Source organism: Mustelus asterias, unplaced genomic scaffold (assembly GCF_964213995.1).
Source record: "Mustelus asterias unplaced genomic scaffold, sMusAst1.hap1.1 HAP1_SCAFFOLD_2140, whole genome shotgun sequence".
NCBI lineage: Eukaryota > Metazoa > Chordata > Chondrichthyes > Carcharhiniformes > Triakidae > Mustelus > Mustelus asterias.
In genome coordinates this window covers 1-63,842 of record NW_027592085.1, presented here as the reverse complement: position 1 = coordinate 63,842, position 63,842 = coordinate 1, and the positions used below count along the sequence as shown (strand labels likewise).

At 46.6% G+C, this 63,842-nt stretch overlaps 1 protein-coding gene across 10 annotated transcripts; it reads left to right on the top strand.

Moving 5' to 3' along the window:
• The first annotated feature begins 14,573 nt into the window (after nt 1–14,573).
• LOC144489324 (uncharacterized) lies at nt 14,574–57,245 on the top strand. Of its 10 annotated transcripts, XM_078207219.1 has the most exons (8): nt 19,783–19,895; nt 26,434–26,546; nt 27,963–28,075; nt 34,583–34,727; nt 42,541–42,653; nt 49,083–49,132; nt 50,145–50,289; nt 57,135–57,245. In XM_078207219.1, the coding sequence occupies exons 3-6, from the start codon at nt 27,982–27,984 to the stop codon at nt 49,100–49,102; spliced, it is 372 nt and encodes a 123-aa protein (XP_078063345.1). In that variant the 5' UTR covers nt 19,783–19,895; nt 26,434–26,546; nt 27,963–27,981; the 3' UTR covers nt 49,103–49,132; nt 50,145–50,289; nt 57,135–57,245. The 10 variants fall into 10 exon arrangements, with proteins under 10 accessions (XP_078063339.1, XP_078063344.1, XP_078063345.1 ...); XM_078207215.1 differs by lacking the exons at nt 49,083–49,132; nt 50,145–50,289; nt 57,135–57,245 and adding exons at nt 33,521–33,570; nt 45,757–45,917; XM_078207213.1 differs by lacking the exons at nt 19,783–19,895; nt 49,083–49,132; nt 50,145–50,289; nt 57,135–57,245 and adding exons at nt 14,574–14,670; nt 45,757–45,917.
• Nucleotides 57,246–63,842: the final 6,597 nt, after the last annotated feature.

Below are 63,842 nucleotides of genomic sequence, written 5' to 3'. Positions count from 1 at the left end.
GCCTCAATATTAACATTCACCTCAATATTAACATTCACCTCAATATTAACATTCGCCTCAATATTAACATTCGCCTCAATATTAACATTCGCCTCAATATTAACATTCGCCTCAATATTAACATTCACCTCAATATTAACATTTACCTCAATATTAACATTCGCCTCAATATTAACATTCGCCTCAATATTAACATTCACCTCAATGTTAACATTCACCTCAATATTAACATTCACCTCAATATTAACATTCGCCTCAATATTAACATTCGCCTCAATATTAACATTCACCTCAATATTAACATTCACCTCAATATTAACATTCGCCTCAATATTAACATTCGCCTCAATATTAACATTCGCCTCAATATTAACATTCACCTCAATATTAACATTCGCCTCAATATTAACATTCGCCTCAATATTAACATTCACCTCAATATTAACATTCCCTCAATATTAACATTCGCCTCAATATTAACATTCACCTCAATATTAACATTTACCTCAATATTAACATTCGCCTCAATATTAACATTCGCCTCAATATTAACATTCACCTCAATGTTAACATTCACCTCAATATTAACATTCACCTCAATATTAACATTCGCCTCAATATTAACATTCGCCTCAATATTAACATTCACCTCAATATTAACATTCACCTCAATATTAACATTCGCCTCAATATTAACATTCGCCTCAATATTAACATTCGCCTCAATATTAACATTCACCTCAATATTAACATTCACCTCAATATTAACATTCGCCTCAATATTAACATTCGCCTCAATATTAACATTCACCTCAATATTAACATTCACCTCAATATTAACATTCGCCTCAATATTAACATTCACCTCAATATTAACATTCACCTCAATATTAACATTCGCCTCAATATTAACATTCACCTCAATATTAACATTCACCTCAATATTAACATTCACCTCAATATTAACATTCGCCTCAATATTAACATTCACCTCAATATTAACATTCGCCTCAATATTAACATTCACCTCAATATTAACATTCGCCTCAATATTAACATTCCCCTCAATATTAACATTCACCTCAATATTAACATTCGCCTCAATATTAACATTCACCTCAATATTAACATTCACCTCAATATTAACATTCGCCTCAATATTAACATTCGCCTCAATATTAACATTCGCCTCAATATTAACATTCGCCTCAATATTAACATTCACCTCAATATTAACATTTTCAAATTAACATCGCCTCAATATTAACATTCACCTCAATATTAACATTCACCTCAATATTAACATTCACCTCAATATTAACATTCACCTCAATATTAACATTCACCTCAATATTAACATTCACCTCAATATTAACATTCGCCTCAATATTAACATTCACCTCAATATTAACATTCACCTCAATATTAACATTCACCTCAATATTAACATTCGCCTCAATATTAACATTCACCTCAATATTAACATTCACCTCAATATTAACATTCACCTCAATATTAACATTCACCTCAATATTAACATTCGCCCCAATATTAACATTCACCTCAATATTAACATTCACCTCAATATTAACATTCGCCCCAATATTAACACTCGCCTCAATATTAACATTCACCTCAATATTAACATTCACCTCAATATTAACATTTGCCTCAATATTAACATTCACCTCAATATTAACATTCACCTCAATATTAACATTCGCCCCAATATTAACATTCACCTCAATATTAACATTCACCTCAATATTAACATTCACCTCAATATTAACATTCGCCCCAATATTAACACTCGCCTCAATATTAACATTCACCTCAATATTAACATTTGCCTCAATATTAACATTCACCTCAATATTAACATTCGCCCCAATATTAACATTCACCTCAATATTAACATTCACCTCAATATTAACATTCACCTCAATATTAACATTCACCTCAATATTAACATTTACCTCAATATTAACATTCACCTCAATATTAACATTTACCTCAATATTAACATTCGCCTCAATATTAACATTCGCCCCAATATTAACATTCACCCCAATATTAACATTCACCTCAATATTAACATTCATCCTCAATATTAACATTCACCTCAATATTAACATTCACCTCAATATTAACATTCACCTCAATATTAACATTCACCTCAATATTAACATTCGCCTCAATATTAACATTCGCCTCAATATTAACATTCACCTCAATATTAACATTCACCTCAATATTAACATTCACCTCAATATTAACATTCACCTCAATATTAACATTCGCCTCAATATTAACATTCACCTCAATATTAACATTCACCTCAATATTAACATTCACCTCAATATTAACATTCACCTCAATATTAACATTCACCTCAATATTAACATTCACCTCAATATTAACATTCGCCTCAATGTTAACATTTACCTCAATATTAACATTCACCTCAATATTAACATTCGCCTCAATATTAACATTCGCCTCAATATTAACATTCGCCTCAATATTAACATTCACCTCAATATTAACATTTACCTCAATATTAACATTCACCTCAATATTAACATTCGCCTCAATATTAACATTCGCCTCAATATTAACATTCACCTCAATATTAACATTCACCTCAATATTAACATTTACCTCAATATTAACATTTACCTCAATATTAACATTCACCTCAATATTAACATTCACCTCAATATTAACATTCGCCTCAATATTAACATTCACCTCAATATTAACATTTGCCTCAATATTAACATTTACCTCAATATTAACATTCACCTCAATATTAACATTCGCCTCAATATTAACATTCACCTCAATATTAACATTCACCTCAATATTAACATTCGCCTCAATATTAACATTCGCCTCAATATTAACATTCGCCTCAATATTAACATTCGCCTCAATATTAACATTCACCTCAATATTAACATTCACCTCAATATTAACATTCGCCTCAATGTTAACATTCACCTCAATATTAACATTCGCCTCAATATTAACAATCACCTCAATATTAACATTCACCTCAATATTAACATTCACCTCAATATTAACATTCACCTCAATATTAACATTCGCCTCAATATTAACATTCGCCTCAATATTAACATTCGCCTCAATATTAACATTCACCTCAATATTAACATTCGCCTCAATATTAACATTCGCCTCAATATTAACATTCGCCTCAATATTAACATTCACCTCAATATTAACATTTACCTCAATATTAACATTCACCTCAATATTAACATTCGCCTCAATATTAACATTCGCCTCAATATTAACATTCACCTCAATATTAACATTCACCTCAATATTAACATTCGCCTCAATATTAACATTCACCTCAATATCAACATTCACCTCAATATTAACATTCACCTCAATATTAACATTCACCTCAATATTAACATTCGCCTCAATATTAACATTCACCTCAATATTAACATTCACCTCAATATTAACATTCACCTCAATATTAACATTCGCCTCAATATTAACATTCACCTCAATATTAACATTCACCTCAATATTAACATTCACCTCAATATTAACATTCGCCCCAATATTAACATTCACCTCAATATTAACATTCACCTCAATATTAACATTCGCCCCAATATTAACACTCGCCTCAATATTAACATTCACCTCAATATTAACATTCACCTCAATATTAACATTTGCCTCAATATTAACATTCACCTCAATATTAACATTCACCTCAATATTAACATTCGCCCCAATATTAACATTCACCTCAATATTAACATTCACCTCAATATTAACATTCACCTCAATATTAACATTCGCCCCAATATTAACACTCGCCTCAATATTAACATTCACCTCAATATTAACATTTGCCTCAATATTAACATTCACCTCAATGTTAACATTCGCCCCAATATTAACATTCACCTCAATATTAACATTCACCTCAATATTAACATTCACCTCAATATTAACATTCACCTCAATATTAACATTTACCTCAATATTAACATTCACCTCAATATTAACATTTACCTCAATATTAACATTCGCCTCAATATTAACATTCGCCCCAATATTAACATTCACCCCAATATTAACATTCACCTCAATATTAACATTCACCTCAATATTAACATTCACCTCAATATTAACATTCACCTCAATATTAACATTCACCTCAATATTAACATTTACCTCAATATTAACATTCACCTCAATATTAACATTTACCTCAATATTAACATTCGCCTCAATATTAACATTCGCCCCAATATTAACATTCACCCCAATATTAACATTCACCTCAATATTAACATTCACCTCAATATTAACATTCACCTCAATATTAACATTCACCTCAATATTAACATTCGCCTCAATATTAACATTCGCCTCAATATTAACATTCACCTCAATATTAACATTCACCTCAATATTAACATTCACCTCAATATTAACATTCACCTCAATATTAACATTCACCTCAATATTAACATTCGCCTCAATATTAACATTCACCTCAATATTAATATTCACCTCAATATTAACATTCACCTCAATATTAACATTCACCTCAATATTAACATTCACCTCAATATTAACATTCGCCTCAATGTTAACATTTACCTCAATATTAACATTCACCTCAATATTAACATTCGCCTCAATATTAACATTCGCCTCAATATTAACATTCGCCTCAATATTAACATTCACCTCAATATTAACATTTACCTCAATATTAACATTCACCTCAATATTAACATTCGCCTCAATATTAACATTCGCCTCAATATTAACATTCACCTCAATATTAACATTCACCTCAATATTAACATTTACCTCAATATTAACATTTACCTCAATATTAACATTCACCTCAATATTAACATTCACCTCAATATTAACATTCGCCTCAATATTAACATTCACCTCAATATTAACATTTGCCTCAATATTAACATTTACCTCAATATTAACATTCACCTCAATATTAACATTCGCCTCAATATTAACATTCACCTCAATATTAACATTCACCTCAATATTAACATTCGCCTCAATATTAACATTCGCCTCAATATTAACATTCGCCTCAATATTAACATTCACCTCAATATTAACATTCACCTCAATATTAACATTCGCCTCAATGTTAACATTCACCTCAATATTAACATTCGCCTCAATATTAACAATCACCTCAATATTAACATTCACCTCAATATTAACATTCACCTCAATATTAACATTCACCTCAATATTAACATTCGCCTCAATATTAACATTCGCCTCAATATTAACATTCGCCTCAATATTAACATTCACCTCAATATTAACATTCGCCTCAATATTAACATTCGCCTCAATATTAACATTCGCCTCAATATTAACATTCACCTCAATATTAACATTTACCTCAATATTAACATTCACCTCAATATTAACATTCGCCTCAATATTAACATTCGCCTCAATATTAACATTCACCTCAATATTAACATTCACCTCAATATTAACATTTACCTCAATATTAACATTTACCTCAATATTAACATTCACCTCAATATTAACATTCGCCTCAATATTAACATTCACCTCAATATTAACATTCACCTCAATATTAACATTCACCTCAATATTAACATTCGCCTCAATATTAACATTCGCCTCAATATTAACATTCGCCTCAATATTAACATTCACCTCAATATTAACATTCACCTCAATATTAACACTCGCCTCAATATTAACATTCGCCTCAATATTAACATTCACCTCAATATTAACATTCGCCTCAATATTAACATTCGCCTCAATATTAACATTCACCTCAATATTAACATTCGCCTCAATATTAACATTCACCTCAATATTAACATTCACCTCAATATTAACATTCGCCTCAATATTAACATTCACCTCAATATTAACATTCACCTCAATATTAACATTCACCTCAATATTAACATTCACCTCAATATTAACATTCGCCCCAATATTAACATTCACCTCAATATTAACATTCACCTCAATATTAACATTCGCCCCAATATTAACACTCGCCTCAATATTAACATTCACCTCAATATTAACATTCACCTCAATATTAACATTTGCCTCAATATTAACATTCACCTCAATATTAACATTCACCTCAATATTAACATTCGCCCCAATATTAACATTCACCTCAATATTAACATTCACCTCAATATTAACATTCACCTCAATATTAACATTCGCCCCAATATTAACACTCGCCTCAATATTAACATTCACCTCAATATTAACATTTGCCTCAATATTAACATTCACCTCAATGTTAACATTCGCCCCAATATTAACATTCACCTCAATATTAACATTCACCTCAATATTAACATTCACCTCAATATTAACATTCACCTCAATATTAACATTTACCTCAATATTAACATTCACCTCAATATTAACATTTACCTCAATATTAACATTCGCCTCAATATTAACATTCGCCCCAATATTAACATTCACCCCAATATTAACATTCACCTCAATATTAACATTCACCTCAATATTAACATTCACCTCAATATTAACATTCACCTCAATATTAACATTTACCTCAATATTAACATTCACCTCAATATTAACATTTACCTCAATATTAACATTCGCCTCAATATTAACATTCGCCCCAATATTAACATTCACCCCAATATTAACATTCACCTCAATATTAACATTCACCTCAATATTAACATTCACCTCAATATTAACATTCACCTCAATATTAACATTCGCCTCAATATTAACATTCACCTCAATATTAACATTTACCTCAATATTAACATTCACCTCAATATTAACATTCGCCTCAATATTAACATTCGCCTCAATATTAACATTCACCTCAATATTAACATTCACCTCAATATTAACATTTACCTCAATATTAACATTTACCTCAATATTAACATTCACCTCAATATTAACATTCGCCTCAATATTAACATTCACCTCAATATTAACATTCACCTCAATATTAACATTCACCTCAATATTAACATTCGCCTCAATATTAACATTCGCCTCAATATTAACATTCGCCTCAATATTAACATTCACCTCAATATTAACATTCACCTCAATATTAACACTCGCCTCAATATTAACATTCGCCTCAATATTAACATTCACCTCAATATTAACATTCGCCTCAATATTAACATTCGCCTCAATATTAACATTCACCTCAATATTAACATTCGCCTCAATATTAACATTCGCCTCAATATTAACATTCACCTCAATATTAACATTCGCCTCAATATTAACATTCGCCTCAATATTAACATTCACCTCAATATTAACATTCGCCTCAATATTAACATTCGCCTCAATATTAACATTCACCTCAATATTAACATTCACCTCAATATTAACATTCGCCTCAATATTAACATTCACCTCAATATTAACATTCACCTCAATATTAACATTCACCTCAATATTAACATTCACCTCAATATTAACATTCGCCTCAATATTAACATTTACCTCAATATTAACATTCGCCTCAATATTAACATTCACCTCAATATTAACATTCGCCTCAATATTAACATTCACCTCAATATTAACATTCACCTCAATATTAACATTCACCTCAATATTAACATTCACCTCAATATTAACATTCACCTCAATATTAACATTCGCCCCAATATTAACATTCACCTCAATATTAACATTCACCTCAATATTAACATTCACCTCAATATTAACATTCGCCCCAATCATTCGCCTCAATATTAACATTCACCTCAATATTAACATTTGCCTCAATATTAACATTTACCTCAATATTAACATTCACCTCAATATTAACATTCGCCTCAATATTAACATTCACCTCAATATTAACATTCACCTCAATATTAACATTCGCCTCAATATTAACATTCGCCTCAATATTAACATTCGCCTCAATATTAACAATCACCTCAATATTAACATTCACCTCAATATTAACATTCACCTCAATATTAACATTCGCCTCAATATTAACATTCGCCTCAATATTAACATTCGCCTCAATATTAACATTCACCTCAATATTAACATTCGCCTCAATATTAACATTCGCCTCAATATTAACATTCGCCTCAATATTAACATTCACCTCAATATTAACATTTACCTCAATATTAACATTCACCTCAATATTAACATTCACCTCAATATTAACATTTACCTCAATATTAACATTTACCTCAATATTAACATTCACCTCAATATGAACATTCACCTCAATATTAACATTCGCCTCAATATTAACATTCACCTCAATATTAACATTTGCCTCAATATTAACATTTACCTCAATATTAACATTCACCTCAATATTAACATTCGCCTCAATATTAACATTCACCTCAATATTAACATTCACCTCAATATTAACATTCACCTCAATATTAACATTCGCCTCAATATTAACATTCGCCTCAATATTAACATTCACCTCAATATTAACACTCGCCTCAATATTAACATTCGCCTCAATATTAACATTCACCTCAATATTAACATTCGCCTCAATATTAACATTCGCCTCAATATTAACATTCGCCTCAATATTAACATTCACCTCAATATTAACATTCGCCCCAATATTAACATTCACCTCAATATTAACATTCACCTCAATATTAACATTCGCCTCAATATTAACATTTACCTCAATATTAACATTCGCCTCAATATTAACATTCGCCTCAATATTAACATTCACCTCAATATTAACACTCGCCTCAATATTAACACTCGCCTCAATATTAACATTCGCCTCAATATTAACATTCGCCTCAATATTAACATTCGCCTCAATATTAACATTCGCCTCAATATTAACATTCACCTCAATATTAACATTCGCCTCAATATTAACATTCGCCTCAATATTAACATTCGCCTCAATATTAACATTTACCTCAATATTAACATTCGCCTCAATCGCCTCCAATTGACCTGAAGTTTCACCACAAATTTATCCCAGATTTACTTCAAAACGTCGCTCAAATTTAGCTCAAAATTTCTTCAAAATTTACCTCAATATCCAATTTGACCACAAATTTATCCCAAATTCACCTCAAAACTTTGCTCAAATTTAAGTCAAAATGTCTTCAAAATTTACCTCAACATTTTTGTCAAAATTTACCTCGACATTTATCTCACTGTTTATCTCAGAATTTGACTCAAATTTACCTCAAATTGTACCTCAATTTTACCTCAAAATTTACCCAAAATTGACCTCAAAATGTACTGCAAATCTACCCCATAATTTACCTTAAAAATGACCCAAAATGTGGCTCATACTTTAGCTCAAATTTATCTCCAAATTTAGCTCAAAATTTACCTCAAAATCTACCTCAAATTTACCCCAAATCAGCCTCAAATTTTACCCCAAATTTCACCTCAATATTAACATTCGCCTCAATCGCCTCCAATTTCCCTGAAGTTTCACCACAAATTTATCCCAAATTTACTTCAAAACGTCGCTCAAATTTAGCTCAAAATGACTTCAAAATTTAACTCAGAATTGACCTCAAAAGTTGCCTCAAATTTACCTCAAAATTTACCCCACAATGTGGCTCAAACTTTAGCTCAAAGGTCTCCCCAACTTCACCTCAAAACTGAAAAATATACCCTCAAATCTACCCCAAACTTACTTCAAAATTTACCTCAACATTTTTCTCAAAATGTACCTCAAAATCTACCCCCAATTTAGCTCAAAGTTCACCCCAAATTTACCTAAAACGCAGATCAAATTTAGCCCAAAATAAACCCTCAAATTTACCCCAAACTTAGTTCAAAATTTACCTCAACATTTATCTCATAATTTACCTCAAAATTTGCCTCAGGTTTACTTCAAACATTACGCAAAATATAGCTCAAAATTTATCACAAATCGACCCCATAATTTACCTCAAGATTTACCCAAATTTACCTCAAAAATTGCCCAAAACCCAGCTCACAATATAACTCAAATTTACCTCACATTTACCTCAAAATTTACACTTAAATTAACCCAAATTTTCCTCAAATATAGCTCAAAACTTACCTCAAAATGTACCTCAAATTTACTCCAAATTTTCCTCAAAATTGAGCTCATAATTTACCTCAAATGTCCCTCAGATTTACCTCAAACTTCAGTTAAATATCGGGCAAATTTTGGTCAAACATCCGACAAATATATGTCAAATTTCGGGCCAACATTCGGCCAATTTTGCTCAAGTTTCACTCAGATTTCGGTCGAGTCCGGGGTTGAAGTTCAATTTTCACTCCATTTGAATTTATGCACATCGATTGACGGATTTTCCTCAACTTGTCTCTCTCCTGTTCGTTCACACATTTAATCATCAGATTTACTTTATCCAAACACAATTGTTCCGTTGTTTTACAGATTTATTATTAATCGTCAAGTTATCTCAATGTTCCTCAAAATTTACCCCCAAACATTAGCTTAATGTTCACCCCAAATTTACCTCCAGCTCGGGTCAAATTTAGCCCAAAATGAACCCTCAAATTTACCCAAACTCACTTCAAAATGTACCTCAACATTTATCTCACAATTTACCTCAAACATTACCCAAAATATAGCTCAAAATTTACCTCAAAATTTATCGCAAATCTATCCCATAATTTACCTCGATTTACCCAAATTTACCTCAAAAATTGCTCAAAACCTGGCTCACAGTGTAGCTCAAATTTACTTCAAAATTTAGCCCAAAATGTACCCCAAAATGTACACTTAAATTAACCCAGAACATACCTCAAATTTATCTCAAAATTGACCTCAAAGTTGCTCAAAATGTAGCTCAAGGTTACCCCAAATTTACCTCAATAGTCAGGTCCCAATTAGCTCAAAATATACTCTAAAATTTACCCCAAAACTCAAAATGTACCTCCAATTACCTCAAAATGTGCCTCAAATGTACCTCAAAATTTACCCCCAAAGTTAGCTCAAAGGTTACCCCAAATTTACCTCAAAACGCAGGTCACATTTAGCTCAAAATATACCCTCAAATTTACCCCAAACTTCCCTCAAAATATTTGTCAATATTTTTCTCAATATTTACCTCAACATTTATCTCACTATCTCAGAATTTACGTCAGAATTTGACTCAAATTTACCTCAACATTTATCGCAAATCTATCCCATAATTTACCTCAAGCTTTACCCAAATTTACCTCAAAAATTGCCCAAAACCCAGCTCACAGTTTAGCTCAAATTTACCCCCAAAATAACCTCACAATTTACCTCAAAATTTACACTTAAATTGACCCATATTTTCTTCAAATACAGCTCAAAAGTTACCTCAAAATGTACCTCAAATTTACTCCAAATTTTTCCTCCAAATTGAGCTCAAGGATTACCTTCAGATTTACCCCAAAATTTACATCATAATTTACCTCAAATGTCCCTCAGATTTACCTCAAACGTCAGTTAAATCTCGGGCAAATTTTGGTCAAACGTCCGTCAAATATATGTCAAATTTCGGTCCAACATTCGGCACATTCTGCTCACGTTTCGCTCAGATTTCAGTCCAGTCCGGGGTTGAAGTTTACTTTTCACTTCATTTGAATTTTTGCCTCAAACTTTGCCTCCAATTTGCGTCAAACATTCGCTCAGAGGTTACCCCAAATTTACCTCAATAGTCAGGTCACATTTAGCTCAAAATATACCCTCAAATCTACCCCAAACTTCAAACTTTACCTCAAATTTACTTCAGAATGTCCCTCAAATGTCCCTCAAGATTTACCCCCAAATTTAGCTCAAATGTTACCCCAAATTTACCTCAAAACTCAGGTCAAATTTAGCTCAAAACATACCCTCAAATTTACCCCAACTTTCTTTCACATTTTTTTCAATATTTACCTCAACATTCATCTCACTATTTATCTCAGAATTTATCTCAGAATCTGACTCAAATTTACCTCAAAATGTGCCTCACGTTTACCTCAAAATTTACTGCAAATCTACTCCATAATTTACCTCAGGATTTACCCAAATTTACCTGACCAATTACCCAAAACATGGCTCACAGTTTAGCTCAAATTTATCTCCAAATTTAGCTCAAAATTTACCTCAAATTTAGCTCAAGATCCACCTCAAATTTACCCCAAATGTTCCTCAAATACAGCTCAAATTTTACCTCAGATTTACCTTAAAATGTACCTCAATTTACCCCAAATTTCCCTCAGATTTACCTCAAACTTCAGTTAAACCTCGGGCAAATTTTGGTCAAACATCCGTCAAATATATGTCAAATTTTGGGCCAGTAGAGGGAGCTTTACTCTGTATCTAACCCCGTGCTGTACCTGTCCTGGGAGTGTTTGATGGGGGGACAGTGTCGAGGGAGCTTTACTCTGTATCTAACCCCGTGCTGTACCTGTCCTGGGAGTGTTTGATGGGGACAGTGTAGAGGGAGCTTTACTCTGTATCTAACCCCGTGCTGTACCTGTCCTGGGAGTGTTTGATGGGGACAGTGTAGAGGGAGCTTTACTCTGTATCTAACCCCGTGCTGTACCTGCCCTGGGAGTGTTTGATGGGGACAGTGTAGAGGGAGCTTTACTCTGTATCTAACCCCGTGCTGTACCTGTCCTGGGAGTGTTTGATGGGGGACAGTGTAGAGGGAGCTTTACTCTGTATCTAACCCCGTGCTGTACCTGTCCTGGGAGTGTTTGATGGGGACAGTGTAGAGGGAGCTTTACTCTGTATCTAACCCCGTGCTGTACCTGTCCTGGGAGTGTTTGATGGGGGACAGTGTAGAGGGAGCTTTACTCTGTATCTAACCCCGTGCTGTACCTGTCCTGGGAGTGTTTGATGGGGACAGTGTAGAGGGAGCTTTACTCTGTATCTAACCCCGTGCTGTACCTGTCCTGGGAGTGTTTGATGGGGGACAGTGTAGAGGGAGCTTTACTCTGTATCTAACCCCGTGCTGTACCTGTCCTGGGGGTGTTTGATGGGGACAGTGTAGAGGGAGCTTTACTCTGTATCTAACCCCGTGCTGTACCTGTCCTGGGAGTGTTTGATGGGGACAGTGTAGAGGGAGCTTTACTCTGTATCTAACCCCGTGCTGTACCTGTCCTGGGAGTGTTTGATGGGGACAGTGTAGAGGGAGCTTTACTCTGTATCTAACCCCGTGCTGTACCTGTCCTGGGAGTGTTTGATGGGGACAGTGTAGAGGGAGCTTTACTCTGTATCTAACCCCGTGCTGTACCTGTCCTGGGAGTGTTTGATGGGGACAGTGTAGAGGGAGCTTTACTCTGTATCTAACCCCGTGCTGTACCTGTCCTGGGAGTGTTTGATGGGGACAGTGTAGAGGGAGCTTTACTCTGTATCTAACCCCGTGCTGTACCTGTCCTGGGAGTGTTTGATGGGGACAGTGTAGAGGGAGCTTTACTCTGTATCTAACCCCGTGCTGTACCTGTCCTGGGAATGTTTGATGGGGACAGTGTAGAGGGAGCTTTACTCTGTATCTAACCCCGTGCTGTACCTGTCCTGGGAGTGTTTGATGGGGACAGTGTAGAGGGAGCTTTACTCTGTATCTAACCCCGTGCTGTACCTGCCCTGGGAGTGTTTGATGGGGACAGTGTAGAGGGAGCTTTACTCTGTATCTAACCCTGTGCTGTACCTGTCCTGGGAGTGTTTGATGGGGACAGTGTAGAGGGAGCTTTACTCTGTATCTAACCCTGTGCTGTACCTGTCCTGGGAGTGTTTGATGGGGACAGTGTAGAGGGAGCTTTACTCTGTATCTAACCCCGTGCTGTACCTGTCCTGGGAGTGTTTGATGGGGGACAGTGTAGAGGGAGCTTTACTCTGTATCTAACCCCGTGCTGTACCTGCCCTGGGAGTGTTTGATGGGGACAGTGTAGAGGGAGCTTTACTCTGTATCTAACCCTGTGCTGTACCTGTCCTGGGAGTGTTTGATGGGGACAGTGTAGAGGGAGCTTTACTTTGTATCTAACCCTGTGCTGTACCTGTCCTGGGAGTGTTTGATGGGGACAGTGTAGAGGGAGCTTTGCTCTGTATCTAACCCCGTGCTGTACCTGCCCTGGGAGGGTTTGATGGGGGGACAGTGTAGAGGGAGCTTTACTCTGTATCTAACCCTGTGCTGTACCTGTCCTGGGAGTGTTGGATGGGGACAGTGTAAAGGGAGCTTTACTCTGTATCTAACCCCGTGCTGTACCTGTCCTGGGAGTGTTTGATGGGGGACAGTGAAGAGGGAGCTTTACTCTGTATCTAACCCCGTGCTGTTCCTGTCCTGGGAGTGTTGGATGGGGACAGTGTAAAGGGAGCTTTACTCTGTATCTAACCCCGTGCTGTACCTGTCCTGGGAGTGTTTGATGGGGGACAGTGAAGAGGGAGCTTTACTCTGTATCTAACCCCGTGCTGTACTTGTCCTGGGAGTGTTTGATGGGGGACAGTGTGCTGCCTGACTCACTCACTGCTTTACCCTGTCCGTGTTTCCAGAAGCTCCTCGCTGGCTGTGATGTCTGGAAAGTGGTTTGGATCGGTTCCAGTCAAGGCTCTGAATCGGGTACACGGAATTGGCACGGTCGGCATGGTCTCCCGCATGAGCACAAGTGAGTGTTGATGTTTATCTTTGCTTCAAAGTTGGTCATCCGCCCTGTAGGCCTCAGCCAGCCTTGCACCAAGTTGGGAGAAGTCGGGGGGGTGCTTGCAGTGGGAAGACCAATTGATCGTCACAACCTAAACCTGGCCAATGGGGGGAACGTGAAACTCAGCCAGATAAATAAAGAAATGCTGCTGTAACAATTCAGGTGTTTGGTGACAAGATGGCGACCGTGAACATGTCCAAAATGGCGGCCGTGAACATGTCCAAAATGGTGGCTGTGAACATGCCCAAAATGGCGGCCATGAACATGTCCAAAATGGCGGCCGTGAACATGCCCAAAATGGCGGTCGTGAACATGTCCAAAATGGCGGCCGTGAACATGTCCAAAATGGCCACCGTGATCAAGTCCAAAATGGCCGCTGTGCCATGTCCAAATGGCTGCCATAAAATTGTCCAAAATGGCTGACATGTCTCAGTTCTGTTTTACGGACATTCTGAGGAACATTATTAATCGGTCTAATAATTTGTTCGTCTTACACAATCGCTGATGCCAATATTAACTCATCTCAGTCCTGACTCAGCCCAGTTTCCCCATATCTATTCCCCAGTTATCCATTGCCCTTGACGGGACTGGAAATATTCAGAGATGAGATGGGGGTGAGGTGATGACCTCGTGGTATTATCGCTGGACTCTTCATCTGGAAACTCAGCTCATGTTCTGGGGGACCCGGGTTCGAATCCGGCCACGGCAGGTGTTGGAATATGAATTCAATAAAAAATATCTGGAATTCAGAATCTGCTGTTGAAACCATTGTCGATTGTGGTTCGCACCGCTGCCTCGCGGCACCAGGGACCCGGGTTCAATTCCAGCCTCTGGTCACTGTGTGTGCGGAGTCTGCACGTTCTCCCCGTGTCTGCGTGGGTTTCCTCCGGGTGCTCCGGTTTCCTTCCACACTCCAGTGATGTGCAGGTTAGGTTGATTGGCCATGCTAAATTGTCCCTTTAGTGTCAGGGGGATTAGCAGGGTAAATGCGAGGGGTTACGGGGATAGGGCCTGGGTGGGATCGTTGTGGGTGAAGGCTCGATGAGCCAAATGGCCTCCTCCTGCACTGCAGGGATTCAATGATTGTGAGAAAAACCCATCACTAACCCACCTCACTGATGTCCTTTAGGGAAGGAAATCTGCCGTCCTTACCCAGTCTGGCCTACATGTGACTCCAGAGCCACAGCAATGTGGTTGACTCTCCAAGGGCAACGAGGGATGGGCAATAAATGCTGCCCAGCCGGTGACGCCCGTGTCCCACAAATGAATAAAAATATATATATATCAGACACGTGTGTTGATGGGTCAGTGTTGGGCAAGGATCTATCAGTGTAAGGCACTCCCTCACCCCTCTCTGCACGGTTTTGTCCAGGGATTACTCACCCCTTGGTGATACCTGACTTTAACATTTCACACCGGAATCATTGTAGCTCGATTCCCATCCCAACGTACGGATTAGAGTCAGGAGGAGGCCACTCTGCCCCTCGAGCCCTGCTCCCCCATTCCATAAGGTCACGGCTGATCTGATTGTAACCTCAAACCCCCACATTCCCCCCTCACCGTCTCCCCCCTCCCCGCCCGATAACCTTTCACAACCCTTCCTCGCCTCACGAATCCAGAGCGCTCCCCCACCAACACCCACCGCTTTCTGATGAAGAGAGTTCCAGAGACTCAGCACCCTCGGAGAGGAATAAATTCTTCCCTCTTCAATCCCCCCCACCCCTCCCTCATTTTGACACGGCCGTTATTCTCCCCATTTGTTTGGTGTGTTTTTTTTGGGGGAGAATCTGGAATTCAGCCTTGCCGTTCCCGACCGTATTGTTAATGAGTGAACAGCAGACAGTGTTTGGGACGTTGGTGTCTGCTCAGGTTCCATGTTCTGAACACACGCAGACGCTCTCTCTCTCTCACACACACACACACACACACACAGACTGTCCCAGTTCTGTCTCTCTCCTCTCTCTAGTTTGCATCTCTCGCTGGGTGCGGTCCTGTGGATGTTCTGAGCTGGGCCCTGCTATGAACAGCCTATTGTTCCTCACTCTATCATATTTTTTCTAACACAACTTCCTCCTCTTATTTATAAACTTGCTGAAATTGCCACCTGTCCCCGGATAGAAGCAGAGAGACTAGGAGCAGGAGTCGGCCTCGGAGCCTGCTCCACCATTCAATATGACCATGGCTGTCCCTCTCTCTCCACACCACACTCCCGCTCTCTCCCCCACTCCTCTCTTTGGCACATTCAGAGTCGAGAAATCTATCCATTTCCTCCTTCAATATATATTCAGTGATTTGACCTCCACTGCGTTCTGTGGTAGAGAATTCCACAGGTTCACCACCCTCTGAGTGAAGAAATTTCTGCTCATCTCTGTCCCTAATTGTCTCCCCTGTATCCTGAGACTGTGACCCCTTGTTCCAGACTCTTCCCCTCCCACCGGAGGAAACGACATCCCTGTATCCAGTCTGCCCAGCCCTGTCAGAATTTTATCCCTTTCAATCAGACCCCCACCCCCTCATTCTTCTAAACTCCAGTCAATACAGGACCCAGTCGACCCAATCTCTCCTCGTACGACAATCCCACCATCCCAGGAATCAGCCTGGTGAACTTTGGCCGCACTCCCTCTGTGGCAAACGCATCCTTTCTTTGATAAGGAGACCAAAACTGCGCATGATGCTCCAGGTGTGGTCTCCCCAAGGCCCTGTACAGCTGCAGACAGACATCCCCGCTCCTGTACTCAAGTCCTGTCGCAATGAAGGCCAACGTACCATTTACTTTCCTAACTGCGTGCTGTTTCCCAATCGATCGCCGTGTCAATAACACTCTGCCATTCTGTTCCTCTGTCCGAAGTGGATAATTTCACATTGAATCCACGTTATACAGCAGCTGCCATGTATTTGCCCACTCACTCAACCTGTCTAAATCACCGTGAAAGTTTCTAACATCTGCTGGATAAACAAAAACAGATATTCCTCCATTTTCCCCTCCAGATCATCTGTCTTTTGATTTGATTTGATTTATTATTGCCACATGTACTGGGATACAGTGAAAAGTATTGTTTCTTGCAGTTTATACAGACAAAGCATACCATTCATAGAGAAGGAAAGGAGAGAGTGCAGAATATAGTGTTACAGTCACAGCTAGGGTGTATGAGAAAGATCAACTTAATATAAGATAGGTCCATTTGAAAGTCTGATGTCAGCTGGGCAGAAGCTGTTCTTGAATTGGTTGGTACGTGTCCTCAAAGTTTTGTATCTTTTTCCCGATGGGAGAAGGTGGAAGAGAGAATGTCTGGGGTGTGCGTGGGGTCCTTGATGATGCTGGCTGCTTTTCCCCGAGGCAGCGGGAAGTGTAGACAGAGCCAATGGATGGGAGGCTGGTTTGCGTGATGGGATTGGGCTACATTCACAACCTTTTGTAGTTACATGTGGTCTTGGGCAGAGCAGGAACCAGACCAAGCTGTGATACAACCAGAAAGAATGCTTTCTATGGTGCACCTGTAAAAGTTGGTGAGAGTTGTCGCAGACAGGCCAAATTTCTTCAGTCTTGTTGGTGGGGTTTTCTTAACTGTAGTGTTGGTGATCTGGACACTTAAAAACTTGAAGCTGTCGACCATTTCTACTTTGTTGATGTCGACGGGGCGTGTTCCCCACTACTCTTCCTGATGTCGATGACAATCTCCTTCGTTTTGTTGACATTGAGGGAGAGATTATTATCCTAACTGATTCATTGAGCATATTACTGTATTATCAGCTAAGCTACTCATTAACTTGTTACTAATCCACACAAATCATCATTTATTGATTTCACTTATTGATTATTTAGATATTTTTTTCTGAATATGTTTTGTAATTAATCTCTCGTCGCTGTCGCTGGATTATTTCATTACAATTTATATCCATATTTGGCACAGTGGTTAGGACTGCTGTCGCACAGTGCCAGGGACCCGGGTTCGATTCCCGGCTCGGGTCACTGTCTGTGTGGAGTTTGCACGTTCTCCCCGTGTCTGCATGGGTTTCCTCCGGGTGCTCCGGTTTCTGTACACAGTCCAAAGATGTGCAGGTTGGGTAGATTGGCCATGCTAAATTGTCCCTTAGTGTCCAAAGTTGTCCAGGTTGGGTGGATTGCCATGCTAAATTGTCCCTTAGTGTCCAAAGATGTGCAGGTTAGGTGGATTGGCCATGCTAAATTGTCCCTTAGTGTCCAAAGATGTGCGGGTTGGGTGGATTGGCCATGCTGAATTGTCCCTTAGTGTCCAAAGATGTGCAGGTTGGGTGGATTGGCCATGCTAAATTGTCCCTTAGTGTCCAAAGATGTGCAGGTTGGGTGGATTGGCCATGCTAAATTGTCCCTTAGTGTCCAAAGATGTGCAGGTTGGGTGGATTGGCCATGCTAAATTGCCCCTCAGTGTCCAAAGATGTGCAGGTTGGGTGGATTGGCCATGCTAAATTGCCCCTTAGTGTCCAAAGATGTGCAGGTTAGGTGGATTGGCCATGCTAAATTGTCCCTTAGTGTCCATCTGTTTCATTGCTGAATGACTGTGGATCAGGGAACGAGAGCAGCCCGGCCCCGCCCCCTCCTCCCCAGGCCCCGCCCCTCCTCCACAGGCCCCGCCCCTCCTCCACAGGCCACGCCCCCTCCTCCACAGGCACCGCCCCTTCCTCCACAGGCCCCGCCCCCTCCTCCCCAGGCCCCGCCCCTCCTCCACAGGCATTGCCCTCTCCTCCACAGGCACCACCCCCTCCTCCCCAGGCCCCGCCCTTCCACCAGAGGCCACGCCCCTCCTCCAGGCCATGCCCCTTCCCCAGGCCCCACCCCCTCTTCCCCAAGTTCCGCCCTCTTCACCCTCCCCCTCCATTTCCCCAACTCCCCCTCCCCCCCCAAGCAAGGCCCACCTTTCCCATCCCCAACCCCCTCCACAAACTCCGACACCCTCACCAATCCCCGCCCCCTCCTCCCCAGACCCCGCCCCCTCCTCCCCATGCCCCGCCCCCTCCTCCACAGGCTCCGCCCCCTCCCTCCTCGTCGACCCTCAGCCAAGATGGCGGCGGCAGCAGCGGGACTCCCGGGAGGCGGGCGGCCGGGGCGGGGCGCGGCCTAGGGCGGACAGGCACCGCGGGGAGAGGCCGAGGCTTGGTGTGCGGCCTGCTCCTGCCTGGGGAAGGAGAGCAGCCCTTGGCCTTGGAGAAGGGTGAATATTGAAGAGAGAGATTAGAAAAGACATGAATGAATCCAAGTGAGAATCCCTCAAGATTCACATTGACCTCAAACTGACCCCAACATTTATCCCAAATTTATCCCAATGTTAACATTTACCTCAAATATTCTCCAATTTACCTCAAAACGTGAGTCAAATTTAGCTCAAAATATACCCTCAAATTTACCCCAAATCAGCCTCAAATTTAACACTCAAATTTTACCCCAAATTTTACCTCAATATTAACATTCGCCTCAATATTAACATTCGCCTCAATGTTAACATTTACCTCAATATTAACATTCACCTCAATATTAACACTCGCCTCAATATTAACATTCGCCTCAATATTACCATTCACCTCAATATTAACATTCGCCTCAATATTAACATTCGCCTCAATATTAACATTCACCTCAATATTAACATTCACCTCAATATTAACATTTGCCTCAATATTAACATTCGCCTCAATATTAACATTCGCCTCAATATTAACATTCGCCTCAATATTAACATTTACCTCAATATTAACATTCGCCCCAATATTAACATTCGCCTCAACATTAACATTCGCCTCAATATTAACATTCGCCTCAATATTAACATTCACCTCAATATTAACATTCGCCTCAATATTAACATTCGCCTCAATATTAACATTCGCCTCAATATTAACATTTACCTCAATATTAACATTCGCCCCAATATTAACATTCGCCTCAATATTAACATTCGCCTCAATATTAACATTCGCCTCAATATTAACATTTACCTCAATATTAACATTCGCCCCAATATTAACATTCGCCTCAATATTAACATTCGCCTCAATATTAACATTCGCCTCAATATTAACGTTCGCCTCAATATTAACGTTCGCCTCAATATTAACGTTCGCCTCAATATTAACATTTACCTCAATATTAACATTCGCCCCAATATTAACATTCGCCTCAATATTAACATTCGCCTCAATATTAACATTCGCCTCAATATTAACATTCGCCTCAATATTAACATTCCCCTCAATATTAACAATCACCTCAATATTAACATTCCCCTCAATATTAACAATCACCTCAATATTAACATTCGCCCCAATATTAACATTCGCCTCAATATTAACAATCACCTCAATATTAACATTCGCCCCAATATTAACATTCGCCTCAATATTAACATTCGCCTCAATATTAACATTCGCCTCAATATTAACGTTCGCCTCAATATTAACGTTCGCCTCAATATTAACATTCACCTCAATATTAACATTCGCCTCAATATTAACATACGCCTCAATATTAACATTCACCTCAATATTAACATTCGCCTCAATATTAACATTCGCCTCAATATTAACATTTACCTCAATATTAACATTCACCTCAATATTAACATTCGCCTCAATCGCCTCCAATTTACCTGAAATTTATCCCAAATTTACTTCAAAACGTCGCTCAAATTTAGCTCAAAATGACTTCAAAATTTAACTCAGAATTGACCTCAAAAGTTGCCTCAAATTTACCTCAAAATTTACCCCACAATGTGGCTCAAAATGTAGCTCAAAGGTCACCCCAACTTCACCTCAAAACTGAAAAATATACCCTCAAATCTACCCCAAACTTACTTCAAAATTTACCTCAACATTTTTCTCAAAATGTACCTCAAAATCTACCCCCAATTTAGCTCAAAGTTCACCCCAAATTTACCTAAAACGCAGATCAAATTTAGCCCAAAATAAACTCTCAAATTTACCCCAAACTTAGTTCAAAATTTACCTCAACGTTTATCTCATAATTTACCTCAAAATTTGCCTCAAGTTTACTTCAAACATTACGCAAAATATAGCTCAAAATTTATCACAAATCGACCCCATAATTTACCTCAAGATTTACCCAAATTTGCCTCAAAAATTGCCCAAAACCCAGCTCACAATATAACTCAAATTCACCTCACATTTACCTCAAAATCTACACTTTAACCCAAATTCTCCTCAAATATAGCTCAAAAATTACCTCAAAATGTACCTCAAATTTACTCCAAATTTTCCTCAAAATTGAGCTCATAATTTACCTCAAATGTCCCTCAGATTTACCTCAAACTTCAGTTAAATATCGGGCAAAATTTGGTCAAACATCCGACAAATATATGTCAAATTTCGGGCCAACATTCGGCCAATTTTGCTCAAGTTTCACTCAGATTTCGGTCGAGTCCAGGGTTGAAGTTCAATTTTCACTCCATTTGAATTTATGCACATCGATTGACGGATTTTCCTCAACTTGTCTCTCTCCTGTTCGTTCACACATTTAATCATCAGATTTACTTTATCCAAACACAATTGTTCCGTTGTTTTACAGATTTATTATTAATCGTCAAGTTATCTCAATGTTCCTCAAAATTTACCCCCAAACATTAGCTTAATGTTCACCCCAAATTTACCTCCAGCTCGGGTCAAATTTAGCCCAAAATGAACCCTCAAATTTACCCAAACTTACTTCAAAATGTACCTCAACATTTATCTCACAATTTACCTCAAACATTACCCAAAATATAGCTCAAAATTTACCTCAAACTTTATCGCAAATCTATCCCATAATTTACCTCAAGATTTACCCACATTTACCTCAAAAATTGCTCAAAACCTGGCTCACAGTGTAGCTCAAATTTACTTCAACATTTAGCCCAAAATGTACACTTAAATTAACCCAGAACTTACCTCAAATTTATCTCAAAATTGACCTCAAATTTGCTCAAAATGTAGCTCAAGGTTACCCCAAATTTACCTCAATAGTCAGGTCCCAATTAGCTCAAAATATACCCTAACATTTACCCCAAAACTCAAAATGTACCTCCAATTACCTCAAAATGTGCCTCAAACGTACCTCAAAATTTACCCCCAAAGTTAGCTCAAAGGTTACCCCAAATTTACCTCAAAACGCAGGTCACATTTAGCTCAAAATATACCCTCAAATTTACCCCAAACTTCCCTCAAAATATTTGTCAATATTTTTCTCAATATTTACCTCAACATTTATCTCGCTATCTCAGAATTTACGTCAGAATTTGACTCAAATTTACCTCAACATTTATCGCAAATCTATCCCATAATTTACCTCAAGATTTACCCAAATTTACCTCAAAAATTGCCCAAAACCCAGCTCACAGTTTAGCTCAAATTTACCCCCAAAATAACCTCACAATTTACCTCAAAATTTACACTTAAATTGACCCATATTTTCTTCAAATACAGCTCAAAAGTTACCTCAAAATGTACCTCAAATTTACTCCAAATTTTTCCTCCAAATTGAGCTCAAGGATTACCTTCAGATTTACCCCAAAATTTACATCATAATTTACCTCAAATGTCCCTCAGATTTACCTCAAACGTCAGTTGAATCTCGGGCAAATTTTGGTCAAACGTCCGTCAAATATATGTCAAATTTCGGTCCAACATTCGGCACATTCTGCTCACGTTTCGCTCAGATTTCAGTCCAGTCCGGGGTTGAAGTTTACTTTTCACTTCATTTGAATTTTTGCCTCAAACTTTGCCTCCAATTTGCGTCAAACATTCGCTCAGAGGTTACCCCAAATTTACCTCAATAGTCAGGTCACATTTAGCTCAAAATATACCCTCAAATCTACCCCAAACTTCAAACTTTACCTCAAATTTACTTCAGAATGTCCCTCAAATGTCCCTCAAGATTTACCCCCAAATTTAGCTCAAATGTTACCCCAAATTTACCTCAAAACTCAGGTCAAATTTAGCTCAAAACATACCCTCAAATTTACCCCAACTTTCTTTCACATTTTTTTCAATATTTACCTCAACATTCATCTCACTATTTATCTCAGAATTTATCTCAGAATCTGACTCAAATTTACCTCAAAATGTGCCTCAAGTTTACCTCAAAATTTACCCAAAATTGACCTCAAAATTTACTGCAAATCTACCCCATAATTTACCTCAAGAGTTACCCAAATTTACATTAAAAATTACCCAAAATGTGGCTCACAGTTTATCTCCAAATTTAGCTCAAAATTTACCTCAAATTTAGCTCAAAATCTACCTCAAATTTCCCCCAAATGTTCCTCAAATACAGCTCAAATTTTACCTCAAAATGTACCTCAAACTTACTCCAAATTTACCTCAAAATTACCTCAAAATTTAGCTCAAGATTTACCCTCGAATTTACCCCATAATTTACCCCACATTTCCCTCAGATTTACCTCAAACTTCAGTTAAATATCGGGCAAATTTTGGTCAAACATCCGTCAAATATATGTCAAATTTCGGTCCAACATTCGGCCAATTTTGCTCAGGTTTCACTCAGATTTCGGTCGAGTCCGGGGTTGAAGTTGAATTTTCACTCCATTTGAATTTGTGTTTGTTGATTGTGGGATTTTCCAAAACGTGTCTCTCTCCTGTTCACTCACACATTTAATCATCAGATTTACTTGATCTAAACGGCAGTTGTTCCGTTGTTTGATAGATTTATCATTAATAATCAAGTTATCTAAACTTGTGTGTAATATATCAGCGGATATTCTCTGGACTAATATCAGATTTATCTGAAGTTGTGCTTCTCCTGTCCACATTTAACAATCAGATCTAACTGTGTGTTTGCCCTGGCGATAAACCGATTTGATGTTCATATTTAATTTATCTAAATTAGTGCTTGTTCCGTCACTGAACATGTTTTGCACTAATATTCACGTTTTCTGTTCAGACGAATGAGGGGGGATCTCATAGAGACGTATAAAATTCTAACAGGACTAGACAGGGTCGATGCAGGGAGGATGTTCCCGATGGTGGGGGAGTCCAGAACCAGGGGTCATAGTCTGAGGATTCGGGGTAGATTCGTGAAGAGAGTATGTGCGGGGTGCGTGGGGTCCTTGATTCTGCTGGCTGATCTTCCCCTTGGCAACGGGAAGTGTAGATGGAGTCAAAAAATGGGAGGTTGGTTTTGTGTGATGGACTGGGCTACATTCACAACCCTTTGTAGTTTTTTGCGGTCTTGGGCAGAGCAGGAGCCATACCAAGCTGTGATACAACCAGAAAGAATGTTTTCTGTGGTGAATCTGTCGAAGTTGGTGAGAGTCGTAGCAGACATGCCAATTTCCTTAGCCTCCTGAGAAAGTAGAGGCAGTGATGGGCTTTCTTAACTATAGCGTCGGCATGGGGGGGACCAGGACAGGTTGTTGGTGATCTGGACACCTAAAAACCTGAAGCTCTCGATCTTTAATATTTCATCCCTGTTGATGTAGACAGGATGTGGAGATGCCGGCGTTGGACTGGGGTGAACACGGTAAGAAGTCTCACAACACCAGGTTAAAGACTTTAACCTGGTGTTGTGAGACTTCTTACGATGTAGACAGGGGCATGTCCTCCACTACGCTTCCTGAAGTCGATGACTATCTCCTTCGTTGTGTTGACGTTGAGGGAGAGATTATTGTCACTGCTCCAGTTCACCAGATTCTCTGTCTCTTTCCTGTGCTCTGTCTCGTCAGTGTTTGAGATTAATTTGACAATGAATAGTTAATCAGTTTACGTTTTTGAAAGAATTGACGCAGTGGGCGGGATTTTCCAGCTGCGCTCGCCCCAATATCAGAAATATCAGAACGTCAACGGACCTGTGCATGCCCCCCCTCACCACCCCCAGCCCCTGCCACTACAATTCCCATGGCGGGCGGGACGGGAAAACCCCCCAACTAAATCAGATAATATCACGATTCTAACTATTGATTATTAATTCCAATCATAGGACAGTCTGAAGGAAATAATCCAAGCATTTTGTGATGGGCCTGAATTGGTAATTAATAATCGATGATCAACCTAAATAGAGAGCCCCTAATGAGTGAAAACCTGCATCAAATATGTTGTTCCCATGTAAACATTAAGTCAGCATCAATTAAGAGCTTTCAATATTACCAAAGAATTCATTAATTGCTGAGATAATTATTGGAGTGAATGATTAATTTTAATACAAGCACTTCCAGCAACTAAAATTCTTTACTCTGTATCTAACCCCGTGCTGTACCTGTCCTGGGAGTGTTTGATGGGGACAGTGTAGAGGGAGCTTTAATCTGTATCTAACCCCATGCTGTACCTGCCCTGGGAGTGTTTGATGGGGGACAGTGCAGAGGGAGCTTTACTCTGTATCTAACGCCGTGCTGTACGTGTCCTGGGAGTGTTTGATGGGGGACAGTGTAGAGGGAGCTTTACTCTGTATCTAACCCCGTGCTGTACCTGTCCTGGGAGTGTTTGATGGGGACAGTATAGAGGGAGCTTTACTCTGCATTTAACCCCGTGCTGTACCTGTCCTGGGAGTGTTTGATGGGGACAGTGTAGAGGGAGCTTTACTCTGTATCTAACCCCGTGCTGTACCTTTCCTGGGAGTGTTTGATGGGGACAGTGTAGAGGGAGCTTTACTATGTATCTGACCCCGTGCTGTACCTGTCCTGGGAGTGTTTGATGGGGGACAGTGTGCTGCCTGAAACACTCACTGCTTTACCCTGTCCGTGTTTCCAGAAGCTCCTCGCTGGCTGTGATGTCTGGAAAGTGGTTTGGATCGGTTCCAGTGAAGGCTCTGAATGGGGTACATGGAATTGGCACGGTCGGCATGGTCTCCTGCATGAGCACAAGTGAGTGTTGATGTTTATCTTTGCTTCAGAGTTGGTCATCCACCCTGTAGGCCTCAGCCAGCCTTGCACCAAGTTGGGAGAAGTCGGGGGAGTGTTTGCGGTGGGCAAGACCAATCGATTGTCACAACCTAAACCTGGCCAACGGGGGGAACGTGAAACTCAGCCAGAAAAATAAAGAAATGCTGCTGTAACAATTCAGGTGTTTGGTGACAAAATGGCCGCCGTGAACATGTCCAAAATGGACACACTGAACATGTCCAAAATGGACACAGTGAACATGTCCAAAATGGCGACCGTGAACCTGTCGAAAATGGCGGCCGTGAACATGTCCGAAATGGCCACTGTGAGCATATCCAAAATGGCCACTGTGAGCATATCCAAAATGGCCACCGTGTACATGTCCAAAATGGCCACCGTGTACATGTCCAAAATGGCGACCGTGAACATGTCCAAAATAGCGGCTGTGAACATGTCTAAAATGGTGGCTGTGAACATGTCCAAAATTGCGGCCCTGAACATGTCCAAAATGGTTGCCGTGAACATGTCCAAAATGGTCGCCGTTAACTTGTCCAAAATGTCGCCGTGAACATGTCCAAAATATCATCCGTGAACATGTTCAAAATGGCTGACATGTCTCTTCTGTTTTGAGGACATCCTGAGGAATATTATTAATCAGTCTAATAATTCGTTCGTCTTACACAGTCACTGATGCCAATATTAACTCATCTCAGTCCTGTCTCAGCCCAGTTTCCCCATATCTATTCCCCAGTTAGCCATTGCCCTTGACGGGACTGGAAATATTCAGAGATGATATTGGGGGGAGGTGATGACCTCGTGGTATTATCGCCAGACTCTTCATCTGGAAACTCAGCTCATGTTCTGGGGGTCCCGGGTTCGAATCCCGCCACGGCAGGTGTTGGAATATGAATTCAATCAAAAATATCTGGAATTAAGAATCTACTGATGAAACCATTGTCGATTGTGGTTCGCTGTACCTGTCCTGGGAGTGTTTGATGGGGGACAGTGTAGAGGGAGCTTTACTCTGTATCTAACCCCGTGCTGTACCTGTCCTGGGAGTGTTTGATGGGGACAGTGTAGAGGGAGCTTTACTCTGTATCTAACCCCGTGCTGTACCTGTCCTGGGAGTGTTTGATGGGGACAGTGTAGAGGGAGCTTTACTCTGTATCTAACCCCGTGCTGTACCTGTCCAGGGTGTGTTTGATGGGGACAGTGTAGAGGGAGCTTTACTCTGTATCTAATCCCGTGCTGTACCTGTCCTGGGAATGTTTGATGGGGACAGTGTAGAAGGAGCTTTACTCTGTATCTAACCCCGTGCTGTACCTGTCCTGGGAGTGTTTGATGGGGGACAGTGTGCTGCCTGACACACTCACTGCTTTACCCTGTCTGTGTTTCCAGAAGCTCCTCGCTGGCTGTGATGTCTGGAAAGTGGTTTGGATCGGTTCCAGTGAAGGCTCTGAATGGGGTACACGGAATTGGCACGGTCGGCATGGACTCCCGCATGAGCACAAGTGAGTGTTGATGTTTATCTTTGCTTCAGAGTTGGTCATCCGCCCTGTCGGCCTCACCCAGCCTTGCACCAAGTTGGGAGAAGTCGGGGGGGTGCTTGCAGTGGGAAGACCAATTGATCGTCACAACCTAAACCTGGCCAATGGGGGGAACGTGAAACTCAGCCAGAAAAATAAAGAAATGCTGCTGTAACAATTCAGGTGTTTAGTGTCAAGATGGCGACCATGAACATGTCCAAAATGGCGGCCGTGAACATGTCCAAAATGGCGGCCATGAACATTTCCAAAATGGCGGCTGTGAACATGCCCAAAATGGCGGTCGTGAACATGTCCAAAATGGCGGCCGTGAACATGTCCAAAATGGCGGCCTTGAACATGTCCAAAATGGCCACCGTGAACATGTCCAAAATGGCCACCGTGATCAAGTCCAAAATGGCTGCTGTGCCATGTCCAACTGGCTGCCATAAAATTGTCCAAAATGGCTGACATGTCTCAGTTCTGTTTTACGGACATTCTGAGGAACATTAATCGGTCTAATAATTTGTTCGTGTTACACAGTCACTGATGCCAATATTAACTCATCTCAGTCCTGTCTCAGCCCAGTTTCCCCATATCTATTCCCCAGTTATCCATTGCCCTTGACGGGACTGGAAATATTCAGAGATGAGATGGGGGTGAGGTGATGACCTCGTGGTATTATCGCTGGACTCTTCATCTGGAAACTCAGCTCATGTTCTGGGGGACCCGGGTTCGAATCCGGCCACGGCAGGTGTTGGAATATGAATTCAATAAAAAATATCTGGAATTCAGAATCTGCTGTTGAAACCATTGTCGATTGTGGTTCGCACCGCTGCCTCACGGCACCAGGGACCCGGATTCAATTCCAGCCTCTGGTCACTGTGTGTCCGGAGTCTGCACGTTCTCCCCGTGTCTGCGTGGGTTTCCTCCGGGTGCTCCGGTTTCCTTCCACACTCCAGTGATGTGCAGGTTAGGTTGATTGGCCATGCTAAATTGTCCCTTTAGTGTCAGGGGGATTAGCAGGGTAAATGCGAGGGGTTACGGGGATAGGGCCTGGGTGGGATCGTTGTGGGCGAAGGCTCGATGGGCCAAATGGCCTCCTCCTGCACTGCAGGGATTCAATGATTGTTGGAAAAACCCATCACTAACCCACCTCACTGATGTCCTTTAGGGAAGGAAATCTGCCGTCCTTACCCAGTCTGGCCTACATGTGACTCCAGAGCCACAGCAATGTGGTTGACTCTCCAAGGGCAACTAGGGATGAGCAATAAATGCTGTCCAGCCGGTGACGCCCGTGTCCCACAAATGAATAAAAATATATTTATATCAGACACGTGTGTTGATGGGTCAGTGTTGGGCAAGGATCTATCAGTGTAAGGCACTCCCATTCCCTCACCCCTCTCTGCACGGTTTTGTCCAGGGATTACTCACCCCTTGGTGATACCTGACTTTAACATTCCACACCGGAATCATTGTAGCTCGATTCCCATCCCAACGTACGGATTAGAGTCAGGAGGAGGCCACTCCGCCCCTCGAGCCCTGCTCTCCCATTTCATAAGATCTCGGCTGATCCAATTGTAACCTCAAACCCCCACCTTCCCCCCTCACCGTTCCCCCCTCCCCCGATAACCTTTCACAACCCCTCCTCGCCTCACGAACCCAGAGCGCTCCCCCACCAACACCCACCGCCTTCTGATGAAGAGAGTTCCAGAGACTCAGCACCCTCGGAGAGAAATAAATTCTTCCCTCTTCAATCCCCCCCCACCCCTTCCTCATTTTGACACGGCCGTTATTCTCCCCATTTGTTTGGTGTGTTTTTTTGGGGGGGAGAATCTGGAATTCAGCCTTGCCGTTCCCGACCGTATTGTTAATGAGTGAACAGCAGACAGTGTTTGGGACGTTGGTGTCTGCTCAGGTTCCATGTTCTGAACACACGCAGACGCTCTCTCTCTCACACACACACACACACACACAGACTGTCCCAGCTCTGTCTCTCTCCTCTCTCTAGTTTGGGGATTTTCACAGTAACTTCATTGCAGTGTTAATGTAAGCCGACTTGTGACACTAATAAATAAACTAAACTTAAAATGCTCCGACCCTTCCCCAGGCCACTCTTCATCCTGGACCAGTTATGGAACAAAAGCAAAGCCCCCCCTTTGTTTGCAGTGGACACAGGAGAACACATCCACCTTTCACTGGAACAATTTGCATGGCCATTGTATCCCACTGACGAATGTTATTGTTCCACCCAACTGGAGCTGACGTCAGTCGCCAGGTCAGTGTGGGGGTGGGTAGGGTTTTGGAGGTGTTTTAACTCAGTCCGAAACCTCTCCCAAACACATCGCGCCGGAGACGGAGGAAGAAGCAGATAAACTGAACCCCCCCCCCCCCCCCGACTGCCTCTGGCCCAGCGACACCTCCTTTGGTGGTAAGTCATTGGGTATGAATGGACTTTTCCAGTGAGTTCAGGGATGTGTGAGTTGTGGTGAGCTGTGTCTGGAGGGAACAGTAATGGAGCTGTGTTAGGATATCAGGAAAGCAGCTCTGTGCTGAGAGTGTAGAGAGTTTACTGTTTGTAGTGATTAATGATCGAGACGTGAATGTGGGGGGTTACGATCAGTCAGTGTGACTCTGATTTGATTTATTATTGTCACATGTATTCGTATACAGTGAAAAGTATTCTTTCTGACGCGCTATACAGACAAAGCATACCGTTCATAGAGAAGGAAAGAAGCGGGTGCAGAATGTAGTGTTACAGCCACAGCAAGGGTGTAGAGAAAGATCAATTTAATATCAGGTAGGTCCGTTCAAAAGTCTGACAGCAGCAGGGAAGAAGCTGTTCTTGAATCGGTCGGTACGTGACCTCAGACTTTTGTATCTTTTTCCCGACGGAAGAAGGTGGAAGAGAGAATGTCCGGGGTTTGTGGGGGGATCCTTGATGATGCTGGCTGCTTTTCCCCGAGGCAGCGGGAAGTGTAGACAGAGTCAATGGATGGGAGGTTGGTTTGCGTGATGGGACTGGGCTACATTCACGACCTTGGGGTGCGTGTCCATCGGTCCCTGAAGGCAGCAGGACAGGGAGATAAGGTGGTGAAGAAGGAACATGGGGATACTTGTCTTTATCAGCTGAGGCAGAGAATACAAGAGCAGGGTGGTTACGATGGGAGCTGTACAAAAGGCTGGTGAGGCCACAGCGAGAGTATTGTGTCCAGTTCTGGTCACCACGCAATAGGAAGCATGTGATTGCACTCGAGAGAGAGACAGAGAGAGAGGGACAGAGAGAGTGAGTGAGGGACAGAGAGAGGGACAGAGAGAGGGACAGAGAGAGGGACAGAGAGAGAGGGACAGAGAGAGAGAGAGACAGAGAGAGAGCGAGAGACAGAGAGAGAGGGACAGAGAGAGAGAGAGAGATAGGGTGCAGAGGAGAGTCACCAGGCTGTTCCCTGAGCTGGAGCGTCTCAGCTATGATTGAAAGGGTGCAGAGGAGATTTACAAGGATGTTGCCTGGATTGAGTGGTATGCCTTATGAGGATAGGCTGAGGGAGCTCGGTCTTTTCTCCTTGGAGAGACGTAGGATGAGAGGAGACCTAATAGAGGTGTATAAGATGTTGAGAGGCATAGATCGGGTGGACTCTCAGAGGCTTTTTCCCAGGGTGGAAATGTCTGCTACAAGAGGACACAGGTTCAAGGTGCTGGGGGGTAGGTACAGGGGAGATGTTAGGGGGAAGTTTTTCACACAGAGGGTGGTGGGCGAGTGGAATCGGCTGCCGTCAGTGGTGGTGGAGGCAAACTCAATAGGGTCTTTTAAGAGACTCCTGGATGAGTACATGGGACTTAATAGGATGGAGGGTTATAGGTAGGCCTAGAAGGTAGGGATATGTTCGGCACAACTTGTGGGGCCGAAGGGCCTGTTTTGTGCTGTCGTTTTTCTATGTTTCTATGGAGAAAGGCTGGTGAGGCTGCGGTTTTTTTCCTCAGAGCAGAGAAGGCTGAGGGAGAGGGGGCTTGATCGAGGTTAGAAAACCATGGGGGGGGCAGAGATCGGGGAGAGAGGATGAAACTTCTCCCCCGTCCTGAATAGAAGTGTCAGTAACCAGGAGGGGGGACAGAGGTTTAAGGGGCAGGAGATTGAGAGGCTGTGGGTATCTGGAACTCGCTGCCTGAAAGGGTTCGAGAGGTATCCTCCCCTCCCCCCGCCTGCCCTCCCCCCGCCTCCCCTCCCCCCGACTCCCCTCCCCCCGCCTCCCCTCCCCCCGCCTCCCCTCCCCCCGCCTCCCCTCCCCTCCCCCCGCCTCCCCTCCCCCCGCCTCCCCTCCCCTCCCCCCACCTCCCCTCCCCTCCCCCCACCTCCCCTCCCCTCCCCCCACCTCCCCTCCCCTCCCCCCACCTCCCCTCCCCTCCCCCCACCTCCCCTCCCCTCCCCCCACCTCCCCTCCCCTCCCCCCACCTCCCCTCCCCTCCCCCCACCTCCCCTCCCCTCCCCCCACCTCCCCTCCCCTCCCCCCACCTCCCCTCCCCCCACCTCCCCTCCCCTCCCCCCACCTCCCCTCCCCCCACCTCCCCTCCCCTCCCCCCACCTCCCCTCCCCTCCCCCCACCTCCCCTCCCCTCCCCCCACCTCCCCTCCCCCCGACATGGAACCCACTCCTTCTCAGACCCTGCCCGTAAAACCCCTATCCCTCACTCCCTCGGTCCCCGCTCCCTCGGTCCCCGCTCCCTCGGTCCTCGGTCCCCGCTCCCTCGGTCCTCGCTCCCTCGGTCCCCGCTCCCTCGGTCCCCGCTCCCTCAGACCTCACCACCTTGGCAGTGCCAGGATGTCCGGTTGGCGGTGCCAGGCAGGCCTCTGATCACCTAGGCGACACCATCATGTCAGGTACTCGCTGGTGGGGATCTGACATGATCCTAAAGGTGGTCTGCATTACCCTGGATGGTGTCGAGCTTTCCCGACTGTTGTTGGAGTCACACCCATACAGGCAAGTGGGGGGAACATTCCATCACACTCCTGACCTGTGTCCACATCTGGCCAATGGGAACCCCAAGGATGTTGAGGCTGGGGGATTCAGTGATGGAAACACCATTGAATGTTAAGGGGCGGTGGTGGGTTCGAGTGTCTCTTACTGGTGAGTGTCATCGCCTGGTATTTTTTGTGGTGGGAAAGTGGTACTTGACAGACCCCTCACAGATTACTCACGGGGGCTTTGGGGGGAATTGAATGCAGAACCAGGGAAGGATGGAGTCAGGGGTGCAGTGGGACAGGGGGTGGGGCTCACCTTGGTCTATCGAGGACCCAGTCAGAGCTCACCTACTCTAACTGGAGAAACAGACTGATCTCTTGTAGGCACTCATTGTTTAATACTGGCTCCATTTCCCTGCACCCTCCCCCATATCCTCTGAACGCTCTCTAATATGAATTCTGTCTTTCCCTCTGCAGAATCTGAGCCAGCGAGATGAGGACCCTGCTGCTGATTCTGGGCTTGCTGAGTGAGTCCTGTTGTCAAACTGCGCTGCGTTAATGACCCCTGTTATATATTTAAGTGTTTGCCTGATTGCTTTATGATCACATGAGTTGATGGTGATGTCGTTAGGGTGTTGCACAGACTGTTGCTTCACCTTCAGTTGTACTCTGTGCAGAGAGCACGTCTTTTATGGAAGCACAGAATCCCAACAGTGCACAACGAGGCCATTCAGCCCATCACCCATACTCCAAATGGGCACTCTCGGCCCACACCGAATCCTATCCCCATAACCCACCCCGCACATTTATCATGGCCAATCCACCCAACCTGCACATCTTTGGACACTAAGGGACAATTTAGCGTGGCCAATCCACCCAACCTGCACATCTTTGGACGCAGGGACAATTTAGCGTGGCCAATCCACCCAACCTGCACATCTTTGGACACTAAGGGACAATTTAGCATGGCCAATCCACCCAACCCGCACATCTTTGGACACTAAGGGACAATTTATCACGGCCAATCCACCCAACCCGCACATCTTTGGACACTAAGGGACAATTTAGCATGGCCAATCCACCCAACCTGCACATCTTTGGACACTAAGGGGCAATTTAACATGGCCAATCCACATTATCACATCTTTCGACACTAAGGGGCAATTTAACATGGCAAACCATCCGAACAGACGCACCTTTGGACACTAAGGGACAATTTATCACGGCCAATCCACCCAACCTGCAAATCTTTTTATCTTTATCGAATGGAGATGTTTTGCTGCAATTGTACAGGGCGTTGCTGGGGGCACACCTGGAATATTGTGTGCAGTTTTGGTGTTCTTATCTGAGGACTAAAGGGATGGAGGGATATGGTGGGGGGAAGGGGGGGGAACAGGATATTGAATCTGATGATCAACCGTGATCAAAATGAATGGCGGGGCAGGCTGGAAGGGCCGAATGGCCTCCTCCTGCTTCTCGTTTCAATGTTTAGCATGAACTGTGCTTTATATTAACATTAAACATGTCTCTGTCTCTCAGTCGCTGACTCTGCCCTGACTGACCCGTGTGTGGATCACACCGTCCTGAGCGATACCTGGAGGAGCACAGATTGCCGAGAGACTGAGTGTTCCAGCAGCTCGATGTGCGAAGATGATCTCCGTGCAGGATGGTACCGGTTTAAAAGGTGATGAGCCGGGACATTTCCTGATAAACTGGGCACACCGGGAGGAACGTGTGAGTGTAGATTATGTGCAGGTTAGCAAGATTGGTGATTCTAAATTGCCACTTGGCGTCCAAGAGTGTGCAGGTTGGTAACTGCAGAGACTGCGATGGTCAGAGATATCAGTGCGGGAGGGGAGTGGGGAACAGCAGTCGCTAAGCTCTCTCCATCATGGTGTGAATAGTTGTTGGTTACAACTGACTGGTTTGTGGGGCCATTTCAGACTCAACCAGGTTGTCTACCTCCTTTTTTAAACACTGGCGTCACATTTGCTGTTTTCCAATCTGTGGGAACCACCCCAGAGTCCAGTGAATTTTGGTAAATTACCACTAGTGCATTTGCTATTTCTCCCGCCATCTCTTTTAGTACCCTGGGATGCATTCCATCAGGACCAGGAGACTTGTCTACCTTTAGCCCCATTAACTTGCCCAACACTACCTCTTTCGTGGTAACGATAGTTTCTCGGTTCTCACCTGCCATAGCCTTCCTGTCATCAATTTTTGGCATGTTATTTGTATCTTCCACTGTGAAGACCGACACAAAATACCTGTTCAAAGCCTCAGCCATTTTCTCATTTCCAGTTATTACATCCCCCTTCTCATCCTCTGAAGGACCAATGTTTACTTTAGCCACTCTTTCGTTCTATATATCTGTCGAAACTTTTGCCATCTGTTTTTTATATTCTGAGCAATTTACTCTCATAATCCATCTTACTTTTCTTCATAGCTTTTTTGGTGGCTTTATGCTGATCTTTAAAGATTTCCGAATCCTCCAGGTTCCCACTAATCTTTGCCACTTTGTATGCATTTTCTTTCAGTTTGATACCCTCCATTATTTCCTTCGATATCCATGGCTGATTATCTTGTTCTCCAGTCCTTCCTTATCACTGGTATATACTTTTGCTGAGCACCGTGAAAGATCGCTTTGAAAGTCCTCCACTGTTCCTCAATTGTCCCACCATAAAGTTTTGCTCCCAGTCTCCCTGAGCCAACTCCTCACTCATCCCTTTGCAGTCTCCTTTGTTTAAGCACAAGACACTGGTATTGGATTTTACCTTCTCACGCTCCATCTGTATTTTAAATCAACCAGACTGTGATCGCTTCTTCCGAGAGGATCCCTAACTGTAAGATGATTAATTATTCCTGTTTCATTACACAGGACCAGATCTAGGATAGCTTGCTCCCTCGTAGGTTCCATTACATGCCATTCAAACACATGCATGCGCACACACACACACTCGCGCACACACACAACGCACACATACACAGGCACACACACCCACTCCAAGCACACACATACACCACGCGCGCACACACACACACACACACACACACCACGTACACACACACACACCACGTACACAGACACACACACACCACACACACATATGCTCTCACACACACAGACTCACTCACTCACTCACTCTCTCTCACTCACTCACTCACTCTTACTCTATCTCACTCTCTCACTCACACACACACCATGCACACATAATCACACACTGACGCGCCCTCTCACACACACACACGCACACACACACACGCTCTCGCTCTCACACACACTCTCACACGCACACTCACACACACACACAAACACACGCTCTCGCTCTCACACACAGACACACACACACACAGACTGTCCCAGCTCTGTCTCTCTCCTCTCTCTAGTTTGCATCTCTCGCTGGGTGCGGTCCTGTGGATGTTCTGAGCTGGGCCCTGCTATGAACAGCCTATTGTTCCTCACTCTATCATATTTTTTCTAACACAACTTCCTCCTCTTATTTATAAACTTGCTGAAATTGCCACCTGTCCCCGGATAGAAGCAGAGAGACTAGGAGCAGGAGTCGGCCTCGGAGCCTGCTCCACCATTCAATATGATCATGGCTGTCCCTCTCTCTCCACGCCACACTCCCGCTTTCTCTCCCAATATTCAGTGATTTGACCTCCACTGCGTTCTGTGGTAGAGAATTCCACAGGTTCACCACCCTCTGAGTGAAGAAATCTCTCCTCATCTCTGTCCCTAATGGTCTCCCCTGTATCCTGAGACTGTGACCCCTTGTTCCAGACTCTTCCCCACCCACCGGAGGAAACGACATCCCTGTATCCAGTCTGCCCAGCCCTGTCAGAATTTTATACCTTTCAATCAGACCCCCACCCCCTCATTCTTCTAAACTCCAGTCAATACAGGACCCAGTCGACCCAATCTCTCCTCGTACGACAATCCCACCATCCCAGGAATCAGCCTGGTGAACTTTGGCCGCACTCCCTCTGTGGCAAGTATATCCTTTCTTTGATAAGGAGACCAAAGCTGCGCACGATGCTCCAGGTGTGGTCTCCCCAAGGCCCTGTACAGCTGTAGACAGACATCCCCGCTCCTGTACTCAAGTCCTGTCGCAATGAAGGCCAACGTACCATTTACCTTCCTAACTGCGTGCTGTTTCCCAATCGATCGCCGTGTGAATAACACTCTGCCATTCTGTTCCTCTGTCCGAAGTGGATAATTTCACATTGAATCCACGTTATACAGCAGCTGCCATGTATTTGCCCACTCACTCAACCTGTCTAAATCACCGTGAAAGTTTCTAACATCTGCTGGATAAACAAAGACAGATATTCCTCATTTTCCCCTCCAGATCATCTGTCTTTTGATTTGATTTGATTTATTATTGTCACATGTACTGGGATACAGTGAAAAGTATTGTCTCTTGCGCGCTATACAGCCAAAGCATACCGTTCATAGAGAAGGAAAGGAGAGAGTACAGAATATAGTGTTACAGTCACAGCTAGGGTGTAGAAAAAGATCAACTCAATGCAAGGGAGGTCCATTCAAAAATTTGATGGCAGCAGGGAAGAAGCTGTTCTTGAGTCGGTCGGTACGTGACCTCAGACTTTTGTATCTTTTTCCCAACAGAAGAAGGTGGAAGAGAGAATGTCCGGGGTGCGTGGTTCCTTGATTCTGCTGACTGTTTTCCCGAGGCAGCGGGAAGTGTAGACGGGAGTCAATGGATGGGAGGCTGGTTTGCATGATGGGACTGGGATACAGTTACACAGCCTTTGTAGTTTGTTGCGGTCTTGGGCAGAGCAGGAGCCAGACCAAGCTGTGATAGATCTGGAAAGGATGCTTTCTATGGGGCATCTGTAAAATGGTGGACGTTGTAACGGACATGCCCAATTTCCTTAGCCTCCTGAGAAAGTAGAGGTGTTGGTGGGGCTTTCTTAACTATCGTGTCGGCGTGGAGGGACCAGGACAGGTTGTTGGTGATCTGGACACCTAAAAACCTCATGCTTTCGACCCTTTCTGCTTCATCCCAGTTGATGTAGGTTCAAGGTTCATGTTCTCCTTTACGCTTCCTGAAGTCGATGACAATCTCCTTTGTTTTGTTGACATTGAGGGAGAGATTATTGTCACCGCACCCAGTTCACCAGATTCTCCGTCTCGTTCCTGTGCTCCGTCTCGTCATTGTTTGCGATCCCACCCACTGCGGTGGCGTCATCAGCAAACCTGAAAATGGAGTTGGAGGGGAATTTGGCCGCACAGTCTGAGGTGTATAAGGAGTATGATAGGGGGCTGAGAACACAGCCTTGTGGGGCACTGGTGTTGAGGATGATGGTGGAGGAGGTGTTGGTGCCGATCCTTATTGATTGTGCTGTGTGGGTTAGAAAGTTCAGGATCTAATCACAGAGGGAGGAGCCGAGGCCCAGGCCACGGAGTTTGGAAATGAGTTTTGTGTGAATAATGGTGTTGAAGGTTGAGCTGTAGTCAGTAAATAGGTGTCTGACGTAGGTGTCCTTGTTATCTAGGTGTTCCAGGGTTGAGTGCAGGGCCAGGGAGATGGCGTCTGCTGTGGACCTGTTGGGGCGATAGGCGAAGCGTAATGAATCCAGGCAATCCGGGAGGCTGGAATTGATTCGTGCCCTGACTGACCTTTCGAAGCACTTCATAATGATGGATGTCGGAGCCACCGGACGATAGTCACTAAGGCACGCTGCTTGGCTTTTCTTTGGTACTGGGATGATGGTCTCTTCTTGAAGCAGATAGGGTCCTCAGATTGTTGTAAAGAGAGGTTGATGATGTCTACAAATACCCCCGGCAGCTGATCCACGCAGGATCTGAGTGTCCGTCCAGGTACCTCACCGGGTCAGTTGCTTTCTGTGGGTTGACCCTCGAGAAAGCTGCTCCGACATCTGCAATGGTGACCCCCCCAGATACAGGTTCATCTGAGGCTTCCAGGGTGGAGGGCGCGCTCTTGCTGACCTCGTTGTCAGAACAGGCGTAGAATGCATTGAGCCCATCAGGGAGGGGTGCATTAGAGCCGGTGATTTTTCATGCCTTCATCTTCTAGCCTGTTATGTCTTGCAGACCTTTCCATAGCCGGCGGGGTGGTCGGGTCGGGTGTGGCTGGCCTGGGACTCCAGCTTGGTCCAGTCCTGCTTTTTGGCATCTTTGACGGATCTCCTTCGATCATATCTGGCTTTTTGTATAGGTCAGGGTCGCCTGCCTTGAACGCCTCAGACCTGGACTTCCACAAGCAGTGCATATCCCTGTTCATCCATGGTTTCCGCTTGGGGAACACACGGATTTGCTTCTTTGGCACACAGTCTTCGACACACTTAGTGATGAAGTCAGTTACTGTCGTGTACTGGTTCAGACTGGCCTTCCTAACTGCTCGCTGTTTCCCAATCGATCGCCGTGTGAATAACACTCTGCCATTCTGTTCCTCTGTCCGAAGTGGATAATTTCACATTGAATCCACGTTATACAGCAGCTGCCATGTATTGCCCACTCACTCAATCTGTCTAAATCACCATGAAAGTTTCTAACATCTGCTGGATAAACAAAGACAGATATTCCTCCATTTTCCCCTCCAGATCATCCGCCTTTTGATTTTTAAAAATTCATTTCTGGGACATGGGCGTCGCTGGCTGGGACAGCATTTATTGCCCATCCCCAGTTGCCCTTGGAGGGCAGTTGAGAGTCAACCACAAGCTGTGGCTCTGGAGTCACATGTAGGCCAGACCGGGTAAGGACGGCAGATTTTCTTCCCGAAAGGACATTAGTGAGCCAGATGGGTTTTTACGAGCATCGACAGTGGGTTTTATGGTCGCCAGTAGATTCTTAATCCCAGATATTTTTTATTAAGTTCAAATTCTGCCATCACTCATGGCGAGATTCGAACCGGGGTCTTTCTGCATGAATAGTCCAGTGATAAAACCACAAGGCCATTGCTTATTTATATGGGCCATCTCCTCTTTATTATTGTCATAGGTATTGGGATCCAGTGAAAAGTATTGTTTCTTGCGTGCTATACAGACAAAGCATACCGTTCACAGAGAAGGAAAGGAAAGGGGGCAGAATGTAGTGTTACAGTCACAGCTAGGGTGTAGAGAAAGATCAATTTAATATAAGTTAGGTCCATTCAAAAGTGATAGGGGACAGTGTCGAGGTAGCTTTACTCTGTATCTAACCCCGTGCTGTACCTGTCCTGGGAGTGTTTGATGGGGGACAGTGTCGAGGTAGCTTTACTCTGTATCTAACCCCGTGCTGTACCTGTCCTGGGAGTGTTTGATGGGGGACAGTGTAGAGGGAGCTTTACTCTGTATCTAACCCCGTGCTGTACCTGTCCTGGGAGTGTTTGATGGGGACAGTGTAGAGGGAGCTTTACTCTGTATCTAACCCCGTGCTGTACCTGTCCTGGGAGTGTTTGATGGAGACAGTGTAGAGGGAGCTTTACTCTGTATCTAACTCCGTGCTGGACCTGTCCTGGGAGTGTTTGATGGGGGACAGTGTAGAGGGAGCTTTACTCTCTATCTCACTCCGTGCTGTACCTGTCCTGGGAGTGTTTGATGGGGACAGTGTAGAGGGAGCTTTACTCTGTATCTAACCCCGTGCTGTCCCTGTCCTGGGAGTGTTTGATGGGGACAGTGTAGAGGGAGCTTTACTCTGTATTTAACCCCGTGCTGTACCTGTCCTGGGAGTGTTTGATGGGGACAGTGTAGAGGGAGCTTTACTCTATACCTAACCCCGTGCTGTATCTGTCCTGGGAGTGTTTGATGGGGGACAGTGTAGAGGGAGCTTTACTCTGTATCTAACCCCGTGCTGTACCTGTCCTGGGAGTGTTTGATGGGGACAGTGTAGAGGGAGCTTTACTCTGTATCTAACCCCGTGCTGTACCTGTCCTGGGAGTGTTTGATGGGGACAGTGTAGAGGGAGCTTTACTCTGTATCTAACCCCGTGCTGAACCTGTCCTGGGAGTGTTTGATGGGGGACAGTGTAGAGGGAGCTTTACTCTGTATCTAACCCCGTGCTGTACCTGTCCTGGGAGTGTTTGATGGGGGACAGTGTAGAGGGAGCTTTACTCTGTATCTAACCCCGTGCTGTACCTGTCCTGCGAGTGTTTGATGGGGGACAGTGTAGAGGGAGCTTTACTCTGTATCGAACCCCGTGCTGAACCTGTCCTGGGAGTGTTTGATGAGGACAGTGCAGAGGGAGCTTTACTCTGTATCTAACCCCGTGCTGTACCTGTCCTGGGAGTGTTTGATGGGGGACAGTGTAGAGGGAGCTTTACTCTGTATCTAACCCCGTGCTGTACCTGTCCTGGGAGTGTTTGATGGGGGACAGTGTAGAGGGAGCTTTACTCTGTATCTAACCCCGTGCTGTACCTGTCCTGGGAGTGTTTGATGGGGGACAGTGTAGAGGGAGCTTTACCCTGTATCTAACCCCGTGCTGTACCTGTCCTGGGAGTGTTTGATGGGGACAGTGTAGAGGGAGCTTTACTCTGTATCTAACCCCGTGCTGTCCCTGTCCTGGGAGTGTTTGATGGGGACAGTGTAGAGGGAGCTTTACTCTGTATCTAACCCCGTGCTGTACCTGTCCTGGGAGTGTTTGATGGGGACAGTGTAGAGGGAGCTTTACTCTATACCTAACCCCGTGCTGTATCTGTCCTGGGAGTGTTTGATGGGGGACAGTGTAGAGGGAGCTTTACTCTGTATCTAACCCCGTGCTGTACCTGTCCTGGGAGTGTTTGATGGGGACAGTGTAGAGGGAGCTTTACTCTGTATCTAACCCCGTGCTGTACCTGTCCTGGGAGTGTTTGATGGGGACAGTGTAGAGGGAGCTTTACTCTGTATCTAACCCCGTGCTGAACCTGTCCTGGGAGTGTTTGATGGGGGACAGTGTAGAGGGAGCTTTACTCTGTATCTAACCCCGTGCTGTACCTGTCCTGGGAGTGTTTGATGGGGGACAGTGTAGAGGGAGCTTTACTCTGTATCTAACCCCGTGCTGTACCTGTCCTGCGAGTGTTTGATGGGGGACAGTGTAGAGGGAGCTTTACTCTGTATCGAACCCCGTGCTGAACCTGTCCTGGGAGTGTTTGATGAGGACAGTGCAGAGGGAGCTTTACTCTGTATCTAACCCCGTGCTGTACCTGTCCTGGGAGTGTTTGATGGGGGACAGTGTAGAGGGAGCTTTACTCTGTATCTAACCCCGTGCTGTACCTGTCCTGGGAGTGTTTGATGGGGGACAGTGTAGAGGGAGCTTTACTCTGTATCTAACCCCGTGCTGTACCTGTCCTGGGAGTGTTTGATGGGGGACAGTGTAGAGGGAGCTTTACCCTGTATCTAACCCCGTGCTGTACCTGTCCTGGGAGTGTTTGATGGGGACGGTGTAGAGGGAGCTTTACTCTGTATCTAACCCCGTGCTGTACCTGTCCTGGGAGTGTTTGATGGGGGACAGTGTGCTGCCTGACTCACTCACTGCTTTACCCTGTCCGTGTTTCCAGAAGCTCCTCGCTGGCTGTGATGTCTGGAAAGTTGTTTGGATCGGTTCCAGTGAAGGCTCTGAATTGGGTACACGGAAAAGGCACGGTCGGCATGGTCTCCTGCATGAGCACAAGTGAGTGTTGATGTTTATCTTTGCTTCAGAGTTGGTCATCCGGGGTTGGTTGAAATCTGTGGGTGGGGGGTTTGGGGTGGGCAAGACCAATGAGTAGTCACAACGTAAACCTGGCCAATGGGGGCACGTGAAACTCTGCCCAAAGAATGAAGGCCATCTCCTCTTTATTATTGTCATATGTTTGTCATACTTCATAAAGTATTTTTTCTTGTGCGCTATACAGACAAAGCATACCATTCATAGAGAAGGAAAGGAGAGGGTGCAGAATGCAGTGTTACAGTCACAGCGAGGGTGTAGAGAAAGATCAACTTAATATAAGGCAGGTCCATTCAAAAGTCTGACAGCAGCAGGGAAGAAGCTGTTCTTGAGTCGGTCGGTACGTGACCTCAGACTTTTGTATCTTTTTCCCGACGGAAGAAGGTGGAAGAGAGAATGTCCGGGGTGTGTGGGGGGGTCCTTGATGATGCCGGCTGCTTTTCCCCGAGGCAGCAGGAAGTGTAGACGGAGTCAATGGATGGGAGGCTGGTTTGTGTGATGGACTGGGCTACATTCACAAACCTTTGTAGTTCCTTGCGGTCTTGGGCAGAGCAGGAGCCCCAGACTAGGCTGTGATACAACCAGAAAGGATGCTTTCTATGGGGCATCTGTAAAAGTTGGTGAGAGTCGTAGCGGACAGGCTGAATTTCCTTAATCTCCTGAGAAAGTAGAGGTGTTGGTGGGGCTTTCTTAACTATAGTGTCGGCGTGGGGGGGACCAGGACAGGTTGTTGGTGTTCTGGACACCTAAAAGCCTGGAGCTCTCTCGACCATTTCCACTTCATCCCCATTGATGTAGACAGGGGGATGTTCTCCTTTACGCTTCCTGAAGTTGATGACAATCTCCTTTGTTTTGTTGACATTGAGGGAGAGATTATTGTCACCGCACCCAGTTCACCAGATTCTCTGTCTCTTTCCTGTGCTCCGTCTCATCATTGTTTGAGATCCCACCCACTGCGGTGGCGTCATCAGCAAACCTGAAAATGGATTTGGAGGGGAATTTGGCCGCACAGTCTGAGGTGGATAAGGAGGATAGTAAGGAGTACAGTACCATTGTAACGTACGGATTAGAGTCAGGAGGAGGCCACTCTGCCCCTCGAGCCCTGGTCCCCCATTCCATATCATCACGGCTGATCCCATTGTAACCTGAAACCCCCACATTCTCGCCTCACCGTCCCCCCGATAACCTTTCACCCCCCCCACCCCTCGCTAATCGAGAATCTGTTCACCTCTGTCTCAGACACACTCAAAGACCCTGCACCCCCCCGCCCCCCCCACACCCACCGCCTTCTGATGAAGAGAGTTTCAGAGACTCAGCACCCTCGGAGAGAAAGAAATTCTTCCCTCTTCAATCCCCCCCACCCCTCCCTCATTTTGACACGGCCGTTATTCTCCCCATTTGTTTGGTGTGTTTTTTTGGGGGGAGAATCTGGAATTCAGCCTTGCCGTTCCCGACCGTGTTGTTAATGAGTGAACAGCAGACAGTGTTTGGGACGTTGGTGTCTGCTCAGGTTCCATGTTCTGAACACATGCAGACGCTCTCTCTCTCACACACACACACACACACACAGACTGTCCCAGCTCTGTCTCTCTCCTCTCTCTAGTTTGCATCTCTCGCTGGGTGCGGTCCTGTGGATGTTCTGAGCTGGGCCCTGCTATGGACAGCCTATTGTTCCTCACTCCGTCATATTTTTTCCAACACAACTTCCTCGTCTTGTTTATAAACTTGCTGAAATTGCCACCTCTCCCCGGATAGAAGCAGAGAGACGAGGAGCAGGAGTCGGCCCCGGAGCTGATCATGGCTGTCCCTCTGTCTCCACGCCACACTCCCGCTCTCTCTTCGATCAGATGACCTTTCCTCATCACGTTAATACTAATCTTGGTGTATAAGGACACCGCTCCCTCAAGGCAGCAGATCAAGCAGACTCGGTTGTAAAGAATGCGTATGGAATACCCCCTTCATTGGCAGAGGTGTCGAATGTAAAAGGAATGATGGCCACAACTGGAATATTGTCTGCAGTTCTGCTCACCACATTACATGATGTGGAGATGCCGGCGTTGGACTGGGGGAAACACAATAAACACAGCCGGTTCCAAGTGGAGAGGATCTCCAAGAAGATCGCGCATATCGACACAGACACCACATTACAGGCAGGAAGTAATTGCTCTGGAGAGAGAGAGAGAGTGCAGAGAAGGTTCACAAGAATATTGCCAGGGCTGGAAAAGTGTAGCTCCGAGGAGAGATTGGAGAGGTTGGGGTTATTTTCCTTGGAACAAAGAAGGCTGAGGGAGTGACCGGATTGAGGTGCACGGAATTCTGACGGGAAGAGCGAGAGTGGACAGGATAAAATTGATTCCCTTGGCGGAGAATTCTAGAACCAGGGGACATAGATTCAGGATAAGTGGCAGACGGTGAAGAGGGGACAGGAGGAAGAAGTATTTTTATGCAGAGGGCTGTGGAATTCACTGCCCCGAGTTGGTGGTGGAAGCAGAGACCCTAAACTCTTTCAATAAGCCCCTGGATCTGCACCTTAAGTGCTGTAAGCAACAGGGCTGTGGGCCGGGTGCAGGAAGGTGGGATTAGAAAGGGCACCTGGATGTCCACGGGCTGACATGGACAAGATGGGCCTGAATGGCCTCATTCTGTCTGTAACTTTGCTGTGGTTCTAATGGGAGCGATATATCCTGTGAGTCGTCTCGATCTAACACTGGGTACGTTATAGTTACAACATATAAATGCCCCAACACAGACCCGAAAGGGCAGCACGGTGGCAGAGTGGGTTAGCACTGCTGCCTCACAGCGCCAGGGACGTGGGTTCACTGTCTCTGCAGAGTCTGCACATTCTCCCCGTGTCTGCGTGGGTTTCCTCCGGTTTCCCCTCTCAGTCTGAAAGACGTGCTGGTCAGGGTGCATCGGCCGTGCTAAATTCTCCCTCAGTGTAACCCAAACAGGCGCCTGAGTTTGGCAACGGGGGGATTTTCACAGTAACTTCATTGCAGTGTTAATGTAAGCCGACTTGTGACACTAATAAATGAACGATACTTAAAATGCTCCAACCCTTCCCCAGGCCACTCTTCATCCTGGACCAGTTATGTAACAAAAGCAAAGCCTCCTCTTTCCTCACGAAGGACACAGGAGAACACATCCACCTTTCACTGGAACAATTTGCATGGATATTATACACCGTTGATTAATGATATTGTTCCATCTAATTGGAGTTGACGTCAGTCGCCAGATCGGTGTGGGGGTGGGTGGGGTTTTGGAGGTGTTTTAACTCAGTCCGAAACCTCTCCCAAACACATCGCGCCGGAGACGGAGGAGGAAGCAGATAAACTGAACGCCCCCCGACTGCCTCTGGCCCAGCGACACCTCCTTTGGTGGTAAGTCATTGGGTGTGAATGGACTTTTCCAGTGAGTTCAGGGATGTGTGAGTTGTGGTGAGCTGTGTCTAGAGGGAACAGTAATGGAGCTGTGTTAGGATATCAGGAAAGCAGCTCTGTACTGAGAGTGTAGAGAGTTTACTGTTTGTAGTGATTAATGATCGAGACGTGAATGTGGGGGGTTACGATCAGTCAGTGTGACTCTGATTTGATTTATTGTTGTCACATGTATTCGTATACAGTGAAAAGTATTCTTTCTTACGCGCTATACAGACAAAGCATACCGTTCATAGAGAAGGAAAGGAGCGGGTGCAGAATGTTGTGTTACAGCCACAGCTCGGGTGTAGAGAGAGATCAATTTAATATCAGGCAGGTCTGTTCAAAAGTCTGACAGCAGCAGGGAAGAAGCTGTTCTTGAGTCGGTCGGTACGTGACCTCAGACTTTTGTATCTTTTTCCCGACGGAAGAAGGTGGAAGAGAGAATGTCCGGGGTGTGTGGGGGGGATCCTTGATGATGCCGGCTGCTTTTCCCCGAGGCAGCGGGAAGTGTAGACAGAGTCAATGGATGGGAGGTTGGTTTGCGTGATGGGACTGGGCTACATTCACGACCTTGGGGTGCGTGTCCATCGGTCCCTGAAGGCAGCAGGACAGGGAGATAAGGTGGTGAAGAAGGAACATGGGGATACTTGTCTTTATCAGCTGAGGCAGAGAATACAAGAGCAGGGTGGTTACGATGGGAGCTGTACAAAAGGCTGGTGAGGCCACAGCGAGAGTATTGTGTCCAGTTCTGGTCACCACGCAATAGGAAGCATGTGATTGCACTCGAGAGAGAGACAGAGAGAGAGGGACAGAGAGAGTGAGTGAGGGACAGAGAGAGGGACAGAGAGAGGGACAGAGAGAGGGACAGAGAGAGAGGGACAGAGAGAGAGAGAGACAGAGAGAGAGCGAGAGACAGAGAGAGAGGGACAGAGAGAGAGAGAGAGATAGGGTGCAGAGGAGAGTCACCAGGCTGTTCCCTGAGCTGGAGCGTCTCAGCTATGATTGAAAGGGTGCAGAGGAGATTTACAAGGATGTTGCCTGGATTGAGTGGCATGCCTTATGAGGATAGGCTGAGGGAGCTCGGTCTTTTCTCCTTGGAGAGACGTAGGATGAGAGGAGACCTAATAGAGGTGTATAAGATGTTGAGAGGCATAGATCGGGTGGACTCTCAGAGGCTTTTTCCCAGGGTGGAAATGTCTGCTACAAGAGGACACAGGTTCAAGGTGCTGGGGGGTAGGTACAGGGGAGATGTTAGGGGGAAGTTTTTCACACAGAGGGTGGTGGGCGAGTGGAATCGGCTGCCGTCAGTGGTGGTGGAGGCAAACTCAATAGGGTCTTTTAAGAGACTCCTGGATGAGTACATGGGACTTAATAGGATGGAGGGTTATAGGTAGGCCTAGAAGGTAGGGATATGTTCGGCACAACTTGTGGGGCCGAAGGGCCTGTTTTGTGCTGTCGTTTTTCTATGTTTCTATGGAGAAAGGCTGGTGAGGCTGCGGTTTTTTTCCTCAGAGCAGAGAAGGCTGAGGGAGAGGGGGCTTGATCGAGGTTAGAAAACCATGGGGGGGGCAGAGATCGGGGAGAGAGGATGAAACTTCTCCCCCGTCCTGAATAGAAGTGTCAGTAACCAGGAGGGGGGACAGAGGTTTAAGGGGCAGGAGATTGAGAGGCTGTGGGTATCTGGAACTCGCTGCCTGAAAGGGTTCGAGAGGTATCCTCCCCTCCCCCCGCCTGCCCTCCCCCCGCCTCCCCTCCCCCCGACTCCCCTCCCCCCGCCTCCCCTCCCCCCGCCTCCCCTCCCCCCGCCTCCCCTCCCCTCCCCCCGCCTCCCCTCCCCCCGCCTCCCCTCCCCTCCCCCCACCTCCCCTCCCCTCCCCCCACCTCCCCTCCCCTCCCCCCACCTCCCCTCCCCTCCCCCCACCTCCCCTCCCCTCCCCCCACCTCCCCTCCCCTCCCCCCACCTCCCCTCCCCTCCCCCCACCTCCCCTCCCCTCCCCCCACCTCCCCTCCCCTCCCCCCACCTCCCCTCCCCTCCCCCCACCTCCCCTCCCCCCACCTCCCCTCCCCTCCCCCCACCTCCCCTCCCCCCACCTCCCCTCCCCCCACCTCCCCTCCCCTCCCCCCACCTCCCCTCCCCTCCCCCCACCTCCCCTCCCCCCGACATGGAACCCACTCCTTCTCAGACCCTGCCCGTAAAACCCCTATCCCTCACTCCCTCGGTCCCTGCTCCCTCGGTCCCCGCTCCCTCGGTCCCCGCTCCCTCGGTCCTCGGTCCCCGCTCCCTCGGTCCTCGCTCCCTCGGTCCCCGCTCCCTCGGTCCCCGCTCCCTCAGACCTCACCACCTTGGCAGTGCCAGGATGTCCGGTTGGCGGTGCCAGGCAGGCCTCTGATCACCTAGGCGACACCATCATGTCAGGTACTCGCTGGTGGGGATCTGACATGATCCTAAAGGTGGTCTGCATTACCCTGGATGGTGTCGAGCTTTCCCGACTGTTGTTGGAGTCACACCCATACAGGCAAGTGGGGGGAACATTCCATCACACTCCTGACCTGTGTCCACATCTGGCCAATGGGAACCCCAAGGATGTTGAGGCTGGGGGATTCAGTGATGGAAACACCATTGAATGTTAAGGGGCGGTGGTGGGTTCGAGTGTCTCTTACTGGTGAGTGTCATCGCCTGGTATTTTTTGTGGTGGGAAAGTGGTACTTGACAGACCCCTCACAGATTACTCACGGGGGCTTTGGGGGGAATTGAATGCAGAACCAGGGAAGGATGGAGTCAGGGGTGCAGTGGGACAGGGGGTGGGGCTCACCTTGGTCTATCGAGGACCCAGTCAGAGCTCACCTACTCTAACTGGAGAAACAGACTGATCTCTTGTAGGCACTCATTGTTTAATACTGGCTCCATTTCCCTGCACCCTCCCCCATATCCTCTGAACGCTCTCTAATATGAATTCTGTCTTTGCCTCTGCAGAATCTGAGCCAGCGAGATGAGGACCCTGCTGCTGATTCTGGGCTTGCTGAGTGAGTCCTGTTGTCAAACTGCGCTGCGTTAATGACCCCTGTTATATATTTAAGTGTTTGCCTGATTGCTTTATGATCACATGAGTTGATGGTGATGTCGTTAGGGTGTTGCACAGACTGTTGCTTCACCTTCAGTTGTACTCTGTGCAGAGAGCACGTCTTTTATGGAAGCACAGAATCCCAACAGTGCACAACGAGGCCATTCAGCCCATCACCCATACTCCAAATGGGCACTCTCGGCCCACACCGAATCCTATCCCCATAACCCACCCCGCACATTTATCATGGCCAATCCACCCAACCTGCACATCTTTGGACACTAAGGGACAATTTAGCGTGGCCAATCCACCCAACCTGCACATCTTTGGACGCAGGGACAATTTAGCGTGGCCAATCCACCCAACCTGCACATCTTTGGACACTAAGGGACAATTTAGCATGGCCAATCCACCCAACCCGCACATCTTTGGACACTAAGGGACAATTTATCACGGCCAATCCACCCAACCCGCACATCTTTGGACACTAAGGGACAATTTATCACGGCCAATCCACCCAACCCGCACATCTTTGGACACTAAGGGACAATTTAACATGGCCAATCCACATTATCACATCTTTCGACACTAAGGGGCAATTTAACATGGCAAACCATCCGAACAGACGCACCTTTGGACACTAAGGGACAATTTATCACGGCCAATCCACCCAACCTGCAAATCTTTTTATCTTTATCGAATGGAGATGTTTTGCTGCAATTGTACAGGGCGTTGCTGGGGGCACACCTGGAATATTGTGTGCAGTTTTGGTGTTCTTATCTGAGGACTAAAGGGATGGAGGGATATGGTGGGGGGAAGGGGGGGGAACAGGATATTGAATCTGATGATCAACCGTGATCAAAATGAATGGCGGGGCAGGCTGGAAGGGCCGAATGGCCTCCTCCTGCTTCTCGTTTCAATGTTTAGCATGAACTGTGCTTTATATTAACATTAAACATGTCTCTGTCTCTCAGTCGCTGACTCTGCCCTGACTGACCCGTGTGTGGATCACACCGTCCTGAGCGATACCTGGAGGAGCACAGATTGCCGAGAGACTGAGTGTTCCAGCAGCTCGATGTGCGAAGATGATCTCCGTGCAGGATGGTACCGGTTTAAAAGGTGATGAGCCGGGACATTTCCTGATAAACTGGGCACACCGGGAGGAACGTGTGAGTGTAGATTATGTGCAGGTTAGCAAGATTGGTGATTCTAAATTGCCACTTGGCGTCCAAGAGTGTGCAGGTTGGTAACTGCAGAGACTGCGATGGTCAGAGATATCAGTGCGGGAGGGGAGTGGGGAACAGCAGTCGCTAAGCTCTCTCCATCATGGTGTGAATAGTTGTTGGTTACAACTGACTGGTTTGTGGGGCCATTTCAGACTCAACCAGGTTGTCTACCTCCTTTTTTAAACACTGGCGTCACATTTGCTGTTTTCCAATCTGTGGGAACCACCCCAGAGTCCAGTGAATTTTGGTAAATTACCACTAGTGCATTTGCTATTTCTCCCGCCATCTCTTTTAGTACCCTGGGATGCATTCCATCAGGACCAGGAGACTTGTCTACCTTTAGCCCCATTAACTTGCCCAACACTACCTCTTTCGTGGTAACGATAGTTTCTCGGTTCTCACCTGCCATAGCCTTCCTGTCATCAATTTTTGGCATGTTATTTGTATCTTCCACTGTGAAGACCGACACAAAATACCTGTTCAAAGCCTCAGCCATTTTCTCATTTCCAGTTATTACATCCCCCTTCTCATCCTCTGAAGGACCAATGTTTACTTTAGCCACTCTTTCGTTCTATATATCTGTCGAAACTTTTGCCATCTGTTTTTTATATTCTGAGCAATTTACTCTCATAATCCATCTTACTTTTCTTCATAGCTTTTTTGGTGGCTTTATGCTGATCTTTAAAGATTTCCGAATCCTCCAGGTTCCCACTAATCTTTGCCACTTTGTATGCATTTTCTTTCAGTTTGATACCCTCCATTATTTCCTTCGATATCCATGGCTGATTATCTTGTTCTCCAGTCCTTCCTTATCACTGGTATATACTTTTGCTGAGCACCGTGAAAGATCGCTTTGAAAGTCCTCCACTGTTCCTCAATTGTCCCACCATAAAGTTTTGCTCCCAGTCTCCCTGAGCCAACTCCTCACTCATCCCTTTGCAGTCTCCTTTGTTTAAGCACAAGACACTGGTATTGGATTTTACCTTCTCACGCTCCATCTGTATTTTAAATCAACCAGACTGTGATCGCTTCTTCCGAGAGGATCCCTAACTGTAAGATGATTAATTATTCCTGTTTCATTACACAGGACCAGATCTAGGATAGCTTGCTCCCTCGTAGGTTCCATTACATGCCATTCAAACACATGCATGCGCACACACACACACTCGCGCACACACACAACGCACACATACACAGGCACACACACCCACTCCAAGCACACACATACACCACGCGCGCACACACACACACACACACACACACCACGTACACACACACACACCACGTACACAGACACACACACACCACACACACATATGCTCTCACACACACAGACTCACTCACTCACTCACTCTCTCTCACTCACTCACTCACTCTTACTCTATCTCACTCTCTCACTCACACACACACCATGCACACATAATCACACACTGACGCGCCCTCTCACACACACACACGCACACACACACACGCTCTCGCTCTCACACACACTCTCACACGCACACTCACACACACACACACACAAACACACGCTCTCGCTCTCACACACAGACACACACACACACACACACAGACTGTCCCAGCTCTGTCTCTCTCCTCTCTCTAGTTTGCATCTCTCGCTGGGTGCGGTCCTGTGGATGTTCTGAGCTGGGCCCTGCTATGAACAGCCTATTGTTCCTCACTCTATCATATTTTTTCTAACACAACTTCCTCCTCTTATTTATAAACTTGCTGAAATTGCCACCTGTCCCCGGATAGAAGCAGAGAGACTAGGAGCAGGAGTCGGCCTCGGAGCCTGCTCCACCATTCAATATGATCATGGCTGTCCCTCTCTCTCCACGCCACACTCCCGCTTTCTCTCCCAATATTCAGTGATTTGACCTCCACTGCGTTCTGTGGTAGAGAATTCCACAGGTTCACCACCCTCTGAGTGAAGAAATTTCTGCTCATCTCTGTCCCTAATGGTCTCCCCTGTATCCTGAGACTGTGACCCCTTGTTCCAGACTCTTCCCCACCCACCGGAGGAAACGACATCCCTGTATCCAGTCTGCCCAGCCCTGTCAGAATTTTATACCTTTCAATCAGACCCCCACCCCCTCATTCTTCTAAACTCCAGTCAATACAGGACCCAGTCGACCCAATCTCTCCTCGTACGACAATCCCACCATCCCAGGAATCAGCCTGGTGAACTTTGGCCGCACTCCCTCTGTGGCAAGTATATCCTTTCTTTGATAAGGAGACCAAAGCTGCGCACGATGCTCCAGGTGTGGTCTCCCCAAGGCCCTGTACAGCTGTAGACAGACATCCCCGCTCCTGTACTCAAGTCCTGTCGCAATGAAGGCCAACGTACCATTTACCTTCCTAACTGCGTGCTGTTTCCCAATCGATCGCCGTGTGAATAACACTCTGCCATTCTGTTCCTCTGTCCGAAGTGGATAATTTCACATTGAATCCACGTTATACAGCAGCTGCCATGTATTTGCCCACTCACTCAACCTGTCTAAATCACCGTGAAAGTTTCTAACATCTGCTGGATAAACAAAGACAGATATTCCTCATTTTCCCCTCCAGATCATCTGTCTTTTGATTTGATTTGATTTATTATTGTCACATGTACTGGGATACAGTGAAAAGTATTGTCTCTTGCGCGCTATACAGCCAAAGCATACCGTTCATAGAGAAGGAAAGGAGAGAGTACAGAATATAGTGTTACAGTCACAGCTAGGGTGTAGAAAAAGATCAACTCAATGCAAGGGAGGTCCATTCAAAAATTTGATGGCAGCAGGGAAGAAGCTGTTCTTGAGTCGGTCGGTACGTGACCTCAGACTTTTGTATCTTTTTCCCAACAGAAGAAGGTGGAAGAGAGAATGTCCGGGGTGCGTGGTTCCTTGATTCTGCTGACTGTTTTCCCGAGGCAGCGGGAAGTGTAGACGGGAGTCAATGGATGGGAGGCTGGTTTGCATGATGGGACTGGGATACAGTTACACAGCCTTTGTAGTTTGTTGCGGTCTTGGGCAGAGCAGGAGCCAGACCAAGCTGTGATAGATCTGGAAAGGATGCTTTCTATGGGGCATCTGTAAAATGGTGGACGTTGTAACGGACATGCCCAATTTCCTTAGCCTCCTGAGAACGTCGAGGCGTTGGTGGGGCTTTCTTAACTATCGTGTCGGCGTGGAGGGACCAGGACAGGTTGTTGGTGATCTGGACACCTAAAAACCTCATGCTTTCGACCCTTTCTGCTTCATCCCAGTTGATGTAGGTTCAAGGTTCATGTTCTCCTTTACGCTTCCTGAAGTCGATGACAATCTCCTTTGTTTTGTTGACATTGAGGGAGAGATTATTGTCACCGCACCCAGTTCACCAGATTCTCCGTCTCGTTCCTGTGCTCCGTCTCGTCATTGTTTGCGATCCCACCCACTGCGGTGGCGTCATCAGCAAACCTGAAAATGGAGTTGGAGGGGAATTTGGCCGCACAGTCTGAGGTGTATAAGGAGTATGATAGGGGGCTGAGATACCAGCCTTGTGGGGCACTGGTGTTGAGGATGATGGTGGAGGAGGTGTTGGTGCCGATCCTTATTGATTGTGCTGTGTGGGTTAGAAAGTTCAGGATCTAATCACAGAGGGAGGAACCGAGGCCCAGGCCACGGAGTTTGGAAATGAGTTTTGTGTGAATAATGGTGTTGAAGGTTGAGCTGTAGTCAGTAAATAGGTGTCTGACGTAGGTGTCCTTGTTATCTAGGTGTTCCAGGGTTGAGTGCAGGGCCAGGGAGATGGCGTCTGCTGTGGACCTGTTGGGGCGATAGGCGAAGCGTAATGAATCCAGGCAATCCGGGAGGCTGGAATTGATTCGTGCCCTGACTGACCTTTCGAAGCACTTCATAATGATGGATGTCGGAGCCACCGGACGATAGTCACTAAGGCACGCTGCTTGGCTTTTCTTTGGTACTGGGATGATGGTCTCTTCTTGAAGCAGATAGGGTCCTCAGATTGTTGTAAAGAGAGGTTGATGATGTCTACAAATACCCCCGGCAGCTGATCCACGCAGGATCTGAGTGTCCGTCCAGGTACCTCACCGGGTCAGTTGCTTTCTGTGGGTTGACCCTCGAGAAAGCTGCTCCGACATCTGCAATGGTGACCCCCCCAGATACAGGTTCATCTGAGGCTTCCAGGGTGGAGGGCGCGCTCTTGCTGACCTCGTTGTCAGAACAGGCGTAGAATGCATTGAGCCCATCAGGGAGGGGTGCATTAGAGCCGGTGATTTTTCATGCCTTCATCTTCTAGCCTGTTATGTCTTGCAGACCTTTCCATAGCCGGCGGGGTGGTCGGGTCGGGTGTGGCTGGCCTGGGACTCCAGCTTGGTCCAGTCCTGCTTTTTGGCATCTTTGACGGATCTCCTTCGATCATATCTGGCTTTTTGTATAGGTCAGGGTCGCCTGCCTTGAACGCCTCAGACCTGGACTTCCACAAGCAGTGCATATCCCTGTTCATCCATGGTTTCCGCTTGGGGAACACACGGATTTGCTTCTTTGGCACACAGTCTTCGACACACTTAGTGATGAAGTCAGTTACTGTCGTGTACTGGTTCAGACTGGCCTTCCTAACTGCTCGCTGTTTCCCAATCGATCGCCGTGTGAATAACACTCTGCCATTCTGTTCCTCTGTCCGAAGTGGATAATTTCACATTGAATCCACGTTATACAGCAGCTGCCATGTATTGCCCACTCACTCAATCTGTCTAAATCACCATGAAAGTTTCTAACATCTGCTGGATAAACAAAGACAGATATTCCTCCATTTTCCCCTCCAGATCATCCGCCTTTTGATTTTTAAAAATTCATTTCTGGGACATGGGCGTCGCTGGCTGGGACAGCATTTATTGCCCATCCCCAGTTGCCCTTGGAGGGCAGTTGAGAGTCAACCACAAGCTGTGGCTCTGGAGTCACATGTAGGCCAGACCGGGTAAGGACGGCAGATTTTCTTCCCGAAAGGACATTAGTGAGCCAGATGGGTTTTTACGAGCATCGACAGTGGGTTTTATGGTCGCCAGTAGATTCTTAATCCCAGATATTTTTTATTAAGTTCAAATTCTGCCATCACTCATGGCGAGATTCGAACCGGGGTCTTTCTGCATGAATAGTCCAGTGATAAAACCACAAGGCCATTGCTTATTTATATGGGCCATCTCCTCTTTATTATTGTCATAGGTATTGGGATCCAGTGAAAAGTATTGTTTCTTGCGTGCTATACAGACAAAGCATACCGTTCACAGAGAAGGAAAGGAAAGGGGGCAGAATGTAGTGTTACAGTCACAGCTAGGGTGTAGAGAAAGATCAATTTAATATAAGTTAGGTCCATTCAAAAGTGATAGGGGACAGTGTCGAGGTAGCTTTACTCTGTATCTAACCCCGTGCTGTACCTGTCCTGGGAGTGTTTGATGGGGGACAGTGTCGAGGTAGCTTTACTCTGTATCTAACCCCGTGCTGTACCTGTCCTGGGAGTGTTTGATGGGGGACAGTGTAGAGGGAGCTTTACTCTGTATCTAACCCCGTGCTGTACCTGTCCTGGGAGTGTTTGATGGGGACAGTGTAGAGGGAGCTTTACTCTGTATCTAACCCCGTGCTGTACCTGTCCTGGGAGTGTTTGATGGAGACAGTGTAGAGGGAGCTTTACTCTGTATCTAACTCCGTGCTGGACCTGTCCTGGGAGTGTTTGATGGGGGACAGTGTAGAGGGAGCTTTACTCTCTATCTCACTCCGTGCTGTACCTGTCCTGGGAGTGTTTGATGGGGACAGTGTAGAGGGAGCTTTACTCTGTATCTAACCCCGTGCTGTCCCTGTCCTGGGAGTGTTTGATGGGGACAGTGTAGAGGGAGCTTTACTCTGTATCTAACCCCGTGCTGTACCTGTCCTGGGAGTGTTTGATGGGGACAGTGTAGAGGGAGCTTTACTCTGTATCTAACCCCGTGCTGTACCTGTCCTGGGAGTGTTTGATGGGGACAGTGTAGAGGGAGCTTTACTCTATACCTTACCCCGTGCTGTATCTGTCCTGGGAGTGTTTGATGGGGGACAGTGTAGAGGGAGCTTTACTCTGTATCTAACCCCGTGCTGTACCTGTCCTGGGAGTGTTTGATGGGGACAGTGTAGAGGGAGCTTTACTCTGTATCTAACCCCGTGCTGTACCTGTCCTGCGAGTGTTTGATGGGGACAGTGTAGAGGGAGCTTTACTCTGTATCTAACCCCGTGCTGTACCTGTCCTGGGAGTGTTTGATGGGGACAGTGTAGAGGGAGCTTTACTCTGTATCTAACCCCGTGCTGTACCTGTCCTGCGAGTGTTTGATGGGGACAGTGTAGAGGGAGCTTTACTCTGTATCTAACCCCGTGCTGTACCTGTCCTGGGAGTGTTTGATGAGGACAGTGTAGAGGGAGCTTTACTCTGTATCTAACCCCGTGCTGTACCTGTCCTGGGAGTGTTTGATGGGGACAGTGTAGAGGGAGCTTTACTCTGTATCTAACCCCGTGCTGTACCTGTCCTGGGAGTGTTTGATGGGGACAGTGTAGAGGGAGCTTTACTCTGTATCTAACCCCGTGCTGTACCTGTCCTGGGAGTGTTTGATGGGGGACAGTGTAGAGGGAGCTTTACTCTGTATCTAACCCCGTGCTGTACCTGTCCTGGGAGTGTTTGATGGGGGACAGTGTGCTGCCTGACTCACTCACTGCTTTACCCTGTCCGTGTTTCCAGAAGCTCCTCGCTGGCTGTGATGTCTGGAAAGTGGTTTGGATCGGTTCCAGTGAAGGCTCTGAATGGGGTACACGGAATTGGCACGGTCGGCATGGTCTCCTGCATGAGCACAAGTGAGTGTTGATGTTTATCTTTGCTTCAGAGTTGGTCATCCGGGGTTGGTTGAAATCTGTGGGTGGGGGGTTTGGGGTGGGCAAGACCAATGAGTAGTCACAACGTAAACCTGGCCAATGGGGGCACGTGAAACTCTGCCCAAAGAATGAAGGCCATCTCCTCTTTATTATTGTCATATGTTTGTCATACTTCATAAAGTATTTTTTCTTGTGCGCTATACAGACAAAGCATACCATTCAGAGAGAAGGAAAGGAGAGGGTGCAGAATGCAGTGTTACAGTCACAGCGAGGGTGTAGAGAAAGATCAACTTAATATAAGGCAGGTCCATTCAAAAGTCTGACAGCAGCAGGGAAGAAGCTGTTCTTGAGTCGGTCGGTACGTGACCTCAGACTTTTGTATCTTTTTCCCGACGGAAGAAGGTGGAAGAGAGAATGTCCGGGGTGTGTGGGGGGGTCCTTGATTATGCTGGCTGCTTTTCCCCGAGGCAGCGGGAAGTGTAGACAGAGTCAATGGATGGGAGGCTGGTTTGTGTGATGGACTGGGCTACATTCACAAACCTTTGTAGTTCCTTGCGGTCTTGGGCAGAGCAGGAGCCCAGACCAAGCTGTGATACAACCAGAAAGGATGCTTTCTATGGGGCATCTGTAAAAGTTGGTGAGAGTCGTAGCGGACAGGCTGAATTTCCTTAATCTCCTGAGAAAGTAGAGGTGTTGGTGGGGCTTTCTTAACTATAGCGTCGGCGTGGGGGGGACCAGGACAGGTTGTTGGTGTTCTGGACACCTAAAAGCCTGGAGCTCTCTCGACCATTTCCACTTCATCCCCATTGATGTAGACAGGGGGATGTTCTCCTTTACACTTCCTGAAGTTGATGACAATCTCCTTTGTTTTGTTGACATTGAGGGAGAGATTATTGTCACCGCACCCAGTTCACCAGATTCTCTGTCTCTTTCCTGTGCTCCGTCTCATCATTGTTTGAGATCCCACCCACTGCGGTGGCGTCCTCGGCAAACCTGAAAATGGATTTGGAGGGGAATTTGGCCGCACAGTCTGAGGTGGATAAGGAGGATAGTAAGGAGTACAGTACCATTGGAACGTACGGATTAGAGTCAGGAGGAGGCCACTCTGCCCCTCGAGCCCTGGTCCCCCATTCCATATCATCACGGCTGATCCCATTGTAACCTGAAACCCCCACATTCTCGCCTCACCGTCCCCCCGATAACCTTTCACCCCCCCCACCCCTCACTAATCGAGAATCTGTTCACCTCTGTCTCAGACACACTCAAAGACCCTGCACCCCCCCGCCCCCCCACACCCACCGCCTTCTGATGAAGAGAGTTTCAGAGACTCAGCACCCTCGGAGAGAAAGAAATTCTTCCCTCTTCAATCCCCCCCACCCCTCCCTCATTTTCACACGGCCGTTATTCTCCCCATTTGTTTGGTGTGTTTTTTTGGGGGGAGAATCTGGAATTCAGCCTTGCCGTTCCCGACCGTATTGTTAATGAGTGAACAGCAGACAGTGTTTGGGACGTTGGTGTCTGCTCAGGTTCCATGTTCTGAACACATGCAGACGCTCTCTCTCTCACACACACACACACACACACAGACTGTCCCAGCTCTGTCTCTCTCCTCTCTCTAGTTTGCATCTCTCGCTGGGTGCGGTCCTGTGGATGTTCTGAGCTGGGCCCTGCTATGGACAGCCTATTGTTCCTCACTCCGTCATATTTTTTCTGACACAACTTCCTCGTCTTGTTTATAAACTTGCTGAAATTGCCACCTCTCCCCGGATAGAAGCAGAGAGACGAGGAGCAGGAGTCGGCCCCGGAGCTGATCATGGCTGTCCCTCTGTCTCCACGCCACACTCCCGCTCTCTCTTCGATCAGATGACCTTTCCTCATCACGTTAATACTAATCTTGGTGTATAAGGACACCGCTCCCTCAAGGCAGCAGATCAAGCAGACTCGGTTGTAAAGAATGCGTATGGAATACCCCCTTCATTGGCAGAGGTGTCGAATGTAAAAGGAATGATGGCCACAACTGGAATATTGTCTGCAGTTCTGCTCACCACATTACATGATGTGGAGATGCCGGCGTTGGACTGGGGGAAACACAATAAACACAGCCGGTTCCAAGTGGAGAGGATCTCCAAGAAGATCGCGCATATCGACACAGACACCACATTACAGGCAGGAAGTAATTGCTCTGGAGAGAGAGAGAGAGTGCAGAGAAGGTTCACAAGAATATTGCCAGGGCTGGAAAAGTGTAGCTCCGAGGAGAGATTGGAGAGGTTGGGGTTATTTTCCTTGGAACAAAGAAGGCTGAGGGAGTGACCGGATTGAGGTGCACGGAATTCTGACGGGAAGAGCGAGAGTGGACAGGATAAAATTGATTCCCTTGGCGGAGAATTCTAGAACCAGGGGACATAGATTCAGGATAAGTGGCAGACGGTGAAGAGGGGACAGGAGGAAGAAGTATTTTTATGCAGAGGGCTGTGGAATTCACTGCCCCGAGTTGGTGGTGGAAGCAGAGACCCTAAACTCTTTCAATAAGCCCCTGGATCTGCACCTTAAGTGCTGTAAGCAACAGGGCTGTGGGCCGGGTGCAGGAAGGTGGGATTAGAAAGGGCACCTGGATGTCCACGGGCTGACATGGACAAGATGGGCCTGAATGGCCTCATTCTGTCTGTAACTTTGCTGTGGTTCTAATGGGAGCGATATATCCTGTGAGTCGTCTCGATCTAACACTGGGTACGTTATAGTTACAACATATAAATGCCCCAACACAGACCCGAAAGGGCAGCACGGTGGCAGAGTGGGTTAGCACTGCTGCCTCACAGCGCCAGGGACGTGGGTTCACTGTCTCTGCAGAGTCTGCACATTCTCCCCGTGTCTGCGTGGGTTTCCTCCGGTTTCCCCTCTCAGTCTGAAAGACGTGCTGGTCAGGGTGCATCGGCCGTGCTAAATTCTCCCTCAGTGTAACCCAAACAGGCGCCTGAGTTTGGCAACGGGGGGATTTTCACAGTAACTTCATTGCAGTGTTAATGTAAGCTGACTTGTGACACTAATAAATGAACGATACTTAAAATGCTCCAACCCTTCCCCAGGCCACTCTTCATCCTGGACCAGTTATGTAACAAAAGCAAAGCCTCCTCTTTCCTTACGAAGGACACAGGAGAACACATCCACCTTTCACTGGAACAATTTGCATGGATATGATACACCGTTGATTAATGATATTGTTCCATCTAATTGGAGTTGACGTCAGTCGCCAGATCGGTGTGGGGGTGGGTGGGGTTTTGGAGGTGTTTTAACTCAGTCCGAAACCTCTCCCAAACACATCGCGCCGGAGACGGAGGAGGAAGCAGATAAACTGAACCCCCCCCGACTGCCCCTGGCCCAGCGACACCTCCTTTGGTGGTAAGTCATTGGGTGTGAATGGACTTTTCCAGTGAGTTCAGGGATGTGTGAGTTGTGGTGAGCTGTGTCTGGAGGGAACAGTAATGGAGCTGTGTTAGGATGTCAGGAAAGCAGCTCTGTACTGAGAGTGTAGAGAGTTTACTGTTTGTAGTGATTAATGATCGAGACGTGAATGTGGGGGGTTACGATCAGTCAGTGTGACTCTGATTTGATTTATTGTTGTCACATGTATTCGTATACAGTGAAAAGTATTCTTTCTTACGCGCTATACAGACAAAGCATACCGTTCATAGAGAAGGAAAGGAGCGGGTGCAGAATGTAGTGTTACAGCCACAGCTCGGGTGTAGAGAGAGATCAATTTAATATCAGGCAGGTCTGTTCAAAAGTCTGACAGCAGCAGGGAAGAAGCTGTTCTTGAGTCGGTCGGTACGTGACCTCAGACTTTTGTATCTTTTTCCCGACGGAAGAAGGTGGAAGAGAGAATGTCCGGGGTGTGTGGGGGGGGTCCTTGATGATGCCGGCTGCTTTTCCCCGAGGCAGCGGGAAGTGTAGACAGAGTCAATGGATGGGAGGCTGGTTTGCGTGATGGGACTGGGCTACATTCACGACCTTGGGGTGCGTGTCCATCGGTCCCTGAAGGCAGCAGGACAGGGAGATAAGGTGGTGAAGAAGGAACATGGGGATACTTGTCTTTATCAGATGAGGCAGAGAATACAAGAGCAGGGTGGTTACGATGGGAGCTGTAGAAAAGGCTGGTGAGGCCACAGCGAGAGTATTGTGTACAGTTCTGGTCACCACGCAATAGGAAGCATGTGATTGCACTCGAGAGAGAGACAGAGAGAGAGGGACAGAGAGAGTGAGTGAGGGACAGAGAGAGTGAGTGAGGGAGAGAGAGAGAGAGGGACAGAGAGAGTGAGTGAGGGACAGAGAGAGAGGGACAGAGAGAGAGAGGGACAGAGAGAGAGAGGGACAGAGAGAGAGAGACAGAGAGAGAGACAGAGAGAGACAGAAAGGATGTGATGGCACTCGAGAGAGAGAGAGTGAGTGAGTGAGGGACAGAGAGAGAGTGAGGGACAGAGAGACAGAGAGTGAGGGACAGAGAGACAGAGAGTGAGGGACAGACAGAGAGAGAGAGGGACAGACACAGAGAGAGAGGGACAGACACAGAGAGGGATAGAGTGAGTGAGTGAGGGACAGAGAGAGAGAGAGGGACAGACAGAGGGACAGAGAGAGAGAGAGGGACAGACAGAGGGACAGAGAGAGAGAGAGGGACAGACAGAGGGACAGAGAGAGAGCGAGGAACAGAGAGAGAGAGCGAGGGACAGAGAGAGAGAGCGAGGGACAGAGAGAGAGAGCGAGGGACAGAGAGAGAGAGAGAGCGGCAGAGAGAGAGAGGGACAGAGAGAGAGAGCGAGGGACAGAGAGAGAGAGCGAGGGACAGAGGGAGAGAGAGCGAGGGACAGAGGGAGAGAGAGCGAGGGACAGAGCGAGGGACAAAGCGAGGGACAGAGAGAGGGACAGAGAGAGGGACAGAGAGAGGGACAGAGAGAGACAGAGGGAGGGACAGAGCGAGGGACAGAGAGAGGGACAGAGAGAGGGACAGAGAGAGGGACAGAGAGAGACAGAGGGAGGGACAGAGCGAGGGACAGAGAGAGGGACAGAGAGAGGGACAGAGAGAGGGACAGTGAGAGACAGAGGGGGTGCAGAGGAGAGTCACCAGGCTGTTTCCTGGGCTGGAGCGTCTCAGCGATGGAGAGAGGCTGGTTCACGTTTTGGTGAGGCTGGGGTTGTTTTCCTCAGAGCAGAGAAGGCTGAGGGGGAGGGGGCCTGATCGAGGTGACAAAACCATCGGGGGGGCAGAGATCGGGGAGAGAGGATGAAACTTCTCCCCCCTCCTGAATAGAAGTGTCAGTAACCAGGAGGGGGGACAGAGGTTGAGAGGCTGTGGGTATCTGGAACTCACTGCCTGAAAGGGTTCGAGAGGTATTCTCCCCTCCCCCTGCCTCCCCTCCCCCGCCTCCCCTCCCCCTGACCCCCCTCCCCCTGACCCCCCTCCCCCTGACCCCCCTGCCCCAGACTCCCCTCCCCCCGACTCCCCTCCCCCCGACTCCCCTCCCCCCGCCTCCCCTCCCCCTGACCCCCTGCCCCAGACTCCCCTCCCCCTGACCCCCCTCCCCCTGACCCCCCTGCCCCAGACTCCCCTCCCCCCGACTCCCCTCACCCCGACTCCCCTCACCCCGACTCCCCTCACCCCGACTCCCCTCCCCCGACTCCCCTCCCCCGACTCCCCTCACCCCGACTCCCCCTCCCCCCGACTCCCCTCCCCCCGACTCCCCTCCCCCCGTCTCCCCTCCCCCCGACTCCACTCCCCCCGACTCCCCTCACCCAACTCCCCTCCCCAGCCTCCACTCCCCTCGACTCCCCTCCCCCCGACTCCCTTACCCCCGACATGAAACCCACTCCTTCTCAGGCCCTGTCCCTAACTCCTCACTCCCCCAGTCCCCACTCCCCCAGTCCCCACTCCCCCAGTCCCCACTGCCCCAGTCCCCACTCCCCCAGTCCCCACTCCCCCAGTCCCCACTCCCCCAGTCCACACTCACCCCAGTTCCCGCTCCCCCAGCCCCCGCTCCCCCAGCCCCCGCTCCCCCAGCCCCCGCTCCCCCAGCCCCCGCTCCCCCAGCCCCCGCTCCCCCAGCCCCCGCTCCCCCAGCCCCCGCTCCCCCAGCCCCCGCTCCCCCAGCCCCAGCTCCCCCAGCCCCCCTCCCCCAGCCCCCGCTCCCCCAGCCCCCGCTCCCCCAGCCCCCGCTCCCCCAGCCCCCGCTCCCCCAGCCCCCGCTCCCCCAGCCCCCGCTCCCCCAGCTCCCGCTCCCCCAGCCCCCGCTCCCCCTGCCCCCGCTCCCCCAGCCCCCGCTCCCCCGCTCCCCCAGCCCCCGCTCCCCCAGCCCCCGCTCCCCCAGCCCCCGCTCCCCCCAGCCCCCGCTCCCCCAGCCCCCGCTCCCCCAGCCCCCGCTCCCCCAGCCCCCGCTCCCCCAGTCCCCGCTCGCCCAGTCCCCGCTCGCCCAGTCCCCGCTCGCCCAGTCGCCGCTCGCCCAGCCCCCGCTCCCGCTCCCCCAGCCCCCGCTCCCCCCAGCCCCCGCTCCCCCAGGCCCCGCTCCCCCAGCCCCCGCTCCCCCCAGCCCCG

Bases quoted from the DNA above. Each gene is read 5' to 3' on its own strand.
- LOC144489324 (XM_078207213.1), top strand. From the start codon at position 27,982: ATGTCTGGAAAGTGGTTTGGATCGGTTCCAGTGAAGGCTCTGAATGGG. The intron at 28,076-34,582 runs GTGAGTGTTGAT...TCTGTCTCTCAG, and splicing joins GGACTCCCGCATGAGCACAA to TCGCTGACTCTGCCCTGACT. The intron at 34,728-42,540 runs GTGATGAGCCGG...CCGTGTTTCCAG, and splicing joins GGATGGTACCGGTTTAAAAG to AAGCTCCTCGCTGGCTGTGA.